Here is a 70,599-nt window from a genome sequence, read left to right as displayed (position 1 = left end):
GGGCACTATCACTGCTTGCTGTCAGGGAGGCTGCCAGACAATTTTCCATGCACACTCTGGGCTGGGGGGCAGTCAACCACCAGTACACACAGCAGAACCTAAACCCATACCATTATTGCTAAGCAGCAAGACAGGGGCCCATTGCACTCCCACGGGGCCTTTTTAAATGCAATCCATAACCCGGATTTGCCAGGAACCCTTCTTACTCCTCCTACTTGCATGTGACACTGGGCTTAGGATCTGCATAGGAAACACACACACAAGCACACACCTACCTTTGTTGCCTGCAGATGCCTCCTTGGCTGTCCCCAAACGGTATCAAACCAACACCCACGGGAAGCTGTAAGCATAGAGGACATGCCTGCACCCCATTGGACTTACCTGTGTGGGTTAAATCCGGGTTATTTGACAACCTATGGCGGTGATGGTTCTGCTCAGGCAGAGCAGTGCTGATGCTCCTCATAAAGCTGTCGCTGCTGTGAAGGTTCTAGGTGACATCACAAATCCCTTTGGTTACATACACAACAAAGCTGGGTTGTTGTTGTTTACACTCTGCAAGGCCTGTGGAAGTGAGTGACATCATAGCACTGTAGTTCTGAGGGTTCAAGATGGATGCAACAATCTCCTGTTGCTTCTATGAAGGCCGTAATAGACGACATCACCAAACAGCTCCATAGTCACATACACAGCAAAGGAGAGATGTTGTTTACACCTAGTGATGTCAGTGGTATTGAGTGACATCACAGCACAGTGCTAAGGCTCCTGGGCCTGGACACAGCAGCGGCTGCAATATCTCAACGGAGAATACGTTTATATCTATGTGTGTGTGTGCGCATATATATATATATATATATATATATATATATATATATATATATATATATATTTCTCCGCCGAAATCACTTTTAAACCCATTTCCACCTTTTTTTCCCTTCTCTTCCTCTTACTTTTTTTTCACGTTTTTTTACGTTTTTCTCCTTTTCGCCTCTTTTCTGGGCGTATTATTCTTCTTTTTCTTCTTTTTTTTCGTCTAATGCATACCCCATCAGTGCAGCAATGCTTATTCAATACCGCCAGCAGATGGAGACACTGGGGGATACTTTTCTAAGGATTTATACTGATTTTTCCTGTCTGAATTTGTCGCACAGAAAGTTGCAGGCCAAATATGTGTGACATTTCTGCGACTTTAGCTTCTAGAGCATTTTTACAACATTATACATAGGTGCTGAATACATAAAAAGCGACTGTTCAGCGACAGACAAGTCGCATCGGCTGAAAGTAGGCCAGAATGTCAGTCCATGTTGGAGCAGGTTTAGATACAGTCTAAAGCATAGATCTCAAAGTCTGTGCACAGAATTTAGCAAGGGCCTCGCACCTTCTGATGCATCAGGTAGGTGCACAATAGCATAGCCTAACCCTCTGTACTTTGGTCTATATTGATGCGGGACATAGACAGCCAGCTGATGACCAATCCATTAGTGCAATGGATGGCTGGAAGCATTTGTCTTTGCCTTTGCAATACCACAGAAGCAATGCATGGTCAATGTACAGCAATGACACACCTGTGTGAACAGCCAGGAGACCCCCCCCCCCCATGTTATGTTACATAGTTACATAGTTAGTACGGTCGAAAAAAGACATATGTCCATCAAGTTCAACCAGGGAATTAAGGGGTAGGGGTGTGGCGCGATATTGGGGAAGGGATGAGATTTTATATTTCTTCATAAGCATTAATCTTATTTTGTCAATTAGGAACATTCAGCACCCACCCGCTATCAAGGCAGCTGCCTATCATGTCATGCCCTACCTGCACAGGTGTGCTGGCTACTCAAATGATCCAATTAAGGAGGCCATTTAGTCAGCAGCAGCAGAAGTCCTGTGCCTGGACGCTCCAACAGCGGCCAGACACAAGCAGAAGCAGCAGAAGCAGCAGCAGCAGCACCACCTTTTGTTTTTTGGCTGCAGCAGCAAGGCCCACAGGGCTGGCTAGCTGGCTAGCCAGCAAGCAGGTAGCAATGAAAGTAGGAATCTTTCTTTTTAACCCTGTAAGGGGGTGGTGCACTGTACCCGAAGATACTGCCATATCGGGTCAATGCATAGGGCGACGGAAGCAAGCTTCGAAATCGGCCCCTGTTCTCAAAAATCCATTTAATATATGGTCCCCAGATAGGGGACGTATCAGATATTAAACTGATAAGAACAGATACTACACTTGATCTTAGCCAAAAGGCCGAGAAGCGATAACCGTGAAAGGGGCGGGCCCAACAAGGTCCCCTTCATGGGCACTATCACTGCTTGCTGTCAGGGAGGCTGCCAGACAATTTTCCATGCACACTCTGGGCTGGGGGGCAGTCAACCACCAGTACACACAGCAGAACCTAAACCCATACCATTATTGCTAAGCAGCAAGACAGGGGCCCATTGCACTCCCACGGGGCCTTTTTAAATGCAATCCATAACCCGGATTTGCCAGGAACCCTTCTTACTCCTCCTACTTGCATGTGACACTGGGCTTAGGATCTGCATAGGAAACACACACACAAGCACACACCTACCTTTGTTGCCTGCAGATGCCTCCTTGGCTGTCCCCAAACGGTATCAAACCAACACCCACGGGAAGCTGTAAGCATAGAGGACATGCCTGCACCCCATTGGACTTACCTGTGTGGGTTAAATCCGGGTTATTTGACAACCTATGGCGGTGATGGTTCTGCTCAGGCAGAGCAGTGCTGATGCTCCTCATAAAGCTGTCGCTGCTGTGAAGGTTCTAGGTGACATCACAAATCCCTTTGGTTACATACACAACAAAGCTGGGTTGTTGTTGTTTACACTCTGCAAGGCCTGTGGAAGTGAGTGACATCATAGCACTGTAGTTCTGAGGGTTCAAGATGGATGCAACAATCTCCTGTTGCTTCTATGAAGGCCGTAATAGACGACATCACCAAACAGCTCCATAGTCACATACACAGCAAAGGAGAGATGTTGTTTACACCTAGTGATGTCAGTGGTATTGAGTGACATCACAGCACAGTGCTAAGGCTCCTGGGCCTGGACACAGCAGCGGCTGCAATATCTCAACGGAGAATACGTTTATATCTATGTGTGTGTGTGCGCATATATATATATATATATTATATATATATATATATATATATATATATTTCTCCGCCGAAATCACTTTTAAACCCATTTCCACCTTTTTTTCCCTTCTCTTCCTCTTACTTTTTTTTCACGTTTTTTTACGTTTTTCTCCTTTTCGCCTCTTTTCTGGGCGTATTATTCTTCTTTTTCTTCTTTTTTTTCGTCTAATGCATACCCCATCAGTGCAGCAATGCTTATTCAATACCGCCAGCAGATGGAGACACTGGGGGATAATTTTCTAAGGATTTATACTGATTTTTCCTGTCTGAATTTGTCGCACAGAAAGTTGCAGGCCAAATATGTGTGACATTTCTGCGACTTTAGCTTCTAGAGCATTTTTACAACATTATACATAGGTGCTGAATACATAAAAAGCGACTGTTCAGCGACAGACAAGTCGCATCGGCTGAAAGTAGGCCAGAATGTCAGTCCATGTTGGAGCAGGTTTAGATACAGTCTAAAGCATAGATCTCAAAGTCTGTGCACAGAATTTAGCAAGGGCCTCGCACCTTCTGATGCATCAGGTAGGTGCACAATAGCATAGCCTAACCCTCTGTACTTTGGTCTATATTGATGCGGGACATAGACAGCCAGCTGATGACCAATCCATTAGTGCAATGGATGGCTGGAAGCATTTGTCTTTGCCTTTGCAATACCACAGAAGCAATGCATGGTCAATGTACAGCAATGACACACCTGTGTGAACAGCCAGGAGACCCCCCCCCCCCCCCCATGTTATGTTACATAGTTACATAGTTAGTACGGTCGAAAAAAGACATATGTCCATCACGTTCAACCAGGGAATTAAGGGGTAGGGGTGTGGCGCGATATTGGGGAAGGGATGAGATTTTATATTTCTTCATAAGCATTAATCTTATTTTGTCAATTAGGAACATTCAGCACCCACCCGCTATCAAGGCAGCTGCCTATCATGTCATGCCCTACCTGCACAGGTGTGCTGGCTACTCAAATGATCCAATTAAGGAGGCCATTTAGTCAGCAGCAGCAGAAGTCCTGTGCCTGGACGCTCCAACAGGGGCCAGACACAAGCAGAAGCAGAAGCAGCAGCAGCACCACCTTTTGTTTTTTGGCTGCAGCAGCAGCAAGGCCCACAGGGCTGGCTAGCTGGCTAGCCAGCAAGCAGGTAGCAATGAAAGTAGGAATCTTTCTTTTTAACCCTGTAAGGGGGTGGTGCACTGTACCCGAAGATACTGCCATATCGGGTCAATGCATAGGGCGACGGAAGCAAGCTTCGAAATCGGCCCCCGTTCTCAAAAATCCATTTAATATATGGTCCCCAGATAGGGGACGTATCAGATATTAAACTGATAAGAACAGATACTACACTTGATCTTAGCCAAAAGGCCGAGAAGCGATAACCGTGAAAGGGGCGGGCCCAACAAGGTCCCCTTCATGGGCACTATCACTGCTTGCTGTCAGGGAGGCTGCCAGACAATTTTCCATGCACACTCTGGGCTGGGGGGCAGTCAACCACCAGTACACACAGCAGAACCTAAACCCATACCATTATTGCTAAGCAGCAAGACAGGGGCCCATTGCACTCCCACGGGGCCTTTTTAAATGCAATCCATAACCCGGATTTGCCAGGAACCCTTCTTACTCCTCCTACTTGCATGTGACACTGGGCTTAGGATCTGCATAGGAAACACACACACAAGCACACACCTACCTTTGTTGCCTGCAGATGCCTCCTTGGCTGTCCCCAAACGGTATCAAACCAACACCCACGGGAAGCTGTAAGCATAGAGGACATGCCTGCACCCCATTGGACTTACCTGTGTGGGTTAAATCCGGGTTATTTGACAACCTATGGCGGTGATGGTTCTGCTCAGGCAGAGCAGTGCTGATGCTCCTCATAAAGCTGTCGCTGCTGTGAAGGTTCTAGGTGACATCACAAATCCCTTTGGTTACATACACAACAAAGCTGGGTTGTTGTTGTTTACACTCTGCAAGGCCTGTGGAAGTGAGTGACATCATAGCACTGTAGTTCTGAGGGTTCAAGATGGATGCAACAATCTCCTGTTGCTTCTATGAAGGCCGTAATAGACGACATCACCAAACAGCTCCATAGTCACATACACAGCAAAGGAGAGATGTTGTTTACACCTAGTGATGTCAGTGGTATTGAGTGACATCACAGCACAGTGCTAAGGCTCCTGGGCCTGGACACAGCAGCGGCTGCAATATCTCAACGGAGAATACGTTTATATCTATGTGTGTGTGTGCGCATATATATATATATATATATATATATATATATATATATATTTCTCCGCCGAAATCACTTTTAAACCCATTTCCACCTTTTTTTCCCTTCTCTTCCTCTTACTTTTTTTTCACGTTTTTTTACGTTTTTCTCCTTTTCGCCTCTTTTCTGGGCGTATTATTCTTCTTTTTCTTCTTTTTTTTCGTCTAATGCATACCCCATCAGTGCAGCAATGCTTATTCAATACCGCCAGCAGATGGAGACACTGGGGGATAATTTTCTAAGGATTTATACTGATTTTTCCTGTCTGAATTTGTCGCACAGAAAGTTGCAGGCCAAATATGTGTGACATTTCTGCGACTTTAGCTTCTAGAGCATTTTTACAACATTATACATAGGTGCTGAATACATAAAAAGCGACTGTTCAGCGACAGACAAGTCGCATCGGCTGAAAGTAGGCCAGAATGTCAGTCCATGTTGGAGCAGGTTTAGATACAGTCTAAAGCATAGATCTCAAAGTCTGTGCACAGAATTTAGCAAGGGCCTCGCACCTTCTGATGCATCAGGTAGGTGCACAATAGCATAGCCTAACCCTCTGTACTTTGGTCTATATTGATGCGGGACATAGACAGCCAGCTGATGACCAATCCATTAGTGCAATGGATGGCTGGAAGCATTTGTCTTTGCCTTTGCAATACCACAGAAGCAATGCATGGTCAATGTACAGCAATGACACACCTGTGTGAACAGCCAGGAGACCCCCCCCCCCCCCCCCCCCATGTTATGTTACATAGTTACATAGTTAGTACGGTCGAAAAAAGACATATGTCCATCACGTTCAACCAGGGAATTAAGGGGTAGGGGTGTGGCGCGATATTGGGGAAGGGATGAGATTTTATATTTCTTCATAAGCATTAATCTTATTTTGTCAATTAGGAACATTCAGCACCCACCCGCTATCAAGGCAGCTGCCTATCATGTCATGCCCTACCTGCACAGGTGTGCTGGCTACTCAAATGATCCAATTAAGGAGGCCATTTAGTCAGCAGCAGCAGAAGTCCTGTGCCTGGACGCTCCAACAGGGGCCAGACACAAGCAGAAGCAGAAGCAGCAGAAGCAGCAGCAGCACCACCTTTTGTTTTTTGGCTGCAGCAGCAGCAAGGCCCACAGGGCTGGCTAGCTGGCTAGCCAGCAAGCAGGTAGCAATGAAAGTAGGAATCTTTCTTTTTAACCCTGTAAGGGGGTGGTGCACTGTACCCGAAGATACTGCCATATCGGGTCAATGCATAGGGCGACGGAAGCAAGCTTCGAAATCGGCCCCCGTTCTCAAAAATCCATTTAATATATGGTCTCCAGATAGGGGACGTATCAGATATTAAACTGATAAGAACAGATACTACACTTGATCTTAGCCAAAAGGCCGAGAAGCGATAACCGTGAAAGGGGCGGGCCCAACAAGGTCCCCTTCATGGGCACTATCACTGCTTGCTGTCAGGGAGGCTGCCAGACAATTTTCCATGCACACTCTGGGCTGGGGGGCAGTCAACCACCAGTACACACAGCAGAACCTAAACCCATACCATTATTGCTAAGCAGCAAGACAGGGGCCCATTGCACTCCCACGGGGCCTTTTTAAATGCAATCCATAACCCGGATTTGCCAGGAACCCTTCTTACTCCTCCTACTTGCATGTGACACTGGGCTTAGGATCTGCATAGGAAACACACACACAAGCACACACCTACCTTTGTTGCCTGCAGATGCCTCCTTGGCTGTCCCCAAACGGTATCAAACCAACACCCACGGGAAGCTGTAAGCATAGAGGACATGCCTGCACCCCATTGGACTTACCTGTGTGGGTTAAATCCGGGTTATTTGACAACCTATGGCGGTGATGGTTCTGCTCAGGCAGAGCAGTGCTGATGCTCCTCATAAAGCTGTCGCTGCTGTGAAGGTTCTAGGTGACATCACAAATCCCTATGGTTACATACACAACAAAGCTGGGTTGTTGTTGTTTACACTCTGCAAGGCCTGTGGAAGTGAGTGACATCATAGCACTGTAGTTCTGAGGGTTCTAGATGGATGCAACAATCTCCTGTTGCTTCTATGAAGGCCATAATAGATGACATCACCAAACAGCTCCATAGTCACATACACAGCAAAGGAGAGATGTTGTTTACACCTAGTGATGTCAGTGGTATTGAGTGACATCACAGCACAGTGCTAAGGCTCCTGGGCCTGGACACAGCAGCGGCTGCAATATCTCAACGGAGAATACGTTTATATATATGTGTGTGTGTGCGCGTATATATATATATATATATATATATATATATATATATATATATATATATATATTTCTCCGCCGAAATCACTTTTAAACCCATTTCCACCTTTTTTTCCCTTCTCTTCCTCTTACTTTTTTTTCACGTTTTTTTACGTTTTTCTCCTTTTCGCCTCTTTTCTGGGCGTATTATTCTTCTTTTTCTTCTTTTTTTTCGTCTAATGCATACCCCATCAGTGCAGCAATGCTTATTCAATACCGCCAGCAGATGGAGACACTGGGGGATAATTTTCTAAGGATTTATACTGATTTTTCCTGTCTGAATTTGTCGCACAGAAAGTTGCAGGCCAAATATGTGTGACATTTCTGCGACTTTAGCTTCTAGAGCATTTTTACAACATTATACATAGGTGCTGAATACATAAAAAGCGACTGTTCAGCGACAGACAAGTCGCATCGGCTGAAAGTAGGCCAGAATGTCAGTCCATGTTGGAGCAGGTTTAGATACAGTCTAAAGCATAGATCTCAAAGTCTGTGCACAGAATTTAGCAAGGGCCTCGCACCTTCTGATGCATCAGGTAGGTGCACAATAGCATAGCCTAACCCTCTGTACTTTGGTCTATATTGATGCGGGACATAGACAGCCAGCTGATGACCAATCCATTAGTGCAATGGATGGCTGGAAGCATTTGTCTTTGCCTTTGCAATACCACAGAAGCAATGCATGGTCAATGTACAGCAATGACACACCTGTGTGAACAGCCAGGAGACCCCCCCCATGTTATGTTACATAGTTACATAGTTAGTACGGTCGAAAAAAGACATATGTCCATCACGTTCAACCAGGGAATTAAGGGGTAGGGGTGTGGCGCGATATTGGGGAAGGGATGAGATTTTATATTTCTTCATAAGCATTAATCTTATTTTGTCAATTAGGAACATTCAGCACCCACCCGCTATCAAGGCAGCTGCCTATCATGTCATGCCCTACCTGCACAGGTGTGCTGGCTACTCAAATGATCCAATTAAGGAGGCCATTTAGTCAGCAGCAGCAGAAGTCCTGTGCCTGGACGCTCCAACAGGGGCCAGACACAAGCAGAAGCAGAAGCAGCAGAAGCAGCAGCAGCACCACCTTTTGTTTTTTGGCTGCAGCAGCAGCAAGGCCCACAGGGCTGGCTAGCTGGCTAGCCAGCAAGCAGGTAGCAATGAAAGTAGGAATCTTTCTTTTTAACCCTGTAAGGGGGTGGTGCACTGTACCCGAAGATACTGCCATATCGGGTCAATGCATAGGGCGACGGAAGCAAGCTTCGAAATCGGCCCCCGTTCTCAAAAATCCATTTAATATATGGTCCCCAGATAGGGGACGTATCAGATATTAAACTGATAAGAACAGATACTACACTTGATCTTAGCCAAAAGGCCGAGAAGCGATAACCGTGAAAGGGGCGGGCCCAACAAGGTCCCCTTCATGGGCACTATCACTGCTTGCTGTCAGGGAGGCTGCCAGACAATTTTCCATGCACACTCTGGGCTGGGGGGCAGTCAACCACCAGTACACACAGCAGAACCTAAACCCATACCATTATTGCTAAGCAGCAAGACAGGGGCCCATTGCACTCCCACGGGGCCTTTTTAAATGCAATCCATAACCCGGATTTGCCAGGAACCCTTCTTACTCCTCCTACTTGCATGTGACACTGGGCTTAGGATCTGCATAGGAAACACACACACAAGCACACACCTACCTTTGTTGCCTGCAGATGCCTCCTTGGCTGTCCCCAAACGGTATCAAACCAACACCCACGGGAAGCTGTAAGCATAGAGGACATGCCTGCACCCCATTGGACTTACCTGTGTGGGTTAAATCCGGGTTATTTGACAACCTATGGCGGTGATGGTTCTGCTCAGGCAGAGCAGTGCTGATGCTCCTCATAAAGCTGTCGCTGCTGTGAAGGTTCTAGGTGACATCACAAATCCCTTTGGTTACATACACAACAAAGCTGGGTTGTTGTTGTTTACACTCTGCAAGGCCTGTGGAAGTGAGTGACATCATAGCACTGTAGTTCTGAGGGTTCAAGATGGATGCAACAATCTCCTGTTGCTTCTATGAAGGCCGTAATAGACGACATCACCAAACAGCTCCATAGTCACATACACAGCAAAGGAGAGATGTTGTTTACACCTAGTGATGTCAGTGGTATTGAGTGACATCACAGCACAGTGCTAAGGCTCCTGGGCCTGGACACAGCAGCGGCTGCAATATCTCAACGGAGAATACGTTTATATCTATGTGTGTGTGTGCGCATATATATATATATATATATATATATATATATATATATATATTTCTCCGCCGAAATCACTTTTAAACCCATTTCCACCTTTTTTTCCCTTCTCTTCCTCTTACTTTTTTTTCACGTTTTTTTACGTTTTTCTCCTTTTCGCCTCTTTTCTGGGCGTATTATTCTTCTTTTTCTTCTTTTTTTTCGTCTAATGCATACCCCATCAGTGCAGCAATGCTTATTCAATACCGCCAGCAGATGGAGACACTGGGGGATAATTTTCTAAGGATTTATACTGATTTTTCCTGTCTGAATTTGTCGCACAGAAAGTTGCAGGCCAAATATGTGTGACATTTCTGCGACTTTAGCTTCTAGAGCATTTTTACAACATTATACATAGGTGCTGAATACATAAAAAGCGACTGTTCAGCGACAGACAAGTCGCATCGGCTGAAAGTAGGCCAGAATGTCAGTCCATGTTGGAGCAGGTTTAGATACAGTCTAAAGCATAGATCTCAAAGTCTGTGCACAGAATTTAGCAAGGGCCTCGCACCTTCTGATGCATCAGGTAGGTGCACAATAGCATAGCCTAACCCTCTGTACTTTGGTCTATATTGATGCGGGACATAGACAGCCAGCTGATGACCAATCCATTAGTGCAATGGATGGCTGGAAGCATTTGTCTTTGCCTTTGCAATACCACAGAAGCAATGCATGGTCAATGTACAGCAATGACACACCTGTGTGAACAGCCAGGAGACCCCCCCCATGTTATGTTACATAGTTACATAGTTAGTACGGTCGAAAAAAGACATATGTCCATCACGTTCAACCAGGGAATTAAGGGGTAGGGGTGTGGCGCGATATTGGGGAAGGGATGAGATTTTATATTTCTTCATAAGCATTAATCTTATTTTGTCAATTAGGAACATTCAGCACCCACCCGCTATCAAGGCAGCTGCCTATCATGTCATGCCCTACCTGCACAGGTGTGCTGGCTACTCAAATGATCCAATTAAGGAGGCCATTTAGTCAGCAGCAGCAGAAGTCCTGTGCCTGGACGCTCCAACAGGGGCCAGACACAAGCAGAAGCAGAAGCAGCAGAAGCAGCAGCAGCACCACCTTTTGTTTTTTGGCTGCAGCAGCAGCAAGGCCCACAGGGCTGGCTAGCTGGCTAGCCAGCAAGCAGGTAGCAATGAAAGTAGGAATCTTTCTTTTTAACCCTGTAAGGGGGTGGTGCACTGTACCCGAAGATACTGCCATATCGGGTCAATGCATAGGGCGACGGAAGCAAGCTTCGAAATCGGCCCCCGTTCTCAAAAATCCATTTAATATATGGTCCCCAGATAGGGGACGTATCAGATATTAAACTGATAAGAACAGATACTACACTTGATCTTAGCCAAAAGGCCGAGAAGCGATAACCGTGAAAGGGGCGGGCCCAACAAGGTCCCCTTCATGGGCACTATCACTGCTTGCTGTCAGGGAGGCTGCCAGACAATTTTCCATGCACACTCTGGGCTGGGGGGCAGTCAACCACCAGTACACACAGCAGAACCTAAACCCATACCATTATTGCTAAGCAGCAAGACAGGGGCCCATTGCACTCCCACGGGGCCTTTTTAAATGCAATCCATAACCCGGATTTGCCAGGAACCCTTCTTACTCCTCCTACTTGCATGTGACACTGGGCTTAGGATCTGCATAGGAAACACACACACAAGCACACACCTACCTTTGTTGCCTGCAGATGCCTCCTTGGCTGTCCCCAAACGGTATCAAACCAACACCCACGGGAAGCTGTAAGCATAGAGGACATGCCTGCACCCCATTGGACTTACCTGTGTGGGTTAAATCTGGGTTATTTGACAACCTATGGCGGTGATGGTTCTGCTCAGGCAGAGCAGTGCTGATGCTCCTCATAAAGCTGTCGCTGCTGTGAAGGTTCTAGGTGACATCACAAATCCCTATGGTTACATACACAACAAAGCTGGGTTGTTGTTGTTTACACTCTGCAAGGCCTGTGGAAGTGAGTGACATCATAGCACTGTAGTTCTGAGGGTTCTAGATGGATGCAACAATCTCCTGTTGCTTCTATGAAGGCCATAATAGACGACATCACCAAACAGCTCCATAGTCACATACACAGCAAAGGAGAGATGTTGTTTACACCTAGTGATGTCAGTGGTATTGAGTGACATCACAGCACAGTGCTAAGGCTCCTGGGCCTGGACACAGCAGCGGCTGCAATATCTCAACGGAGAATACGTTTATATATATGTGTGTGTGTGCGCGTATATATATATATATATATATATATATATATTTCTCCGCCGAAATCACTTTTAAACCCATTTCCACCTTTTTTTCCCTTCTCTTCCTCTTACTTTTTTTTCACGTTTTTTTACGTTTTTCTCCTTTTCGCCTCTTTTCTGGGCGTATTATTCTTCTTTTTCTTCTTTTTTTTCGTCTAATGCATACCCCATCAGTGCAGCAATGCTTATTCAATACCGCCAGCAGATGGAGACACTGGGGGATAATTTTCTAAGGATTTATACTGATTTTTCCTGTCTGAATTTGTCGCACAGAAAGTTGCAGGCCAAATATGTGTGACATTTCTGCGACTTTAGCTTCTAGAGCATTTTTACAACATTATACATAGGTGCTGAATACATAAAAAGCGACTGTTCAGCGACAGACAAGTCGCATCGGCTGAAAGTAGGCCAGAATGTCAGTCCATGTTGGAGCAGGTTTAGATACAGTCTAAAGTATAGATCTCAAAGTCTGTGCACAGAATTTAGCAAGGGCCTCGCACCTTCTGATGCATCAGGTAGGTGCACAATAGCATAGCCTAACCCTCTGTACTTTGGTCTATATTGATGCGGGACATAGACAGCCAGCTGATGACCAATCCATTAGTGCAATGGATGGCTGGAAGCATTTGTCTTTGCCTTTGCAATACCACAGAAGCAATGCATGGTCAATGTACAGCAATGACACACCTGTGTGAACAGCCAGGAGACCCCCCCCCCCCATGTTATGTTACATAGTTACATAGTTAGTACGGTCGAAAAAAGACATATGTCCATCAAGTTCAACCAGGGAATTAAGGGGTAGGGGTGTGGCGCGATATTGGGGAAGGGATGAGATTTTATATTTCTTCATAAGCATTAATCTTATTTTGTCAATTAGGAACATTCAGCACCCACCCGCTATCAAGGCAGCTGCCTATCATGTCATGCCCTACCTGCACAGGTGTGCTGGCTACTCAAATGATCCAATTAAGGAGGCCATTTAGTCAGCAGCAGCAGAAGTCCTGTGCCTGGACGCTCCAACAGCGGCCAGACACAAGCAGAAGCAGCAGAAGCAGCAGCAGCAGCACCACCTTTTGTTTTTTGGCTGCAGCAGCAAGGCCCACAGAGCTGGCTAGCTGGCTAGCCAGCAAGCAGGTAGCAATGAAAGTAGGAATCTTTCTTTTTAACCCTGTAAGGGGGTGGTGCACTGTACCCGAAGATACTGCCATATCGGGTCAATGCATAGGGCGACGGAAGCAAGCTTCGAAATCGGCCCCCGTTCTCAAAAATCCATTTAATATATGGTCCCCAGATAGGGGACGTATCAGATATTAAACTGATAAGAACAGATACTACACTTGATCTTAGCCAAAAGGCCGAGAAGCGATAACCGTGAAAGGGGCGGGCCCAACAAGGTCCCCTTCATGGGCACTATCACTGCTTGCTGTCAGGGAGGCTGCCAGACAATTTTCCATGCACACTCTGGGCTGGGGGGCAGTCAACCACCAGTACACACAGCAGAACCTAAACCCATACCATTATTGCTAAGCAGCAAGACAGGGGCCCATTGCACTCCCACGGGGCCTTTTTAAATGCAATCCATAACCCGGATTTGCCAGGAACCCTTCTTACTCCTCCTACTTGCATGTGACACTGGGCTTAGGATCTGCATAGGAAACACACACACAAGCACACACCTACCTTTGTTGCCTGCAGATGCCTCCTTGGCTGTCCCCAAACGGTATCAAACCAACACCCACGGGAAGCTGTAAGCATAGAGGACATGCCTGCACCCCATTGGACTTACCTGTGTGGGTTAAATCCGGGTTATTTGACAACCTATGGCGGTGATGGTTCTGCTCAGGCAGAGCAGTGCTGATGCTCCTCATAAAGCTGTCGCTGCTGTGAAGGTTCTAGGTGACATCACAAATCCCTATGGTTACATACACAACAAAGCTGGGTTGTTGTTGTTTACACTCTGCAAGGCCTGTGGAAGTGAGTGACATCATAGCACTGTAGTTCTGAGGGTTCTAGATGGATGCAACAATCTCCTGTTGCTTCTATGAAGGCCATAATAGACGACATCACCAAACAGCTCCATAGTCACATACACAGCAAAGGAGAGATGTTGTTTACACCTAGTGATGTCAGTGGTATTGAGTGACATCACAGCACAGTGCTAAGGCTCCTGGGCCTGGACACAGCAGCGGCTGCAATATCTCAACGGAGAATACGTTTATATATATGTGTGTGTGTGCGCGTATATATATATATATATATATATATATATATATATATATATATATATATATATATTTCTCCGCCGAAATCACTTTTAAACCCATTTCCACCTTTTTTTCCCTTCTCTTCCTCTTACTTTTTTTTCACGTTTTTTTACGTTTTTCTCCTTTTCGCCTCTTTTCTGGGCGTATTATTCTTCTTTTTCTTCTTTTTTTTCGTCTAATGCATACCCCATCAGTGCAGCAATGCTTATTCAATACCGCCAGCAGATGGAGACACTGGGGGATAATTTTCTAAGGATTTATACTGATTTTTCCTGTCTGAATTTGTCGCACAGAAAGTTGCAGGCCAAATATGTGTGACATTTCTGCGACTTTAGCTTCTAGAGCATTTTTACAACATTATACATAGGTGCTGAATACATAAAAAGCGACTGTTCAGCGACAGACAAGTCGCATCGGCTGAAAGTAGGCCAGAATGTCAGTCCATGTTGGAGCAGGTTTAGATACAGTCTAAAGTATAGATCTCAAAGTCTGTGCACAGAATTTAGCAAGGGCCTCGCACCTTCTGATGCATCAGGTAGGTGCACAATAGCATAGCCTAACCCTCTGTACTTTGGTCTATATTGATGCGGGACATAGACAGCCAGCTGATGACCAATCCATTAGTGCAATGGATGGCTGGAAGCATTTGTCTTTGCCTTTGCAATACCACAGAAGCAATGCATGGTCAATGTACAGCAATGACACACCTGTGTGAACAGCCAGGAGACCCCCCCCCCCATGTTATGTTACATAGTTACATAGTTAGTACGGTCGAAAAAAGACATATGTCCATCAAGTTCAACCAGGGAATTAAGGGGTAGGGGTGTGGCGCGATATTGGGGAAGGGATGAGATTTTATATTTCTTCATAAGCATTAATCTTATTTTGTCAATTAGGAACATTCAGCACCCACCCGCTATCAAGGCAGCTGCCTATCATGTCATGCCCTACCTGCACAGGTGTGCTGGCTACTCAAATGATCCAATTAAGGAGGCCATTTAGTCAGCAGCAGCAGAAGTCCTGTGCCTGGACGCTCCAACAGCGGCCAGACACAAGCAGAAGCAGCAGAAGCAGCAGCAGCAGCACCACCTTTTGTTTTTTGGCTGCAGCAGCAAGGCCCACAGGGCTGGCTAGCTGGCTAGCCAGCAAGCAGGTAGCAATGAAAGTAGGAATCTTTGTTTTTAACCCTGTAAGGGGGTGGTGCACTGTACCCGAAGATACTGCCATATCGGGTCAATGCATAGGGCGACGGAAGCAAGCTTCGAAATCGGCCCCCGTTCTCAAAAATCCATTTAATATATGGTCCCCAGATAGGGGACGTATCAGATATTAAACTGATAAGAACAGATACTACACTTGATCTTAGCCAAAAGGCCGAGAAGCGATAACCGTGAAAGGGGCGGGCCCAACAAGGTCCCCTTCATGGGCACTATCACTGCTTGCTGTCAGGGAGGCTGCCAGACAATTTTCCATGCACACTCTGGGCTGGGGGGCAGTCAACCACCAGTACACACAGCAGAACCTAAACCCATACCATTATTGCTAAGCAGCAAGACAGGGGCCCATTGCACTCCCACGGGGCCTTTTTAAATGCAATCCATAACCCGGATTTGCCAGGAACCCTTCTTACTCCTCCTACTTGCATGTGACACTGGGCTTAGGATCTGCATAGGAAACACACACACAAGCACACACCTACCTTTGTTGCCTGCAGATGCCTCCTTGGCTGTCCCCAAACGGTATCAAACCAACACCCACGGGAAGCTGTAAGCATAGAGGACATGCCTGCACCCCATTGGACTTACCTGTGTGGGTTAAATCCGGGTTATTTGACAACCTATGGCGGTGATGGTTCTGCTCAGGCAGAGCAGTGCTGATGCTCCTCATAAAGCTGTCGCTGCTGTGAAGGTTCTAGGTGACATCACAAATCCCTATGGTTACATACACAACAAAGCTGGGTTGTTGTTGTTTACACTCTGCAAGGCCTGTGGAAGTGAGTGACATCATAGCACTGTAGTTCTGAGGGTTCTAGATGGATGCAACAATCTCCTGTTGCTTCTATGAAGGCCATAATAGACGACATCACCAAACAGCTCCATAGTCACATACACAGCAAAGGAGAGATGTTGTTTACACCTAGTGATGTCAGTGGTATTGAGTGACATCACAGCACAGTGCTAAGGCTCCTGGGCCTGGACACAGCAGCGGCTGCAATATCTCAACGGAGAATACGTTTATATATATGTGTGTGTGTGCGCGTATATATATATATATATATATATATATATATATATATATATATATATATATATTTCTCCGCCGAAATCACTTTTAAACCCATTTCCACCTTTTTTTCCCTTCTCTTCCTCTTACTTTTTTTTCACGTTTTTTTACGTTTTTCTCCTTTTCGCCTCTTTTCTGGGCGTATTATTCTTCTTTTTCTTCTTTTTTTTCGTCTAATGCATACCCCATCAGTGCAGCAATGCTTATTCAATACCGCCAGCAGATGGAGACACTGGGGGATAATTTTCTAAGGATTTATACTGATTTTTCCTGTCTGAATTTGTCGCACAGAAAGTTGCAGGCCAAATATGTGTGACATTTCTGCGACTTTAGCTTCTAGAGCATTTTTACAACATTATACATAGGTGCTGAATACATAAAAAGCGACTGTTCAGCGACAGACAAGTCGCATCGGCTGAAAGTAGGCCAGAATGTCAGTCCATGTTGGAGCAGGTTTAGATACAGTCTAAAGTATAGATCTCAAAGTCTGTGCACAGAATTTAGCAAGGGCCTCGCACCTTCTGATGCATCAGGTAGGTGCACAATAGCATAGCCTAACCCTCTGTACTTTGGTCTATATTGATGCGGGACATAGACAGCCAGCTGATGACCAATCCATTAGTGCAATGGATGGCTGGAAGCATTTGTCTTTGCCTTTGCAATACCACAGAAGCAATGCATGGTCAATGTACAGCAATGACACACCTGTGTGAACAGCCAGGAGACCCCCCCCCCCCATGTTATGTTACATAGTTACATAGTTAGTACGGTCGAAAAAAGACATATGTCCATCAAGTTCAACCAGGGAATTAAGGGGTAGGGGTGTGGCGCGATATTGGGGAAGGGATGAGATTTTATATTTCTTCATAAGCATTAATCTTATTTTGTCAATTAGGAACATTCAGCACCCACCCGCTATCAAGGCAGCTGCCTATCATGTCATGCCCTACCTGCACAGGTGTGCTGGCTACTCAAATGATCCAATTAAGGAGGCCATTTAGTCAGCAGCAGCAGAAGTCCTGTGCCTGGACGCTCCAACAGCGGCCAGACACAAGCAGAAGCAGCAGAAGCAGCAGCAGCAGCACCACCTTTTGTTTTTTGGCTGCAGCAGCAAGGCCCACAGGGCTGGCTAGCTGGCTAGCCAGCAAGCAGGTAGCAATGAAAGTAGGAATCTTTCTTTTTAACCCTGTAAGGGGGTGGTGCACTGTACCCGAAGATACTGCCATATCGGGTCAATGCATAGGGCGACGGAAGCAAGCTTCGAAATCGGCCCCCGTTCTCAAAAATCCATTTAATATATGGTCCCCAGATAGGGGACGTATCAGATATTAAACTGATAAGAACAGATACTACACTTGATCTTAGCCAAAAGGCCGAGAAGCGATAACCGTGAAAGGGGCGGGCCCAACAAGGTCCCCTTCATGGGCACTATCACTGCTTGCTGTCAGGGAGGCTGCCAGACAATTTTCCATGCACACTCTGGGCTGGGGGGCAGTCAACCACCAGTACACACAGCAGAACCTAAACCCATACCATTATTGCTAAGCAGCAAGACAGGGGCCCATTGCACTCCCACGGGGCCTTTTTAAATGCAATCCATAACCCGGATTTGCCAGGAACCCTTCTTACTCCTCCTACTTGCATGTGACACTGGGCTTAGGATCTGCATAGGAAACACACACACAAGCACACACCTACCTTTGTTGCCTGCAGATGCCTCCTTGGCTGTCCCCAAACGGTATCAAACCAACACCCACGGGAAGCTGTAAGCATAGAGGACATGCCTGCACCCCATTGGACTTACCTGTGTGGGTTAAATCCGGGTTATTTGACAACCTATGGCGGTGATGGTTCTGCTCAGGCAGAGCAGTGCTGATGCTCCTCATAAAGCTGTCGCTGCTGTGAAGGTTCTAGGTGACATCACAAATCCCTATGGTTACATACACAACAAAGCTGGGTTGTTGTTGTTTACACTCTGCAAGGCCTGTGGAAGTGAGTGACATCATAGCACTGTAGTTCTGAGGGTTCTAGATGGATGCAACAATCTCCTGTTGCTTCTATGAAGGCCATAATAGACGACATCACCAAACAGCTCCATAGTCACATACACAGCAAAGGAGAGATGTTGTTTACACCTAGTGATGTCAGTGGTATTGAGTGACATCACAGCACAGTGCTAAGGCTCCTGGGCCTGGACACAGCAGCGGCTGCAATATCTCAACGGAGAATACGTTTATATATATGTGTGTGTGTGCGCGTATATATATATATATATATATATATATATATATATATATATATTTCTCCGCCGAAATCACTTTTAAACCCATTTCCACCTTTTTTTCCCTTCTCTTCCTCTTACTTTTTTTTCACGTTTTTTTACGTTTTTCTCCTTTTCGCCTCTTTTCTGGGCGTATTATTCTTCTTTTTCTTCTTTTTTTTCGTCTAATGCATACCCCATCAGTGCAGCAATGCTTATTCAATACCGCCAGCAGATGGAGACACTGGGGGATAATTTTCTAAGGATTTATACTGATTTTTCCTGTCTGAATTTGTCGCACAGAAAGTTGCAGGCCAAATATGTGTGACATTTCTGCGACTTTAGCTTCTAGAGCATTTTTACAACATTATACATAGGTGCTGAATACATAAAAAGCGACTGTTCAGCGACAGACAAGTCGCATCGGCTGAAAGTAGGCCAGAATGTCAGTCCATGTTGGAGCAGGTTTAGATACAGTCTAAAGTATAGATCTCAAAGTCTGTGCACAGAATTTAGCAAGGGCCTCGCACCTTCTGATGCATCAGGTAGGTGCACAATAGCATAGCCTAACCCTCTGTACTTTGGTCTATATTGATGCGGGACATAGACAGCCAGCTGATGACCAATCCATTAGTGCAATGGATGGCTGGAAGCATTTGTCTTTGCCTTTGCAATACCACAGAAGCAATGCATGGTCAATGTACAGCAATGACACACCTGTGTGAACAGCCAGGAGACCCCCCCCCCCCCCCCATGTTATGTTACATAGTTACATAGTTAGTACGGTCGAAAAAAGACATATGTCCATCAAGTTCAACCAGGGAATTAAGGGGTAGGGGTGTGGCGCGATATTGGGGAAGGGATGAGATTTTATATTTCTTCATAAGCATTAATCTTATTTTGTCAATTAGGAACATTCAGCACCCACCCGCTATCAAGGCAGCTGCCTATCATGTCATGCCCTACCTGCACAGGTGTGCTGGCTACTCAAATGATCCAATTAAGGAGGCCATTTAGTCAGCAGCAGCAGAAGTCCTGTGCCTGGACGCTCCAACAGCGGCCAGACACAAGCAGAAGCAGCAGAAGCAGCAGCAGCAGCACCACCTTTTGTTTTTTGGCTGCAGCAGCAAGGCCCACAGGGCTGGCTAGCTGGCTAGCCAGCAAGCAGGTAGCAATGAAAGTAGGAATCTTTGTTTTTAACCCTGTAAGGGGGTGGTGCACTGTACCCGAAGATACTGCCATATCGGGTCAATGCATAGGGCGACGGAAGCAAGCTTCGAAATCGGCCCCCGTTCTCAAAAATCCATTTAATATATGGTCCCCAGATAGGGGACGTATCAGATATTAAACTGATAAGAACAGATACTACACTTGATCTTAGCCAAAAGGCCGAGAAGCGATAACCGTGAAAGGGGCGGGCCCAACAAGGTCCCCTTCATGGGCACTATCACTGCTTGCTGTCAGGGAGGCTGCCAGACAATTTTCCATGCACACTCTGGGCTGGGGGGCAGTCAACCACCAGTACACACAGCAGAACCTAAACCCATACCATTATTGCTAAGCAGCAAGACAGGGGCCCATTGCACTCCCACGGGGCCTTTTTAAATGCAATCCATAACCCGGATTTGCCAGGAACCCTTCTTACTCCTCCTACTTGCATGTGACACTGGGCTTAGGATCTGCATAGGAAACACACACACAAGCACACACCTACCTTTGTTGCCTGCAGATGCCTCCTTGGCTGTCCCCAAACGGTATCAAACCAACACCCACGGGAAGCTGTAAGCATAGAGGACATGCCTGCACCCCATTGGACTTACCTGTGTGGGTTAAATCCGGGTTATTTGACAACCTATGGCGGTGATGGTTCTGCTCAGGCAGAGCAGTGCTGATGCTCCTCATAAAGCTGTCGCTGCTGTGAAGGTTCTAGGTGACATCACAAATCCCTATGGTTACATACACAACAAAGCTGGGTTGTTGTTGTTTACACTCTGCAAGGCCTGTGGAAGTGAGTGACATCATAGCACTGTAGTTCTGAGGGTTCTAGATGGATGCAACAATCTCCTGTTGCTTCTATGAAGGCCATAATAGACGACATCACCAAACAGCTCCATAGTCACATACACAGCAAAGGAGAGATGTTGTTTACACCTAGTGATGTCAGTGGTATTGAGTGACATCACAGCACAGTGCTAAGGCTCCTGGGCCTGGACACAGCAGCGGCTGCAATATCTCAACGGAGAATACGTTTATATATATGTGTGTGTGTGCGCGTATATATATATATATATATATATATATATATATATATATATATATTTCTCCGCCGAAATCACTTTTAAACCCATTTCCACCTTTTTTTCCCTTCTCTTCCTCTTACTTTTTTTTCACGTTTTTTTACGTTTTTCTCCTTTTCGCCTCTTTTCTGGGCGTATTATTCTTCTTTTTCTTCTTTTTTTTCGTCTAATGCATACCCCATCAGTGCAGCAATGCTTATTCAATACCGCCAGCAGATGGAGACACTGGGGGATAATTTTCTAAGGATTTATACTGATTTTTCCTGTCTGAATTTGTCGCACAGAAAGTTGCAGGCCAAATATGTGTGACATTTCTGCGACTTTAGCTTCTAGAGCATTTTTACAACATTATACATAGGTGCTGAATACATAAAAAGCGACTGTTCAGCGACAGACAAGTCGCATCGGCTGAAAGTAGGCCAGAATGTCAGTCCATGTTGGAGCAGGTTTAGATACAGTCTAAAGTATAGATCTCAAAGTCTGTGCACAGAATTTAGCAAGGGCCTCGCACCTTCTGATGCATCAGGTAGGTGCACAATAGCATAGCCTAACCCTCTGTACTTTGGTCTATATTGATGCGGGACATAGACAGCCAGCTGATGACCAATCCATTAGTGCAATGGATGGCTGGAAGCATTTGTCTTTGCCTTTGCAATACCACAGAAGCAATGCATGGTCAATGTACAGCAATGACACACCTGTGTGAACAGCCAGGAGACCCCCCCCCCCCCCCCCCCATGTTATGTTACATAGTTACATAGTTAGTACGGTCGAAAAAAGACATATGTCCATCAAGTTCAACCAGGGAATTAAGGGGTAGGGGTGTGGCGCGATATTGGGGAAGGGATGAGATTTTATATTTCTTCATAAGCATTAATCTTATTTTGTCAATTAGGAACATTCAGCACCCACCCGCTATCAAGGCAGCTGCCTATCATGTCATGCCCTACCTGCACAGGTGTGCTGGCTACTCAAATGATCCAATTAAGGAGGCCATTTAGTCAGCAGCAGCAGAAGTCCTGTGCCTGGACGCTCCAACAGCGGCCAGACACAAGCAGAAGCAGCAGAAGCAGCAGCAGCAGCACCACCTTTTGTTTTTTGGCTGCAGCAGCAAGGCCCACAGGGCTGGCTAGCTGGCTAGCCAGCAAGCAGGTAGCAATGAAAGTAGGAATCTTTCTTTTTAACCCTGTAAGGGGGTGGTGCACTGTACCCGAAGATACTGCCATATCGGGTCAATGCATAGGGCGACGGAAGCAAGCTTCGAAATCGGCCCCCGTTCTCAAAAATCCATTTAATATATGGTCCCCAGATAGGGGACGTATCAGATATTAAACTGATAAGAACAGATACTACACTTGATCTTAGCCAAAAGGCCGAGAAGCGATAACCGTGAAAGGGGCGGGCCCAACAAGGTCCCCTTCATGGGCACTATCACTGCTTGCTGTCAGGGAGGCTGCCAGACAATTTTCCATGCACACTCTGGGCTGGGGGGCAGTCAACCACCAGTACACACAGCAGAACCTAAACCCATACCATTATTGCTAAGCAGCAAGACAGGGGCCCATTGCACTCCCACGGGGCCTTTTTAAATGCAATCCATAACCCGGATTTGCCAGGAACCCTTCTTACTCCTCCTACTTGCATGTGACACTGGGCTTAGGATCTGCATAGGAAACACACACACAAGCACACACCTACCTTTGTTGCCTGCAGATGCCTCCTTGGCTGTCCCCAAACGGTATCAAACCAACACCCACGGGAAGCTGTAAGCATAGAGGACATGCCTGCACCCCATTGGACTTACCTGTGTGGGTTAAATCCGGGTTATTTGACAACCTATGGCGGTGATGGTTCTGCTCAGGCAGAGCAGTGCTGATGCTCCTCATAAAGCTGTCGCTGCTGTGAAGGTTCTAGGTGACATCACAAATCCCTATGGTTACATACACAACAAAGCTGGGTTGTTGTTGTTTACACTCTGCAAGGCCTGTGGAAGTGAGTGACATCATAGCACTGTAGTTCTGAGGGTTCTAGATGGATGCAACAATCTCCTGTTGCTTCTATGAAGGCCATAATAGACGACATCACCAAACAGCTCCATAGTCACATACACAGCAAAGGAGAGATGTTGTTTACACCTAGTGATGTCAGTGGTATTGAGTGACATCACAGCACAGTGCTAAGGCTCCTGGGCCTGGACACAGCAGCGGCTGCAATATCTCAACGGAGAATACGTTTATATATATGTGTGTGTGTGCGCGTATATATATATATATATATATATATATATATATATATATATTTCTCCGCCGAAATCACTTTTAAACCCATTTCCACCTTTTTTTCCCTTCTCTTCCTCTTACTTTTTTTTCACGTTTTTTTACGTTTTTCTCCTTTTCGCCTCTTTTCTGGGCGTATTATTCTTCTTTTTCTTCTTTTTTTTCGTCTAATGCATACCCCATCAGTGCAGCAATGCTTATTCAATACCGCCAGCAGATGGAGACACTGGGGGATAATTTTCTAAGGATTTATACTGATTTTTCCTGTCTGAATTTGTCGCACAGAAAGTTGCAGGCCAAATATGTGTGACATTTCTGCGACTTTAGCTTCTAGAGCATTTTTACAACATTATACATAGGTGCTGAATACATAAAAAGCGACTGTTCAGCGACAGACAAGTCGCATCGGCTGAAAGTAGGCCAGAATGTCAGTCCATGTTGGAGCAGGTTTAGATACAGTCTAAAGTATAGATCTCAAAGTCTGTGCACAGAATTTAGCAAGGGCCTCGCACCTTCTGATGCATCAGGTAGGTGCACAATAGCATAGCCTAACCCTCTGTACTTTGGTCTATATTGATGCGGGACATAGACAGCCAGCTGATGACCAATCCATTAGTGCAATGGATGGCTGGAAGCATTTGTCTTTGCCTTTGCAATACCACAGAAGCAATGCATGGTCAATGTACAGCAATGACACACCTGTGTGAACAGCCAGGAGACCCCCCCCCCCCCCCCCCATGTTATGTTACATAGTTACATAGTTAGTACGGTCGAAAAAAGACATATGTCCATCAAGTTCAACCAGGGAATTAAGGGGTAGGGGTGTGGCGCGATATTGGGGAAGGGATGAGATTTTATATTTCTTCATAAGCATTAATCTTATTTTGTCAATTAGGAACATTCAGCACCCACCCGCTATCAAGGCAGCTGCCTATCATGTCATGCCCTACCTGCACAGGTGTGCTGGCTACTCAAATGATCCAATTAAGGAGGCCATTTAGTCAGCAGCAGCAGAAGTCCTGTGCCTGGACGCTCCAACAGCGGCCAGACACAAGCAGAAGCAGCAGAAGCAGCAGAAGCAGCACCACCTTTTGTTTTTTGGCTGCAGCAGCAAGGCCCACAGGGCTGGCTAGCTGGCTAGCCAGCAAGCAGGTAGCAATGAAAGTAGGAATCTTTCTTTTTAACCCTGTAAGGGGGTGGTGCACTGTACCCGAAGATACTGCCATATCGGGTCAATGCATAGGGCGACGGAAGCAAGCTTCGAAATCGGCCCCCGTTCTCAAAAATCCATTTAATATATGGTCCCCAGATAGGGGACGTATCAGATATTAAACTGATAAGAACAGATACTACACTTGATCTTAGCCAAAAGGCCGAGAAGCGATAACCGTGAAAGGGGCGGGCCCAACAAGGTCCCCTTCATGGGCACTATCACTGCTTGCTGTCAGGGAGGCTGCCAGACAATTTTCCATGCACACTCTGGGCTGGGGGGCAGTCAACCACCAGTACACACAGCAGAACCTAAACCCATACCATTATTGCTAAGCAGCAAGACAGGGGCCCATTGCACTCCCACGGGGCCTTTTTAAATGCAATCCATAACCCGGATTTGCCAGGAACCCTTCTTACTCCTCCTACTTGCATGTGACACTGGGCTTAGGATCTGCATAGGAAACACACACACAAGCACACACCTACCTTTGTTGCCTGCAGATGCCTCCTTGGCTGTCCCCAAACGGTATCAAACCAACACCCACGGGAAGCTGTAAGCATAGAGGACATGCCTGCACCCCATTGGACTTACCTGTGTGGGTTAAATCCGGGTTATTTGACAACCTATGGCGGTGATGGTTCTGCTCAGGCAGAGCAGTGCTGATGCTCCTCATAAAGCTGTCGCTGCTGTGAAGGTTCTAGGTGACATCACAAATCCCTATGGTTACATACACAACAAAGCTGGGTTGTTGTTGTTTACACTCTGCAAGGCCTGTGGAAGTGAGTGACATCATAGCACTGTAGTTCTGAGGGTTCTAGATGGATGCAACAATCTCCTGTTGCTTCTATGAAGGCCATAATAGACGACATCACCAAACAGCTCCATAGTCACATACACAGCAAAGGAGAGATGTTGTTTACACCTAGTGATGTCAGTGGTATTGAGTGACATCACAGCACAGTGCTAAGGCTCCTGGGCCTGGACACAGCAGCGGCTGCAATATCTCAACGGAGAATACGTTTATATATATGTGTGTGTGTGCGCGTATATATATATATATATATATATATATATATATATTTCTCCGCCGAAATCACTTTTAAACCCATTTCCACCTTTTTTTCCCTTCTCTTCCTCTTACTTTTTTTTCACGTTTTTTTACGTTTTTCTCCTTTTCGCCTCTTTTCTGGGCGTATTATTCTTCTTTTTCTTCTTTTTTTTCGTCTAATGCATACCCCATCAGTGCAGCAATGCTTATTCAATACCGCCAGCAGATGGAGACACTGGGGGATAATTTTCTAAGGATTTATACTGATTTTTCCTGTCTGAATTTGTCGCACAGAAAGTTGCAGGCCAAATATGTGTGACATTTCTGCGACTTTAGCTTCTAGAGCATTTTTACAACATTATACATAGGTGCTGAATACATAAAAAGCGACTGTTCAGCGACAGACAAGTCGCATCGGCTGAAAGTAGGCCAGAATGTCAGTCCATGTTGGAGCAGGTTTAGATACAGTCTAAAGTATAGATCTCAAAGTCTGTGCACAGAATTTAGCAAGGGCCTCGCACCTTCTGATGCATCAGGTAGGTGCACAATAGCATAGCCTAACCCTCTGTACTTTGGTCTATATTGATGCGGGACATAGACAGCCAGCTGATGACCAATCCATTAGTGCAATGGATGGCTGGAAGCATTTGTCTTTGCCTTTGCAATACCACAGAAGCAATGCATGGTCAATGTACAGCAATGACACACCTGTGTGAACAGCCAGGAGACCCCCCCCCCCCCCCATGTTATGTTACATAGTTACATAGTTAGTACGGTCGAAAAAAGACATATGTCCATCAAGTTCAACCAGGGAATTAAGGGGTAGGGGTGTGGCGCGATATTGGGGAAGGGATGAGATTTTATATTTCTTCATAAGCATTAATCTTATTTTGTCAATTAGGAACATTCAGCACCCACCCGCTATCAAGGCAGCTGCCTATCATGTCATGCCCTACCTGCACAGGTGTGCTGGCTACTCAAATGATCCAATTAAGGAGGCCATTTAGTCAGCAGCAGCAGAAGTCCTGTGCCTGGACGCTCCAACAGCGGCCAGACACAAGCAGAAGCAGCAGAAGCAGCAGCAGCAGCACCACCTTTTGTTTTTTGGCTGCAGCAGCAAGGCCTACAGGGCTGGCTAGCTGGCTAGCCAGCAAGCAGGTAGCAATGAAAGTAGGAATCTTTCTTTTTAACCCTGTAAGGGGGTGGTGCACTGTACCCGAAGATACTGCCATATCGGGTCAATGCATAGGGCGACGGAAGCAAGCTTCGAAATCGGCCCCCGTTCTCAAAAATCCATTTAATATATGGTCCCCAGATAGGGGACGTATCAGATATTAAACTGATAAGAACAGATACTACACTTGATCTTAGCCAAAAGGCCGAGAAGCGATAACCGTGAAAGGGGCGGGCCCAACAAGGTCCCCTTCATGGGCACTATCACTGCTTGCTGTCAGGGAGGCTGCCAGACAATTTTCCATGCACACTCTGGGCTGGGGGGCAGTCAACCACCAGTACACACAGCAGAACCTAAACCCATACCATTATTGCTAAGCAGCAAGACAGGGGCCCATTGCACTCCCACGGGGCCTTTTTAAATGCAATCCATAACCCGGATTTGCCAGGAACCCTTCTTACTCCTCCTACTTGCATGTGACACTGGGCTTAGGATCTGCATAGGAAACACACACACAAGCACACACCTACCTTTGTTGCCTGCAGATGCCTCCTTGGCTGTCCCCAAACGGTATCAAACCAACACCCACGGGAAGCTGTAAGCATAGAGGACATGCCTGCACCCCATTGGACTTACCTGTGTGGGTTAAATCCGGGTTATTTGACAACCTATGGCGGTGATGGTTCTGCTCAGGCAGAGCAGTGCTGATGCTCCTCATAAAGCTGTCGCTGCTGTGAAGGTTCTAGGTGACATCACAAATCCCTATGGTTACATACACAACAAAGCTGGGTTGTTGTTGTTTACACTCTGCAAGGCCTGTGGAAGTGAGTGACATCATAGCACTGTAGTTCTGAGGGTTCTAGATGGATGCAACAATCTCCTGTTGCTTCTATGAAGGCCATAATAGACGACATCACCAAACAGCTCCATAGTCACATACACAGCAAAGGAGAGATGTTGTTTACACCTAGTGATGTCAGTGGTATTGAGTGACATCACAGCACAGTGCTAAGGCTCCTGGGCCTGGACACAGCAGCGGCTGCAATATCTCAACGGAGAATACGTTTATATATATGTGTGTGTGTGCGCGTATATATATATATATATATATATATATATATATATATATATATATATATTTCTCCGCCGAAATCACTTTTAAACCCATTTCCACCTTTTTTTCCCTTCTCTTCCTCTTACTTTTTTTTCACGTTTTTTTACGTTTTTCTCCTTTTCGCCTCTTTTCTGGGCGTATTATTCTTCTTTTTCTTCTTTTTTTTCGTCTAATGCATACCCCATCAGTGCAGCAATGCTTATTCAATACCGCCAGCAGATGGAGACACTGGGGGATAATTTTCTAAGGATTTATACTGATTTTTCCTGTCTGAATTTGTCGCACAGAAAGTTGCAGGCCAAATATGTGTGACATTTCTGCGACTTTAGCTTCTAGAGCATTTTTACAACATTATACATAGGTGCTGAATACATAAAAAGCGACTGTTCAGCGACAGACAAGTCGCATCGGCTGAAAGTAGGCCAGAATGTCAGTCCATGTTGGAGCAGGTTTAGATACAGTCTAAAGTATAGATCTCAAAGTCTGTGCACAGAATTTAGCAAGGGCCTCGCACCTTCTGATGCATCAGGTAGGTGCACAATAGCATAGCCTAACCCTCTGTACTTTGGTCTATATTGATGCGGGACATAGACAGCCAGCTGATGACCAATCCATTAGTGCAATGGATGGCTGGAAGCATTTGTCTTTGCCTTTGCAATACCACAGAAGCAATGCATGGTCAATGTACAGCAATGACACACCTGTGTGAACAGCCAGGAGACCCCCCCCCCCCCCCCATGTTATGTTACATAGTTACATAGTTAGTACGGTCGAAAAAAGACATATGTCCATCAAGTTCAACCAGGGAATTAAGGGGTAGGGGTGTGGCGCGATATTGGGGAAGGGATGAGATTTTATATTTCTTCATAAGCATTAATCTTATTTTGTCAATTAGGAACATTCAGCACCCACCCGCTATCAAGGCAGCTGCCTATCATGTCATGCCCTACCTGCACAGGTGTGCTGGCTACTCAAATGATCCAATTAAGGAGGCCATTTAGTCAGCAGCAGCAGAAGTCCTGTGCCTGGACGCTCCAACAGCGGCCAGACACAAGCAGAAGCAGCAGAAGCAGCAGCAGCAGCACCACCTTTTGTTTTTTGGCTGCAGCAGCAAGGCCCACAGGGCTGGCTAGCTGGCTAGCCAGCAAGCAGGTAGCAATGAAAGTAGGAATCTTTCTTTTTAACCCTGTAAGGGGGTGGTGCACTGTACCCGAAGATACTGCCATATCGGGTCAATGCATAGGGCGACGGAAGCAAGCTTCGAAATCGGCCCCCGTTCTCAAAAATCCATTTAATATATGGTCCCCAGATAGGGGACGTATCAGATATTAAACTGATAAGAACAGATACTACACTTGATCTTAGCCAAAAGGCCGAGAAGCGATAACCGTGAAAGGGGCGGGCCCAACAAGGTCCCCTTCATGGGCACTATCACTGCTTGCTGTCAGGGAGGCTGCCAGACAATTTTCCATGCACACTCTGGGCTGGGGGGCAGTCAACCACCAGTACACACAGCAGAACCTAAACCCATACCATTATTGCTAAGCAGCAAGACAGGGGCCCATTGCACTCCCACGGGGCCTTTTTAAATGCAATCCATAACCCGGATTTGCCAGGAACCCTTCTTACTCCTCCTACTTGCATGTGACACTGGGCTTAGGATCTGCATAGGAAACACACACACAAGCACACACCTACCTTTGTTGCCTGCAGATGCCTCCTTGGCTGTCCCCAAACGGTATCAAACCAACACCCACGGGAAGCTGTAAGCATAGAGGACATGCCTGCACCCCATTGGACTTACCTGTGTGGGTTAAATCCGGGTTATTTGACAACCTATGGCGGTGATGGTTCTGCTCAGGCAGAGCAGTGCTGATGCTCCTCATAAAGCTGTCGCTGCTGTGAAGGTTCTAGGTGACATCACAAATCCCTATGGTTACATACACAACAAAGCTGGGTTGTTGTTGTTTACACTCTGCAAGGCCTGTGGAAGTGAGTGACATCATAGCACTGTAGTTCTGAGGGTTCTAGATGGATGCAACAATCTCCTGTTGCTTCTATGAAGGCCATAATAGACGACATCACCAAACAGCTCCATAGTCACATACACAGCAAAGGAGAGATGTTGTTTACACCTAGTGATGTCAGTGGTATTGAGTGACATCACAGCACAGTGCTAAGGCTCCTGGGCCTGGACACAGCAGCGGCTGCAATATCTCAACGGAGAATACGTTTATATATATGTGTGTGTGTGCGCGTATATATATATATATATATATATATATATATATATATATATATATATTTCTCCGCCGAAATCACTTTTAAACCCATTTCCACCTTTTTTTCCCTTCTCTTCCTCTTACTTTTTTTTCACGTTTTTTTACGTTTTTCTCCTTTTCGCCTCTTTTCTGGGCGTATTATTCTTCTTTTTCTTCTTTTTTTTCGTCTAATGCATACCCCATCAGTGCAGCAATGCTTATTCAATACCGCCAGCAGATGGAGACACTGGGGGATAATTTTCTAAGGATTTATACTGATTTTTCCTGTCTGAATTTGTCGCACAGAAAGTTGCAGGCCAAATATGTGTGACATTTCTGCGACTTTAGCTTCTAGAGCATTTTTACAACATTATACATAGGTGCTGAATACATAAAAAGCGACTGTTCAGCGACAGACAAGTCGCATCGAATGAAAGTAGGCCAGAATGTCAGTCCATGTTGGAGCAGGTTTAGATACAGTCTAAAGTATAGATCTCAAAGTCTGTGCACAGAATTTAGCAAGGGCCTCGCACCTTCTGATGCATCAGGTAGGTGCACAATAGCATAGCCTAACCCTCTGTACTTTGGTCTATATTGATGCGGGACATAGACAGCCAGCTGATGACCAATCCATTAGTGCAATGGATGGCTGGAAGCATTTGTCTTTGCCTTTGCAATACCACAGAAGCAATGCATGGTCAATGTACAGCAATGACACACCTGTGTGAACAGCCAGGAGACCCCCCCCCCCCCCATGTTATGTTACATAGTTACATAGTTAGTACGGTCGAAAAAAGACATATGTCCATCAAGTTCAACCAGGGAATTAAGGGGTAGGGGTGTGGCGCGATATTGGGGAAGGGATGAGATTTTATATTTCTTCATAAGCATTAATCTTATTTTGTCAATTAGGAACATTCAGCACCCACCCGCTATCAAGGCAGCTGCCTATCATGTCATGCCCTACCTGCACAGGTGTGCTGGCTACTCAAATGATCCAATTAAGGAGGCCATTTAGTCAGCAGCAGCAGAAGTCCTGTGCCTGGACGCTCCAACAGCGGCCAGACACAAGCAGAAGCAGCAGAAGCAGCAGCAGCAGCACCACCTTTTGTTTTTTGGCTGCAGCAGCAAGGCCCACAGGGCTGGCTAGCTGGCTAGCCAGCAAGCAGGTAGCAATGAAAGTAGGAATCTTTCTTTTTAACCCTGTAAGGGGGTGGTGCACTGTACCCGAAGATACTGCCATATCGGGTCAATGCATAGGGCGACGGAAGCAAGCTTCGAAATCGGCCCCCGTTCTCAAAAATCCATTTAATATATGGTCCCCAGATAGGGGACGTATCAGATATTAAACTGATAAGAACAGATACTACACTTGATCTTAGCCAAAAGGCCGAGAAGCGATAACCGTGAAAGGGGCGGGCCCAACAAGGTCCCCTTCATGGGCACTATCACTGCTTGCTGTCAGGGAGGCTGCCAGACAATTTTCCATGCACACTCTGGGCTGGGGGGCAGTCAACCACCAGTACACACAGCAGAACCTAAACCCATACCATTATTGCTAAGCAGCAAGACAGGGGCCCATTGCACTCCCACGGGGCCTTTTTAAATGCAATCCATAACCCGGATTTGCCAGGAACCCTTCTTACTCCTCCTACTTGCATGTGACACTGGGCTTAGGATCTGCATAGGAAACACACACACAAGCACACACCTACCTTTGTTGCCTGCAGATGCCTCCTTGGCTGTCCCCAAACGGTATCAAACCAACACCCACGGGAAGCTGTAAGCATAGAGGACATGCCTGCACCCCATTGGACTTACCTGTGTGGGTTAAATCCGGGTTATTTGACAACCTATGGCGGTGATGGTTCTGCTCAGGCAGAGCAGTGCTGATGCTCCTCATAAAGCTGTCGCTGCTGTGAAGGTTCTAGGTGACATCACAAATCCCTATGGTTACATACACAACAAAGCTGGGTTGTTGTTGTTTACACTCTGCAAGGCCTGTGGAAGTGAGTGACATCATAGCACTGTAGTTCTGAGGGTTCTAGATGGATGCAACAATCTCCTGTTGCTTCTATGAAGGCCATAATAGACGACATCACCAAACAGCTCCATAGTCACATACACAGCAAAGGAGAGATGTTGTTTACACCTAGTGATGTCAGTGGTATTGAGTGACATCACAGCACAGTGCTAAGGCTCCTGGGCCTGGACACAGCAGCGGCTGCAATATCTCAACGGAGAATACGTTTATATATATGTGTGTGTGTGCGCGTATATATATATATATATATATATATATATATATATATATATATATATATTTCTCCGCCGAAATCACTTTTAAACCCATTTCCACCTTTTTTTCCCTTCTCTTCCTCTTACTTTTTTTTCACGTTTTTTTACGTTTTTCTCCTTTTCGCCTCTTTTCTGGGCGTATTATTCTTCTTTTTCTTCTTTTTTTTCGTCTAATGCATACCCCATCAGTGCAGCAATGCTTATTCAATACCGCCAGCAGATGGAGACACTGGGGGATAATTTTCTAAGGATTTATACTGATTTTTCCTGTCTGAATTTGTCGCACAGAAAGTTGCAGGCCAAATATGTGTGACATTTCTGCGACTTTAGCTTCTAGAGCATTTTTACAACATTATACATAGGTGCTGAATACATAAAAAGCGACTGTTCAGCGACAGACAAGTCGCATCGGCTGAAAGTAGGCCAGAATGTCAGTCCATGTTGGAGCAGGTTTAGATACAGTCTAAAGTATAGATCTCAAAGTCTGTGCACAGAATTTAGCAAGGGCCTCGCACCTTCTGATGCATCAGGTAGGTGCACAATAGCATAGCCTAACCCTCTGTACTTTGGTCTATATTGATGCGGGACATAGACAGCCAGCTGATGACCAATCCATTAGTGCAATGGATGGCTGGAAGCATTTGTCTTTGCCTTTGCAATACCACAGAAGCAATGCATGGTCAATGTACAGCAATGACACACCTGTGTGAACAGCCAGGAGACCCCCCCCCCCATGTTATGTTACATAGTTACATAGTTAGTACGGTCGAAAAAAGACATATGTCCATCAAGTTCAACCAGGGAATTAAGGGGTAGGGGTGTGGCGCGATATTGGGGAAGGGATGAGATTTTATATTTCTTCATAAGCATTAATCTTATTTTGTCAATTAGGAACATTCAGCACCCACCCGCTATCAAGGCAGCTGCCTATCATGTCATGCCCTACCTGCACAGGTGTGCTGGCTACTCAAATGATCCAATTAAGGAGGCCATTTAGTCAGCAGCAGCAGAAGTCCTGTGCCTGGACGCTCCAACAGCGGCCAGACACAAGCAGAAGCAGCAGAAGCAGCAGCAGCAGCACCACCTTTTGTTTTTTGGCTGCAGCAGCAAGGCCCACAGGGCTGGCTAGCTGGCTAGCCAGCAAGCAGGTAGCAATGAAAGTAGGAATCTTTCTTTTTAACCCTGTAAGGGGGTGGTGCACTGTACCCGAAGATACTGCCATATCGGGTCAATGCATAGGGCGACGGAAGCAAGCTTCGAAATCGGCCCCCGTTCTCAAAAATCCATTTAATATATGGTCCCCAGATAGGGGACGTATCAGATATTAAACTGATAAGAACAGATTTTTTTTTTTTTTTTTTTTTTTTTTTTCTTTTTTTTTTTTCCTCAGTTACAGACTATTGTTTGGACGATCATCAGGTCACCTACCAAGACTCGTCACTTAAAACAATATCTGAAAAAACATCATACGGAAAAAACTAACTAAGGGAACCGAGTGCCAAGAAAAAGTGACCAAACAACAAAACAAAAAAACATGTCAAAAACAATCACAGAAATTGGTCAAAAACTTACAGCTTTCTCCTTTACGTACTTCTTATAAATTTTTCCATCGTGTATGCATCCAGATTTTCTCCGCTTCTTCTTCACCAATTCTCTTTTTGTCCAGTAGAAAGATAGTAAAAATCCTTCCTAAAAACAATCTTTTCAATTCCCTCGGAGAAATAACAACATTTTTAAAAACAAGCAAATTGCGTGAGTCCCATAAAACCTCTTTAAAAACAGAAAAAAGAATCCAATTAGTACGTGTATCTTCCTTTTTACTAAGATCTTGACCAATAAAAACTTTCTCAAAAGAAAAACTGTTATATCCAGTGAGTTGGATTAAAAACTTCTTTAAAAACATAAAAAATTCTTTTGCATAAAAACAGTCCCAATAAAGGTGCACTAAGTCTTCTCTACCTCCACAACCCTCTCTTGGGCATCTGTCACTTATTCTCAAACCTCTTCCATTTAAAAAAGATCGGGTTGGGAGGCAGCCATGAAAGGACATCCAACTAACGTCTTTTTGTCTGTTTGATAGTCCAATAACTTTAAAAAACTTCCAAATCTTCACAGACTGAGCATTAGTGCAGAATGGTACTTCATATAATCTCTCATTTTTCCTTATTTCTTGTTCTATTTTCTTTTTATCAGGTTCACCTAAAGAGCTCAAACCAAATTGATCATTGAAAGACCTGAGGAGCACATAGAAGGTAGGTATCACATGTGCTATGGGTCTCCTCAAATCCCTCTCACACCAGCCCCATTTGGAAAACAACCATCCTGCAAGGTATTTACTCATGTCTGCCGCCCTATTATTGCACTGTATCAATTTAAAAATTAAAAGAAAATAGTGCACCTTTAAAAACAGATCAATGTTTGGAAAGTTATATCCGCCCAAATTCATACTCTTCATCACTTCTTCTCTTCTCATTTTCTCCATCTTAGACCCCCAGAAGAACACAAAAAGCTTCCTTGTGACTCTCCTAGTCCATAACTTCCCTGGAGGAAGCACCATAGCCGTATACAAGAGAAGCGGTAGGATTACAGACTTAATGATAAGAACTTTCCCTTTAAGTGACAAGTTCCTTAACCTCCAGAAGGATAGCTTCTTCTCAATTTTACTGTCCAAAGTCTCATAACTTTTCTTTCCTTTGAGGTCTTTATCAAATATCACTCCTAGCACTTCAATGTCTTCTTTTTCCTTAACACCATCCACTACTATATTCTCTTGGTTCCCAAAACTGCATAATTGGCACTTCCCCCAGTTCACATTCATCCCAGCCACACAACAAAAAATCCTCACATGCAAATTTACTCTGTTGAGATCTGCTTGGGATGTACAAGTAAAAACCACATCGTCCATATAACTTAAAACCTTTAACTTACTACCATCACTACCTGGAATAAAAACACCACTCACACATTTATCTTTCTGCACATTCTTCAACAGGCCCTCTATAACGCATATAAACAGAATTGGGGAGAGTGGGCATCCCTGTCTGACTCCAGACAAGACATTAAAAGCAGGCCCCACATGCCCATTTACTAAAATCTGACTTGTCACCCCATGATAAAAACTCATAATAACAGATAATAACTTTTCTGGAATACCTAAGTGTTTTAAAGCAATGAACATAAAATCATGTGCAACCTTATCATAAGCCTTTTCGAAATCTATGGACTCAACAAACAGTGCATTCTTGTTAAAGTTACTGTAATAAATAGAGTCTCTTAAAAGCAATAAATTATCTGTTATTTTTCTTTTCGGTACTGCACAAACTTGGTATTCTCCCACAAGGTGGTCCACTACATCACTCAGTCTATTAGCCACAATCTTAGCAATTATCTTGTAGTCACAATTTAATAAAGTTATAGGTCTCCAATTTTTAAGATCTCTGCCATCACCTTTTTTATGAATTAATGTTATGACCCCTTTCTTCATAGATTCAGCTAAAACACCTGAGTTAAAAACATATTGCACCACCCGTGTAAACTCTTTACTTAAAATATTCCAGAACGCGGAATAAAACTCAGCGGGGAGACCATCACAGCCTGGTGTCTTCCCTTTGGCCATCTTATCCAGGGCCTGCTTGATCTCCCCTTCACTAACATCATCAATCAAAAAATCTACTTTTTCAACAGGAACATTATTCTCCAAAATATTACAATAATCATTCATCTCCGTCTCACTGGCTCTGCTCTTATTACTAAAGAGTGTCTCATAAAATCTGCCAATCTCCTTCACCATCTCCTCTCCAAAAACTTCCCCCGTAGGGGTAAAAACAGATTTAAAAACACCTTTAGCATTAAAACATTTTTTAAAGAAATACCGTGTACACTGCTCATTTTCTTCTAGGTGCTGCACTTTAGACTTATATACAATATTCCTTCCCTTTTCCAACAACCTTTTTTTCATCTCCCCCTTCACCTTAACAATCTCATCCTCCACCTCCACACCAACACGTTTAAACTTATAGAGAGTCTCTAACCGGGATACAAGCCTTTCATCACTCCTCCTCTTCTCTTGTGCTCTCTTTATGCAAAACATCTTAAAGAAATTAGAAAACTCTCCTTTAGCCCATTCCCACCACACTAAGACATTACTAAAATCAGGTTGTTTAGAAACACAGGATAAAAACACATGATTAAAACCAGCCATTACTTCCTCATCTTCCAATAGACTTACATTTAATTTCCAGAGCCCCCTCCCAAAATGAAGGGACTCTATGACACTTATCTCAGCCGACACCATCTTGTGGTCTGAGAAAGTTGACATCATTTGATTGCACCGGACCACCTTAATCCCATCAGAGACCAGGATGTAATCGATCCGGGATTTACAGCGGCCACTATCTGATATGTACGTATATCTTTCATCAGTGCTAAACATCAGTCCAACATCAGTAAAATGCAAGTCTTGAATAATTTGATTTAAAACATTGGAAGTAATATCAGTTCTAACCTCAGCAGAGCTCTCACGATCATTGACGGATCTAATGCAGTTAAAATCGCCAACAATAATAGTATCTTCACGACCAGGGATAAAAAACTTAAGGGACTCTAAAAAAGACAAACGTGCTTGTTTTTCTGCTGGAGCATACACATTAAAAATTCTCATCCTCTGGCCCAAAACCTCAAAAATTAAAACCATACAACGACCAGGTACTAAAGTTTGGCAATTTAAAACTTTAATGTCCCTGTTTCGCAATAAAATCCCAACACCTTCATTTTTGTTTTCTGCACATGTGGACCAGAAGGACTGCCCACACTTCCACTCATTTGCATAAGGTGCTGACTTTATTGCACACTCCTGTAAACATATCACATCACTTCTAACATTCTCAAGAATATCAAAAATTGCAGCTCTCCTAATTTCAGACTCAATACTTCTTACATTAATAGTTGTTACAACCAAAGTCATAATAACTAGGAAAAGAAAACCAAATGCTTTAAAATCCATCTTAACTTAGAAATTAACATTTTGGCCTTCAACTTTCCTATGTAAACTTGCAAAACAATCAGGCGACCCTATGTTAGAGTCCCTGTCTATTTCATTATCACTACCAAGAACAAGGGCTTTGTTACGCCGAGCGCTCCGGGTCCCCGCTCCTCCCCGGAGCGCTCGCTACACTCCTCTCACTGCAGCGCTCCGGTCGGTTCCACGGACCCGGGGCGCTGCGATACCGCCTCTGGCCGGGATGCGATTCGCGATGCGGGTAGCGCCCGCTCGCGATGCGCACCCCGGCTCCCGTACCTGACTCGCTCTCCGTCAGTTCTGTCCCGGCGCGCGCGGCCCCGCTCCCTAGGGCGCGCGCGCGCCGGGTCTTTGCGATTTAAAGGGCCACTGCGCCGCTGATTGGCGCAGTGGTTCCAATTAGTGTTTACACCTGTGCACTTCCCTATATCACCTCACTTCCCCTTCACTCCCTCGCCGGATCTTGTTGCCTTAGTGCCAGTGAAAGCGTTTCCTTGTGTGTTCCTAGCCTGTGTTCCAGACCTCCTGCCGTTGCCCCTGACTACGATCCTTGCTGCCTGCCCCGACCTTCTGCTACGTCCGACCTTGCTTCTGTCTACTCCCTTGTACCGCGCCTATCTTCAGCAGCCAGAGAGGTTGAGCCGTTGCTAGGGGATACGACCTGGTCACTACCGCCGCAGCAAGACCATCCCGCTTTGCGGCGGGCTCTGGTGAAAACCAGTAGTGACTTAGAACCGATCCTCTAGCACGGTCCACGCCAATCCCTCTCTGGCACAGAGGATCCACTATCTGCCAGCCGGCATCGTGACAGTAGATCCGGCCATGGATCCCGCTGAAGTTCCTCTGCCAGTTGTCGCTGACCTCACCACGGTGGTCGCCCAGCAGTCACAACAGATTGCGCAACAAGGCCAACAGCTGTCTCAACTGACTGTTATGCTACAACAGTTACTACCACAGCTCCAGCAACCATCTCCTCCGCCAGCTCCTGTACCTCCTCCGCAGCGAGTGGCCGCTTCTGGACTACGACTATCCTTGCCGGATAAATTTGATGGGGACTCTAAGCTTTGCCGTGGCTTCCTTTCCCAATGTTCATTACACTTGGAGATGATGTCGGACCAGTTCCCCACTGAAAGGTCTAAGGTGGCTTTCGTAGTCAGCCTGCTGTCTGGAAAAGCCCTGGCTTGGGCCACACCGCTCTGGGACCGCAATGACCCCGTCACTGCCTCTGTACACTCCTTCTTCTCGGAAATTCGAAGTGTCTTTGAGGAACCTGCCCGAGCCTCTTCTGCTGAGACTGCCCTGTTGAACCTGGTCCAGGGTAATTCTTCCGTTGGCGAGTATGCCGTACAATTCCGTACTCTTGCTTCTGAATTATCCTGGAACAATGAGGCCCTCTGCGCGACCTTTAAAAAAGGCCTATCCAGCAACATTAAAGATGTTCTGGCCGCACGAGAAATGCCTGCTAATCTTCATGAACTTATTCACCTAGCCACTCGCATTGACATGCGTTTTTCCGAAAGGCGTCAGGAGCTCCGCCAAGATATGGACTCTGTTCGCACGAGGCGTTTCTTCTCCTCGGCTCCTCTCTCCTCTGGTTCCCTGCAATCTGTTCCTGTGCCTCCCGCCGTGGAGGCTATGCAGGTCGACCGGTCTCGCCTGACATCTCAAGAGAGGACACGACGCCGCATGGAGAACCTCTGCCTGTACTGTGCTAGTACCGAACACTTCCTGAGGGATTGTCCTATCCGCCCTCCCCGCCTGGAAAGACGTACCCTGACTCCGCACAAAGGTGAGACAATCCTTGATGTCCACTCTGCTTCTCCACGTCTTACTGTGCCTGTGCGGATGTCTGCCTCTGCCTTCTCCTTCTCTTCTGTGGCCTTCTTGGACTCTGGATCTGCAGGAAATTTTATTTTGGCCTCTCTCGTCAACAGGTTCAACATCCCAGTGACCAGTCTCACCAGACCCCTTTACATCAATTGTATAAACAATGAAAGATTGGACTGTTCCATACGTTTCCGCACGGAGCCCCTTCTAATGAGCATCGGATCTCATCACGAGAGGATTGAACTTTTGGTCCTCCCCAATTGCACCTCGGAAATTCTCCTTGGACTTCCCTGGCTTCAACTTCATTCCCCAACCCTGGATTGGTCCACTGGGGAGATCAAGAGTTGGGGGCCCTCTTGTTCCAAGGACTGTCTAAAACCGGTTCCCAGTAACCCTTGCCGTAACTCTGTGCTTCCTCCAGTAACCGGTCTCCCTAAGGCCTATATGGACTTCGCGGATGTTTTCTGCAAAAAACAAGCGGAGACTCTACCTCCTCACAGGCCTTATGATTGTCCTATCGACCTCCTCCCGGGCACTACTCCACCCCGGGGCAGAATTTATCCTCTCTCTGCCCCAGAGACTCTTGCCATGTCTGAATACGTCCAGGAGAATCTAAAAAAGGGCTTTATCCGTAAATCCTCCTCTCCTGCCGGAGCCGGATTCTTCTTTGTGTCCAAAAAAGATGGCTCTCTACGTCCTTGCATTGACTACCGCGGACTTAATAAAATCACGGTTAAGAACCGCTACCCCTTACCCCTCATCTCTGAACTCTTTGATCGCCTCCAAGGTGCCCACATCTTTACTAAATTGGACTTAAGAGGCGCCTATAACCTCATCCGCATCAGAGAGGGGGATGAGTGGAAAACAGCATTTAACACCAGAGATGGACACTTTGAGTATCTGGTCATGCCCTTTGGCCTGTGCAACGCCCCTGCTGTCTTCCAAGACTTTGTTAATGAAATTTTTCGTGATCTGTTATACTCCTGTGTTGTTGTATATCTTGATGATATCCTAATTTTTTCGGCCAATCTAGAAGAACACCGCCAGCATGTCCGTATGGTTCTTCAGAGACTTCGTGACAATCAACTCTATGCTAAAATTGAGAAATGTCTGTTTGAATGCCAATCTCTTCCTTTTCTAGGATACTTGGTCTCTGGCCAGGGACTACAAATGGATCCAGATAAACTCTCTGCCGTCTTAGATTGGCCACGCCCCTCCGGACTCCGTGCCATCCAACGTTTTTTGGGGTTCGCCAATTATTACAGGCAATTTATTCCACATTTTTCTACCATTGTGGCTCCTATTGTGGCTTTAACCAAAAAAAATGCCGATCCCAAGTCTTGGCCTCCTCAAGCGGAAGACGCCTTTAAACGACTCAAGTCTGCCTTCTCTTCGGCTCCCGTGCTCTCCAGACCTGACCCATCTAAACCCTTCCTATTGGAGGTTGATGCCTCCTCAGTGGGAGCTGGAGCTGTCCTTCTACAAAAAAACTCTTCCGGGCATGCTGTTACTTGTGGGTTTTTTTCTAGGACCTTCTCTCCGGCGGAGAGGAACTACTCCATCGGGGATCGAGAGCTTCTAGCCATTAAATTAGCACTTGAGGAATGGAGGCATCTGCTGGAGGGATCAAGATTTCCAGTTATTATTTACACCGATCACAAGAACCTCTCATACCTCGAGTCTGCCCAACGGCTGAATCCTCGTCAGGCCAGGTGGTCTCTGTTCTTTGCCCGATTTAATTTTGAAATTCACTTTCGGCCTGCTGATAAGAACATTAGGGCCGATGCTCTCTCTCGTTCCTCAGATGCTTCTGAAATTGAACTCTCTCCTCAACACATCATTCCTCCTGACTGCCTGATTTCCACTTCTCCAGCCTCCATCAGGCAAACTCCTCCAGGAAAGACCTTTGTTTCTCCACGCCAACGCCTCGGAATCCTCAAATGGGGTCACTCCTCCCATCTCGCAGGTCATGCGGGCATCAAGAAATCTGTGCAACTCATCTCTCGCTTCTATTGGTGGCCGACTCTAGAGACTGATGTGGTGGACTTTGTGCGAGCCTGCACTATCTGTGCCCGGGATAAGACTCCTCGCCAGAAGCCCGCTGGTTTTCTTCTTCCTCTGCCTGTTCCCGAACAACCTTGGTCTCTGATTGGTATGGATTTTATTACTGACTTACCCCCATCCCATGGCAACACTGTTATTTGGGTGGTCGTTGATCGATTCTCCAAAATGGCACATTTCATCCCTCTTCCTGGTCTTCCTTCAGCGCCTCAGTTGGCTAAACAATTTTTTGTACACATTTTTCGTCTTCACGGGTTGCCTACGCAGATCGTCTCGGATAGAGGCGTCCAATTTGTGTCTAAATTCTGGAGGGCTCTCTGTAAACAACTCAAGATTAAATTAAATTTTTCTTCTGCATACCATCCTCAATCCAATGGACAAGTAGAAAGAATTAACCAGATCTTGGGTGACTATTTACGACATTTTGTTTCCTCCCGCCAGGATGACTGGGCAGATCTTCTACCTTGGGCCGAATTCTCGTATAATTTCAGAATCTCTGAATCTTCCTCCAAATCCCCGTTTTTCGTGGTGTACGGCCGTCACCCTCTTCCCCCCCTCCCTACCCCCTTGCCCTCTGGTCTGCCCGCTGTGGATGAAATTTCTCGTGATCTTTCCATCATATGGAGAGAGACCCAAAATTCTCTCTTACAGGCTTCTTCACGCATGAAGAGATTCGCGGATAAGAAAAGAAGAGCTCCTCCCATTTTTTCCCCTGGAGACAAGGTATGGCTCTCCGCCAAATATGTCCGCTTCCGTGTCCCTAGCTATAAGTTGGGACCACGCTATCTTGGTCCTTTCAAGATTTTGCGCCAGATTAATCCTGTCTCTTACAAACTTCTTCTTCCTCCTTCTCTTCGTATTCCTAATGCCTTTCATGTTTCTCTTCTTAAACCACTTATCATTAACCGTTTCTCTCCCAAATCTGTTCCCCCCACTCCTGTCTCCGGCTCCTCGGACATCTTCTCCGTCAAAGAAATTTTAGCATCTAAAAAGGTCAGAGGGAAAACCTTCTTTTTAGTGGATTGGGAGGGTTGTGGTCCAGAAGAGAGGTCCTGGGAACCTGAGGACAATATCCTGGACAAAAGTCTGGTCCTCAGGTTCTCAGGCTCCAAGAAGAGGGGGAGACCCAAGGGGGGGGGTACTGTTACGCCGAGCGCTCCGGGTCCCCGCTCCTCCCCGGAGCGCTCGCTACACTCCTCTCACTGCAGCGCTCCGGTCGGTTCCACGGACCCGGGGCGCTGCGATACCGCCTCTGGCCGGGATGCGATTCGCGATGCGGGTAGCGCCCGCTCGCGATGCGCACCCCGGCTCCCGTACCTGACTCGCTCTCCGTCAGTTCTGTCCCGGCGCGCGCGGCCCCGCTCCCTAGGGCGCGCGCGCGCCGGGTCTTTGCGATTTAAAGGGCCACTGCGCCGCTGATTGGCGCAGTGGTTCCAATTAGTGTTTACACCTGTGCACTTCCCTATATCACCTCACTTCCCCTTCACTCCCTCGCCGGATCTTGTTGCCTTAGTGCCAGTGAAAGCGTTTCCTTGTGTGTTCCTAGCCTGTGTTCCAGACCTCCTGCCGTTGCCCCTGACTACGATCCTTGCTGCCTGCCCCGACCTTCTGCTACGTCCGACCTTGCTTCTGTCTACTCCCTTGTACCGCGCCTATCTTCAGCAGCCAGAGAGGTTGAGCCGTTGCTAGGGGATACGACCTGGTCACTACCGCCGCAGCAAGACCATCCCGCTTTGCGGCGGGCTCTGGTGAAAACCAGTAGTGACTTAGAACCGATCCTCTAGCACGGTCCACGCCAATCCCTCTCTGGCACAGAGGATCCACTATCTGCCAGCCGGCATCGTGACAGGCTTCCTGATCCTCAGACCAGCTCCCTGTCTTACACCTTTTATTCACAACCTGCACATCCTCATCTTCCTCCTCCTCTTCTTCCTTACTGCGAGAAACTCTCTGACCAGGTGTTAGAGATCTCTGAGATGACCCAACAACTTCCATTCCCTCCTCCTCCCCCACAATTGGGTTTGGACATTCAATATCATCCATAGCCTCTTCACTAGAAAGAACATCACCATACACTGTCTCAATTTTCTCCACCACTTTCACTTTTTTTGCTTTTTTCTTTTTCACCAAGGTAAATTCACCTCCCACACCTGTCTCCTCACCAGTCACAGCAGTGGAAACACCCTCCTCCCCTGACCTCTCCTGAGTGCTAATGTGCTCCACTATCACAGAACTTTCCTCAGCCACCTGTGCCACATTAACACTCACACTCACACTCTCACCAACTCCAGGAACAAACCTCCCTCCCCCTTTTTCTCTTTGTTCTCCTCTATTCCCAGCTGCATCAGCATAACTTCTCTTCTTTTTATACCACATATCACAGCCTCTTGCCAAATGTTCCTCACTTCCACAGATATCACATGTCTTCTTCTCTGTACAAATACTTGCTTCATGACCAGTTTTCCCACAATTTCTGCAACATTCTCCTTTCTCAGGGCAATAATCCTGCACATGGCCATAGGCATGGCACTTTCTACAATATTGCAACTGGCCTTCATAAAAGCAGAAACCTCTCTCTCCTCCGATAGAAAACACCTGTGGTATGCTCTTCCTTCCATCTTGCATTCCTTCATCTTTTTTAAATTTTACAATAAACTTTCTCTTACAATTAAAGTACCCAAACTTGTTCTTAAGTCTTCCTATAAATTTCACTTCCTCGCAATACCGAAACAAAAAGTTTGTAACCATTTCATCAGAAACCTTAGGATTATACATGTGGACAATTACTACCTTTGTTGTATTCATAAATAACGGTTCCACTTTAATCTTCTTCATTATAGCAGGCTCACTTTTCCTCTTCATTTCTTCAAGATCCATATAGACTCTCTGGCAAATCTCAGAACCACAAAAAGTAATATCATAAATTCCTTGCCTAGGAAAATCCTGTATAGCCAATACATTCCATACCTGTAGGTAATCAAGCTTGCGAAGAATCTCCACAACGATTTGGTCAAGTCCGATCGTCCCCCGGTGCTCGCCAGGAACGTAGATCCGCACCGTGTCCTCAAGTCCACGCGCCTTCTCGCTCATTTTTGCAGGTAAAACCCACGATCGCAGCTCAGCAACAATCCAGGGCCCCCCGTAAAGAGGGCCCCGATCACCACTCCTTTCAACCCAAACCACGCACAGAAATCCACACGTGATCTTAGCCAAAAGGCCGAGAAGCGATAACCGTGAAAGGGGCGGGCCCAACAAGGTCCCCTTCATGGGCACTATCACTGCTTGCTGTCAGGGAGGCTGCCAGACAATTTTCCATGCACACTCTGGGCTGGGGGGCAGTCAACCACCAGTACACACAGCAGAACCTAAACCCATACCATTATTGCTAAGCAGCAAGACAGGGGCCCATTGCACTCCCACGGGGCCTTTTTAAATGCAATCCATAACCCGGATTTGCCAGGAACCCTTCTTACTCCTCCTACTTGCATGTGACACTGGGCTTAGGATCTGCATAGGAAACACACACACAAGCACACACCTACCTTTGTTGCCTGCAGATGCCTCCTTGGCTGTCCCCAAACGGTATCAAACCAACACCCACGGGAAGCTGTAAGCATAGAGGACATGCCTGCACCCCATTGGACTTACCTGTGTGGGTTAAATCCGGGTTATTTGACAACCTATGGCGGTGATGGTTCTGCTCAGGCAGAGCAGTGCTGATGCTCCTCATAAAGCTGTCGCTGCTGTGAAGGTTCTAGGTGACATCACAAATCCCTATGGTTACATACACAACAAAGCTGGGTTGTTGTTGTTTACACTCTGCAAGGCCTGTGGAAGTGAGTGACATCATAGCACTGTAGTTCTGAGGGTTCTAGATGGATGCAACAATCTCCTGTTGCTTCTATGAAGGCCATAATAGACGACATCACCAAACAGCTCCATAGTCACATACACAGCAAAGGAGAGATGTTGTTTACACCTAGTGATGTCAGTGGTATTGAGTGACATCACAGCACAGTGCTAAGGCTCCTGGGCCTGGACACAGCAGCGGCTGCAATATCTCAACGGAGAATACGTTTATATATATGTGTGTGTGTGCGCGTATATATATATATATATATATATATATATATATATATATATATATTTCTCCGCCGAAATCACTTTTAAACCCATTTCCACCTTTTTTTCCCTTCTCTTCCTCTTACTTTTTTTTCACGTTTTTTTACGTTTTTCTCCTTTTCGCCTCTTTTCTGGGCGTATTATTCTTCTTTTTCTTCTTTTTTTTCGTCTAATGCATACCCCATCAGTGCAGCAATGCTTATTCAATACCGCCAGCAGATGGAGACACTGGGGGATAATTTTCTAAGGATTTATACTGATTTTTCCTGTCTGAATTTGTCGCACAGAAAGTTGCAGGCCAAATATGTGTGACATTTCTGCGACTTTAGCTTCTAGAGCATTTTTACAACATTATACATAGGTGCTGAATACATAAAAAGCGACTGTTCAGCGACAGACAAGTCGCATCGGCTGAAAGTAGGCCAGAATGTCAGTCCATGTTGGAGCAGGTTTAGATACAGTCTAAAGTATAGATCTCAAAGTCTGTGCACAGAATTTAGCAAGGGCCTCGCACCTTCTGATGCATCAGGTAGGTGCACAATAGCATAGCCTAACCCTCTGTACTTTGGTCTATATTGATGCGGGACATAGACAGCCAGCTGATGACCAATCCATTAGTGCAATGGATGGCTGGAAGCATTTGTCTTTGCCTTTGCAATACCACAGAAGCAATGCATGGTCAATGTACAGCAATGACACACCTGTGTGAACAGCCAGGAGACCCCCCCCCCCATGTTATGTTACATAGTTACATAGTTAGTACGGTCGAAAAAAGACATATGTCCATCAAGTTCAACCAGGGAATTAAGGGGTAGGGGTGTGGCGCGATATTGGGGAAGGGATGAGATTTTATATTTCTTCATAAGCATTAATCTTATTTTGTCAATTAGGAACATTCAGCACCCACCCGCTATCAAGGCAGCTGCCTATCATGTCATGCCCTACCTGCACAGGTGTGCTGGCTACTCAAATGATCCAATTAAGGAGGCCATTTAGTCAGCAGCAGCAGAAGTCCTGTGCCTGGACGCTCCAACAGCGGCCAGACACAAGCAGAAGCAGCAGAAGCAGCAGCAGCAGCACCACCTTTTGTTTTTTGGCTGCAGCAGCAAGGCCCACAGGGCTGGCTAGCTGGCTAGCCAGCAAGCAGGTAGCAATGAAAGTAGGAATCTTTCTTTTTAACCCTGTAAGGGGGTGGTGCACTGTACCCGAAGATACTGCCATATCGGGTCAATGCATAGGGCGACGGAAGCAAGCTTCGAAATCGGCCCCCGTTCTCAAAAATCCATTTAATATATGGTCCCCAGATAGGGGACGTATCAGATATTAAACTGATAAGAACAGATACTACACTTGATCTTAGCCAAAAGGCCGAGAAGCGATAACCGTGAAAGGGGCGGGCCCAACAAGGTCCCCTTCATGGGCACTATCACTGCTTGCTGTCAGGGAGGCTGCCAGACAATTTTCCATGCACACTCTGGGCTGGGGGGCAGTCAACCACCAGTACACACAGCAGAACCTAAACCCATACCATTATTGCTAAGCAGCAAGACAGGGGCCCATTGCACTCCCACGGGGCCTTTTTAAATGCAATCCATAACCCGGATTTGCCAGGAACCCTTCTTACTCCTCCTACTTGCATGTGACACTGGGCTTAGGATCTGCATAGGAAACACACACACAAGCACACACCTACCTTTGTTGCCTGCAGATGCCTCCTTGGCTGTCCCCAAACGGTATCAAACCAACACCCACGGGAAGCTGTAAGCATAGAGGACATGCCTGCACCCCATTGGACTTACCTGTGTGGGTTAAATCCGGGTTATTTGACAACCTATGGCGGTGATGGTTCTGCTCAGGCAGAGCAGTGCTGATGCTCCTCATAAAGCTGTCGCTGCTGTGAAGGTTCTAGGTGACATCACAAATCCCTATGGTTACATACACAACAAAGCTGGGTTGTTGTTGTTTACACTCTGCAAGGCCTGTGGAAGTGAGTGACATCATAGCACTGTAGTTCTGAGGGTTCTAGATGGATGCAACAATCTCCTGTTGCTTCTATGAAGGCCATAATAGACGACATCACCAAACAGCTCCATAGTCACATACACAGCAAAGGAGAGATGTTGTTTACACCTAGTGATGTCAGTGGTATTGAGTGACATCACAGCACAGTGCTAAGGCTCCTGGGCCTGGACACAGCAGCGGCTGCAATATCTCAACGGAGAATACGTTTATATATATGTGTGTGTGTGCGCGTATATATATATATATATATATATATATATATATATATTTCTCCGCCGAAATCACTTTTAAACCCATTTCCACCTTTTTTTCCCTTCTCTTCCTCTTACTTTTTTTTCACGTTTTTTTACGTTTTTCTCCTTTTCGCCTCTTTTCTGGGCGTATTATTCTTCTTTTTCTTCTTTTTTTTCGTCTAATGCATACCCCATCAGTGCAGCAATGCTTATTCAATACCGCCAGCAGATGGAGACACTGGGGGATAATTTTCTAAGGATTTATACTGATTTTTCCTGTCTGAATTTGTCGCACAGAAAGTTGCAGGCCAAATATGTGTGACATTTCTGCGACTTTAGCTTCTAGAGCATTTTTACAACATTATACATAGGTGCTGAATACATAAAAAGCGACTGTTCAGCGACAGACAAGTCGCATCGGCTGAAAGTAGGCCAGAATGTCAGTCCATGTTGGAGCAGGTTTAGATACAGTCTAAAGTATAGATCTCAAAGTCTGTGCACAGAATTTAGCAAGGGCCTCGCACCTTCTGATGCATCAGGTAGGTGCACAATAGCATAGCCTAACCCTCTGTACTTTGGTCTATATTGATGCGGGACATAGACAGCCAGCTGATGACCAATCCATTAGTGCAATGGATGGCTGGAAGCATTTGTCTTTGCCTTTGCAATACCACAGAAGCAATGCATGGTCAATGTACAGCAATGACACACCTGTGTGAACAGCCAGGAGACCCCCCCCCCCCATGTTATGTTACATAGTTACATAGTTAGTACGGTCGTTAGTACGGTCGAAAAAAGACATATGTCCATCAAGTTCAACCAGGGAATTAAGGGGTAGGGGTGTGGCGCGATATTGGGGAAGGGATGAGATTTTATATTTCTTCATAAGCATTAATCTTATTTTGTCAATTAGGAACATTCAGCACCCACCCGCTATCAAGGCAGCTGCCTATCATGTCATGCCCTACCTGCACAGGTGTGCTGGCTACTCAAATGATCCAATTAAGGAGGCCATTTAGTCAGCAGCAGCAGAAGTCCTGTGCCTGGACGCTCCAACAGCGGCCAGACACAAGCAGAAGCAGCAGAAGCAGCAGCAGCAGCACCACCTTTTGTTTTTTGGCTGCAGCAGCAAGGCCCACAGGGCTGGCTAGCTGGCTAGCCAGCAAGCAGGTAGCAATGAAAGTAGGAATCTTTCTTTTTAACCCTGTAAGGGGGTGGTGCACTGTACCCGAAGATACTGCCATATCGGGTCAATGCATAGGGCGACGGAAGCAAGCTTCGAAATCGGCCCCCGTTCTCAAAAATCCATTTAATATATGGTCCCCAGATAGGGGACGTATCAGATATTAAACTGATAAGAACAGATACTACACTTGATCTTAGCCAAAAGGCCGAGAAGCGATAACCGTGAAAGGGGCGGGCCCAACAAGGTCCCCTTCATGGGCACTATCACTGCTTGCTGTCAGGGAGGCTGCCAGACAATTTTCCATGCACACTCTGGGCTGGGGGGCAGTCAACCACCAGTACACACAGCAGAACCTAAACCCATACCATTATTGCTAAGCAGCAAGACAGGGGCCCATTGCACTCCCACGGGGCCTTTTTAAATGCAATCCATAACCCGGATTTGCCAGGAACCCTTCTTACTCCTCCTACTTGCATGTGACACTGGGCTTAGGATCTGCATAGGAAACACACACACAAGCACACACCTACCTTTGTTGCCTGCAGATGCCTCCTTGGCTGTCCCCAAACGGTATCAAACCAACACCCACGGGAAGCTGTAAGCATAGAGGACATGCCTGCACCCCATTGGACTTACCTGTGTGGGTTAAATCCGGGTTATTTGACAACCTATGGCGGTGATGGTTCTGCTCAGGCAGAGCAGTGCTGATGCTCCTCATAAAGCTGTCGCTGCTGTGAAGGTTCTAGGTGACATCACAAATCCCTATGGTTACATACACAACAAAGCTGGGTTGTTGTTGTTTACACTCTGCAAGGCCTGTGGAAGTGAGTGACATCATAGCACTGTAGTTCTGAGGGTTCTAGATGGATGCAACAATCTCCTGTTGCTTCTATGAAGGCCATAATAGACGACATCACCAAACAGCTCCATAGTCACATACACAGCAAAGGAGAGATGTTGTTTACACCTAGTGATGTCAGTGGTATTGAGTGACATCACAGCACAGTGCTAAGGCTCCTGGGCCTGGACACAGCAGCGGCTGCAATATCTCAACGGAGAATACGTTTATATATATGTGTGTGTGTGCGCGTATATATATATATATATATATATATATATATATTTCTCCGCCGAAATCACTTTTAAACCCATTTCCACCTTTTTTTCCCTTCTCTTCCTCTTACTTTTTTTTCACGTTTTTTTACGTTTTTCTCCTTTTCGCCTCTTTTCTGGGCGTATTATTCTTCTTTTTCTTCTTTTTTTTCGTCTAATGCATACCCCATCAGTGCAGCAATGCTTATTCAATACCGCCAGCAGATGGAGACACTGGGGGATAATTTTCTAAGGATTTATACTGATTTTTCCTGTCTGAATTTGTCGCACAGAAAGTTGCAGGCCAAATATGTGTGACATTTCTGCGACTTTAGCTTCTAGAGCATTTTTACAACATTATACATAGGTGCTGAATACATAAAAAGCGACTGTTCAGCGACAGACAAGTCGCATCGGCTGAAAGTAGGCCAGAATGTCAGTCCATGTTGGAGCAGGTTTAGATACAGTCTAAAGTATAGATCTCAAAGTCTGTGCACAGAATTTAGCAAGGGCCTCGCACCTTCTGATGCATCAGGTAGGTGCACAATAGCATAGCCTAACCCTCTGTACTTTGGTCTATATTGATGCGGGACATAGACAGCCAGCTGATGACCAATCCATTAGTGCAATGGATGGCTGGAAGCATTTGTCTTTGCCTTTGCAATACCACAGAAGCAATGCATGGTCAATGTACAGCAATGACACACCTGTGTGAACAGCCAGGAGACCCCCCCCCCCCATGTTATGTTACATAGTTACATAGTTAGTACGGTCGAAAAAAGACATATGTCCATCAAGTTCAACCAGGGAATTAAGGGGTAGGGGTGTGGCGCGATATTGGGGAAGGGATGAGATTTTATATTTCTTCATAAGCATTAATCTTATTTTGTCAATTAGGAACATTCAGCACCCACCCGCTATCAAGGCAGCTGCCTATCATGTCATGCCCTACCTGCACAGGTGTGCTGGCTACTCAAATGATCCAATTAAGGAGGCCATTTAGTCAGCAGCAGCAGAAGTCCTGTGCCTGGACGCTCCAACAGCGGCCAGACACAAGCAGAAGCAGCAGAAGCAGCAGCAGCAGCACCACCTTTTGTTTTTTGGCTGCAGCAGCAAGGCCCACAGGGCTGGCTAGCTGGCTAGCCAGCAAGCAGGTAGCAATGAAAGTAGGAATCTTTCTTTTTAACCCTGTAAGGGGGTGGTGCACTGTACCCGAAGATACTGCCATATCGGGTCAATGCATAGGGCGACGGAAGCAAGCTTCGAAATCGGCCCCCGTTCTCAAAAATCCATTTAATATATGGTCCCCAGATAGGGGACGTATCATATATTAAACTGATAAGAACAGATTTTTTTACATTTTTATTGAAAAAACTCAAAAACTTAAATACATCACAAGAAATTTTTACAATATATCAAATACTGTTTTCCATAAATGTAAATTCCACATAGCTAATGCTTTTTTCTGCCCATATCTCTTTTTATCAATTAAATAGTACAAGTAAACTTCACTGTATATCATCTTCAAACATTCTTTTTCACAAATAAAATCTCTTTTGAAGACAAGGATATTACGAACTTTCCATAATACATTTTTTGTACAGTTGATAAAAATCCACAAAATTCTCTCTTTTTCTTTCGTAACTCCATCACTTTTGCCATATAAAACAACTTCATGATTTAAAACTTTTAGACCTGTTAGGAATTTCAATAAAGAACCAATTAGTCTAAAAACCTTTTGTGCAAAATAACAATTCCAGAAAAGGTGCAAAACAGTTTCATCTATATTGCAATTTTCCCGGGGACAGACACATACAGCATTTAGACCTCTTCTATATTGGAAAAATCTTACCGGAAGACACTCATGGATAATCATCCATGCTAAATCCTTGTGCTCATTAAAAAGATATGGCTCATTTACCTTTTTCCATATTTGTACACACCTATTATAAGAAAAATTAGAGACCATACATATTTCTTCTTGCAAATTTAACTGTACTTCTATCTTGCGAGCATCCCTCAAGGTTAACAAGTCAAAGTCTTTAAGGTTATACATACGTATAATTTTTTCTAAGATGGCATAATGTTTAGGCGGAGTTAAAAGTACAGGAGAAGATAATGATAAAAACACCCATTTTCTTCTTCTAAAAATATGTCCCGCAGAGTACTTTAAAAAACAGGACCATACACTTTTCATAAAAAGTCCCCTAAAACACCAACTAAAAAACCTTAAGTATAAAAATTTTCTAATACAGGGAACCTGTTTTCCTCCATTTTTTTGTGACTTATACATAATATCTCTTTTTAATTTTTCTGCTTTAGAACTCCATAGAAACTCAAAGAGAATCCTCTGAAGTTGCCTAGACATAAGTTCATTAGGAGGATAAATCATATTTAAATAGAGCATAATGGGTATTAGCATAGCCTTAATCACCAAAATTTTACCTTCTAAGGATAATTTCCTAAGGGACCAAAAGTCTACCTTTTTCTTTACCTTTTCTTTTACCATTAGCCAACTTTCCTCACCATTGTTATTTTTATCAAAGATGACTCCAAGGATTTTTATTTTTTCTGACTGTAATTTTAGGTTTGGTATTTGCACGTTTTCCCATTTACCTATATAAAAACAGTCACATTTAGATAAATTAAGTTTAAAAGCAGAAGCTTTACAAAAGAAATCAGTAACATCCACAACTCTTTGTAAAGAGAAGGAACTTTCACAAAAAACATTAATATCATCCATATAGCCACACACTTTAAGGGTGGCACTATTACCTCCAGGAACTGGCACTCCTTTTATTATTTTATCATTCCTTATTAAGTTTAACAGAGGTTCTATTGCACATATGAACAGTATAGGAGACAGAGGGCAGCCTTGCTTTACCCCTGATGATAAATTAATAAAATCCGTAAGGAAACCATTTATTAAAATCCTGCTAAAAGAACCTTTATATAAGAGAGCAATTTGCTTAATAAATATGTTAGGAAAACCCATGCGTTGTAAAACCATCCATAAAAAACAATGTGATACTCTATCGAAAGCTTTATGAAAATCTAGAGATAGAATGGCTAGATTTTGATTCCGCTCTTGCTGATACCATATGACGTCCCTAATAGCATTTAAAGGTTCAGCTACACTCCTTCCTGGGACACCACATACCTGATCCACATGGATGACCTTGTACAAAAAAGGCTTCATTCTGTTAACAAAAATTTTTGACATAATCTTATAATCAACATTAAGAAGCGTAATTGGTCTCCAATTTTCTAAGCTGTTCCTATCCCCCTTTTTGGGGATCAGAGACACTATACCACTCCTCCAAGATAAAGGTAGAACATCAGAATTAAAAGCCTCCTTAAAAATATTAAGCAAATCATCTTTAAAAATTTCCCAAAAGGTTTTATAAAACTCTACAGGAAGTCCATCCGAACCTGGTGTTTTACCTGTGGATAAACTTTTAGCAGCAATTTCTAATTCTTGGCATCTTACTTCTGTGCAAAGTGCATCTTGGTCCTCCTTACTTAAACCACAATCTAAAGTGCTTAGGAGAAAATTAGCAGCAGATATATCAATGGGTTTCTCATTAAACAGATCTTGATAAAAGGATTTAGCTTTGGATAACATTCCTACATTAGTAGTTTCATCCTCAATGTTAATCATTAACTTTTTTGTTTCCATTACCTTTTTAAAAAAGAATCTTGTACACTTTTCATCCTTCTCTTTACATTCAACTTTGGAGTTAAAAATTATTTCTTTCCCTTTGTTAGTTATAGCCTTCTGAATATCACTTTTAACACTTAAAATCAGATCGTCTACATATACACCCAGCTCTTTGAGTTGATAATAGGTTTGTAGTTTTGTGTTAAGATCTCTATACCATTTCAATTTCTCTTTTGTTTTTTTAACACCCATCTTAATAAAATACTCTTTAAATTTTACCTTGCAGAATTCCCACCATGCTAAAAGAGAATTAAAATTAGTCCTTGAGGTCTGCAATTTTTTAAAAAGATAGATAAAATTACATTTAATTTCTTCATCTTCAAGCAAAGAGACATTCAGACGCCAGACTCCTTTGGCTCTGCAAACCCCATCAAACTTACATGTAGCAGATAGAATCTTATGATCTGAAAAAAAGGTAGAAGTCAATTGCATATTCCCATAAAATGCAAATCCAGAAGCAAAAATATAATCAATCCTTGACATATAAAGGCTATTCCCCCAGGTATACCCAGGGTCATTAGGGAAAGAGGTTCTCCACAAATCTTTTAAATTAAAATCAACTATAAAATCCTTTAGTTGTTTTTCAGTCTTATCTTTCCTTTGTTCAGATCCTCCAGCCCGCTCCTCTCCTGCCATTATACAATTAAAATCACCGGCGATGATAAGCGGGGATGAACCCGATAAATAAAACTGAATTTTCTCTAATAAATCAGATCTTTCATCCTTATCTGGAGAGGCATATACATTTAAAAGTCTCATATTCATGTCATTATAAATAATATGAACGAGTAGGGCTCTACCGGGTACAATGTCTGTGAAGGAGGTAACTTTATACTCACTGCTCTTGAACAGTATGCCAACACCAGTCACTTTCCTCTCATTATCCCCTGACCACACAGACGGGCCAAGAGTCCATTCAGATCTCAAAGATGAATAATTGATATCATAATCAATGGCACATTCCTGTAAAAATAAAATGTCTGTAGGCAAAGAAGACAAGAAAGAAAATAAAGCAGCCCTCCTCTCTGGGCTCTTCAAACTCCTCACATTGAAGGAGGAGATATTAACACTTGGTAGCTCCTGGGTCATTCATTATCCTCAGACAAAGAACCCCAATCTGTAGGTGGTGACACAAATTCCTCAATATTAACAGGGTCGGATGCTGTTATAACCTTTTGGCAGACAATCTCCACGTTCCCCTCGTCCGCACTAACTCGACCACTCCTTTTGATGTTAAGGCCCTTTTCCTCTTTCCGGTCTCTGCTTTTCCTCTTTCGCCGTTCTTCTACATCCATCTCCTCTGTATCCCTTCTGGGCGGTCCAGGACCTTCAACTTCCATGAGAGGAGAACCCCTCACTTCTGTCTCAGGTCCCACGACCTTCCCCGGGGACACAATGCTTTTGGAGACATGAGCCACAGCAGGTATCACAGGAATTCCGGTAGCAGAAGACTCAGGCGTCACTTTCAGGGTGTGGGTCTTAGGCACAGGCACAGCATCCATGGAGCTCTTCCTCATCGAGGGACCAGCCGACGTAGCCACAATATTGGCCCAGGAGCGTTGAGGACAATCCTTAAAAGCGTGTCCTTTCTGCTTACACACATTACACAGAATCTCATTTTGACAGTCCAAAGTGGTGTGGCCTTTTTGGCCACATCTTTTGCAAATAACCACTTCCTCTTTGCAAGATTCTTGTGTATGACCATATTCATGGCATTTCCTGCAATAATACGGCATCCCAGGGTAGAATAAATAGCCACGTTTACGCCCAATTAAAAAATTTGCAGGTGGGCGACACAGACCTCCAATTCCTCTCACATCTTCTCTGAACTTAACAGCAAACTTATGCTTTCCAGTCCAAAAGTCCATTGCATTCATTATTTTATGAGAGTATTTGACTTCCGCACAATATTGGTTTAAAAATAAGACAATGTCTCTTATATCCACGTATGGATCGTGCATAGTAACCACCAGTGGAACATCGCCATTAGAATATAGAGCAATGAAAACAAGTCCTTTCATATCCTCCTCATTGGCAAGCTCCCGAACTTTCTCAAACATATGGTCACATGCAGATGCGGAAGTCAAGGTAAGAATGAAAAGTCCTTTACCTGGGTCTTTTAGGCAAAACACATCTTCTCTCTGAATGTGCAATAAATCCAGCATAATTCTCTTGACAAAAAATTCCAAAGTCATCTTCTCCTTTTTCTCCTCATCCACTTCAATACGGAAGGTGTTCTTAATCCGAGTTTCAGTATGCGCAGCAAACCTAAGGGTCGCCATGGGGGATCGCCTTCCCGTTCTTTGTAAGTCCTCCTCCTATAGCAGCATGAGGCTTAAGACGGCTAAAAAACCGCCGATGCCTCAAGGCCGAAGGTTCGACGAACTCCCCTTGACAAGATACAAGATCTTAGCCAAAAGGCCGAGAAGCGATAACCGTGAAAGGGGCGGGCCCAACAAGGTCCCCTTCATGGGCACTATCACTGCTTGCTGTCAGGGAGGCTGCCAGACAATTTTCCATGCACACTCTGGGCTGGGGGGCAGTCAACCACCAGTACACACAGCAGAACCTAAACCCATACCATTATTGCTAAGCAGCAAGACAGGGGCCCATTGCACTCCCACGGGGCCTTTTTAAATGCAATCCATAACCCGGATTTGCCAGGAACCCTTCTTACTCCTCCTACTTGCATGTGACACTGGGCTTAGGATCTGCATAGGAAACACACACACAAGCACACACCTACCTTTGTTGCCTGCAGATGCCTCCTTGGCTGTCCCCAAACGGTATCAAACCAACACCCACGGGAAGCTGTAAGCATAGAGGACATGCCTGCACCCCATTGGACTTACCTGTGTGGGTTAAATCCGGGTTATTTGACAACCTATGGCGGTGATGGTTCTGCTCAGGCAGAGCAGTGCTGATGCTCCTCATAAAGCTGTCGCTGCTGTGAAGGTTCTAGGTGACATCACAAATCCCTATGGTTACATACACAACAAAGCTGGGTTGTTGTTGTTTACACTCTGCAAGGCCTGTGGAAGTGAGTGACATCATAGCACTGTAGTTCTGAGGGTTCTAGATGGATGCAACAATCTCCTGTTGCTTCTATGAAGGCCATAATAGACGACATCACCAAACAGCTCCATAGTCACATACACAGCAAAGGAGAGATGTTGTTTACACCTAGTGATGTCAGTGGTATTGAGTGACATCACAGCACAGTGCTAAGGCTCCTGGGCCTGGACACAGCAGCGGCTGCAATATCTCAACGGAGAATACGTTTATATATATGTGTGTGTGTGCGCGTATATATATATATATATATATATATATATATATATATTTCTCCGCCGAAATCACTTTTAAACCCATTTCCACCTTTTTTTCCCTTCTCTTCCTCTTACTTTTTTTTCACGTTTTTTTACGTTTTTCTCCTTTTCGCCTCTTTTCTGGGCGTATTATTCTTCTTTTTCTTCTTTTTTTTCGTCTAATGCATACCCCATCAGTGCAGCAATGCTTATTCAATACCGCCAGCAGATGGAGACACTGGGGGATAATTTTCTAAGGATTTATACTGATTTTTCCTGTCTGAATTTGTCGCACAGAAAGTTGCAGGCCAAATATGTGTGACATTTCTGCGACTTTAGCTTCTAGAGCATTTTTACAACATTATACATAGGTGCTGAATACATAAAAAGCGACTGTTCAGCGACAGACAAGTCGCATCGGCTGAAAGTAGGCCAGAATGTCAGTCCATGTTGGAGCAGGTTTAGATACAGTCTAAAGTATAGATCTCAAAGTCTGTGCACAGAATTTAGCAAGGGCCTCGCACCTTCTGATGCATCAGGTAGGTGCACAATAGCATAGCCTAACCCTCTGTACTTTGGTCTATATTGATGCGGGACATAGACAGCCAGCTGATGACCAATCCATTAGTGCAATGGATGGCTGGAAGCATTTGTCTTTGCCTTTGCAATACCACAGAAGCAATGCATGGTCAATGTACAGCAATGACACACCTGTGTGAACAGCCAGGAGACCCCCCCCCCCCCCCATGTTATGTTACATAGTTACATAGTTAGTACGGTCGAAAAAAGACATATGTCCATCAAGTTCAACCAGGGAATTAAGGGGTAGGGGTGTGGCGCGATATTGGGGAAGGGATGAGATTTTATATTTCTTCATAAGCATTAATCTTATTTTGTCAATTAGGAACATTCAGCACCCACCCGCTATCAAGGCAGCTGCCTATCATGTCATGCCCTACCTGCACAGGTGTGCTGGCTACTCAAATGATCCAATTAAGGAGGCCATTTAGTCAGCAGCAGCAGAAGTCCTGTGCCTGGACGCTCCAACAGCGGCCAGACACAAGCAGAAGCAGCAGAAGCAGCAGCAGCAGCACCACCTTTTGTTTTTTGGCTGCAGCAGCAAGGCCCACAGGGCTGGCTAGCTGGCTAGCCAGCAAGCAGGTAGCAATGAAAGTAGGAATCTTTCTTTTTAACCCTGTAAGGGGGTGGTGCACTGTACCCGAAGATACTGCCATATCGGGTCAATGCATAGGGCGACGGAAGCAAGCTTCGAAATCGGCCCCCGTTCTCAAAAATCCATTTAATATATGGTCCCCAGATAGGGGACGTATCAGATATTAAACTGATAAGAACAGATACTACACTTGATCTTAGCCAAAAGGCCGAGAAGCGATAACCGTGAAAGGGGCGGGCCCAACAAGGTCCCCTTCATGGGCACTATCACTGCTTGCTGTCAGGGAGGCTGCCAGACAATTTTCCATGCACACTCTGGGCTGGGGGGCAGTCAACCACCAGTACACACAGCAGAACCTAAACCCATACCATTATTGCTAAGCAGCAAGACAGGGGCCCATTGCACTCCCACGGGGCCTTTTTAAATGCAATCCATAACCCGGATTTGCCAGGAACCCTTCTTACTCCTCCTACTTGCATGTGACACTGGGCTTAGGATCTGCATAGGAAACACACACACAAGCACACACCTACCTTTGTTGCCTGCAGATGCCTCCTTGGCTGTCCCCAAACGGTATCAAACCAACACCCACGGGAAGCTGTAAGCATAGAGGACATGCCTGCACCCCATTGGACTTACCTGTGTGGGTTAAATCCGGGTTATTTGACAACCTATGGCGGTGATGGTTCTGCTCAGGCAGAGCAGTGCTGATGCTCCTCATAAAGCTGTCGCTGCTGTGAAGGTTCTAGGTGACATCACAAATCCCTATGGTTACATACACAACAAAGCTGGGTTGTTGTTGTTTACACTCTGCAAGGCCTGTGGAAGTGAGTGACATCATAGCACTGTAGTTCTGAGGGTTCTAGATGGATGCAACAATCTCCTGTTGCTTCTATGAAGGCCATAATAGACGACATCACCAAACAGCTCCATAGTCACATACACAGCAAAGGAGAGATGTTGTTTACACCTAGTGATGTCAGTGGTATTGAGTGACATCACAGCACAGTGCTAAGGCTCCTGGGCCTGGACACAGCAGCGGCTGCAATATCTCAACGGAGAATACGTTTATATATATGTGTGTGTGTGCGCGTATATATATATATATATATATATATATATATATATATATATATATTCTCCGCCGAAATCACTTTTAAACCCATTTCCACCTTTTTTTCCCTTCTCTTCCTCTTACTTTTTTTTCACGTTTTTTTACGTTTTTCTCCTTTTCGCCTCTTTTCTGGGCGTATTATTCTTCTTTTTCTTCTTTTTTTTCGTCTAATGCATACCCCATCAGTGCAGCAATGCTTATTCAATACCGCCAGCAGATGGAGACACTGGGGGATAATTTTCTAAGGATTTATACTGATTTTTCCTGTCTGAATTTGTCGCACAGAAAGTTGCAGGCCAAATATGTGTGACATTTCTGCGACTTTAGCTTCTAGAGCATTTTTACAACATTATACATAGGTGCTGAATACATAAAAAGCGACTGTTCAGCGACAGACAAGTCGCATCGGCTGAAAGTAGGCCAGAATGTCAGTCCATGTTGGAGCAGGTTTAGATACAGTCTAAAGTATAGATCTCAAAGTCTGTGCACAGAATTTAGCAAGGGCCTCGCACCTTCTGATGCATCAGGTAGGTGCACAATAGCATAGCCTAACCCTCTGTACTTTGGTCTATATTGATGCGGGACATAGACAGCCAGCTGATGACCAATCCATTAGTGCAATGGATGGCTGGAAGCATTTGTCTTTGCCTTTGCAATACCACAGAAGCAATGCATGGTCAATGTACAGCAATGACACACCTGTGTGAACAGCCAGGAGACCCCCCCCCCCCCCATGTTATGTTACATAGTTACATAGTTAGTACGGTCGAAAAAAGACATATGTCCATCAAGTTCAACCAGGGAATTAAGGGGTAGGGGTGTGGCGCGATATTGGGGAAGGGATGAGATTTTATATTTCTTCATAAGCATTAATCTTATTTTGTCAATTAGGAACATTCAGCACCCACCCGCTATCAAGGCAGCTGCCTATCATGTCATGCCCTACCTGCACAGGTGTGCTGGCTACTCAAATGATCCAATTAAGGAGGCCATTTAGTCAGCAGCAGCAGAAGTCCTGTGCCTGGACGCTCCAACAGCGGCCAGACACAAGCAGAAGCAGCAGAAGCAGCAGCAGCAGCACCACCTTTTGTTTTTTGGCTGCAGCAGCAAGGCCCACAGGGCTGGCTAGCTGGCTAGCCAGCAAGCAGGTAGCAATGAAAGTAGGAATCTTTCTTTTTAACCCTGTAAGGGGGTGGTGCACTGTACCCGAAGATACTGCCATATCGGGTCAATGCATAGGGCGACGGAAGCAAGCTTCGAAATCGGCCCCCGTTCTCAAAAATCCATTTAATATATGGTCCCCAGATAGGGGACGTATCAGATATTAAACTGATAAGAACAGATACTACACTTGATCTTAGCCAAAAGGCCGAGAAGCGATAACCGTGAAAGGGGCGGGCCCAACAAGGTCCCCTTCATGGGCACTATCACTGCTTGCTGTCAGGGAGGCTGCCAGACAATTTTCCATGCACACTCTGGGCTGGGGGGCAGTCAACCACCAGTACACACAGCAGAACCTAAACCCATACCATTATTGCTAAGCAGCAAGACAGGGGCCCATTGCACTCCCACGGGGCCTTTTTAAATGCAATCCATAACCCGGATTTGCCAGGAACCCTTCTTACTCCTCCTACTTGCATGTGACACTGGGCTTAGGATCTGCATAGGAAACACACACACAAGCACACACCTACCTTTGTTGCCTGCAGATGCCTCCTTGGCTGTCCCCAAACGGTATCAAACCAACACCCACGGGAAGCTGTAAGCATAGAGGACATGCCTGCACCCCATTGGACTTACCTGTGTGGGTTAAATCCGGGTTATTTGACAACCTATGGCGGTGATGGTTCTGCTCAGGCAGAGCAGTGCTGATGCTCCTCATAAAGCTGTCGCTGCTGTGAAGGTTCTAGGTGACATCACAAATCCCTATGGTTACATACACAACAAAGCTGGGTTGTTGTTGTTTACACTCTGCAAGGCCTGTGGAAGTGAGTGACATCATAGCACTGTAGTTCTGAGGGTTCTAGATGGATGCAACAATCTCCTGTTGCTTCTATGAAGGCCATAATAGACGACATCACCAAACAGCTCCATAGTCACATACACAGCAAAGGAGAGATGTTGTTTACACCTAGTGATGTCAGTGGTATTGAGTGACATCACAGCACAGTGCTAAGGCTCCTGGGCCTGGACACAGCAGCGGCTGCAATATCTCAACGGAGAATACGTTTATATATATGTGTGTGTGTGCGCGTATATATATATATATATATATATATATATATATATATATATATATATATTTCTCCGCCGAAATCACTTTTAAACCCATTTCCACCTTTTTTTCCCTTCTCTTCCTCTTACTTTTTTTTCACGTTTTTTTACGTTTTTCTCCTTTTCGCCTCTTTTCTGGGCGTATTATTCTTCTTTTTCTTCTTTTTTTTCGTCTAATGCATACCCCATCAGTGCAGCAATGCTTATTCAATACCGCCAGCAGATGGAGACACTGGGGGATAATTTTCTAAGGATTTATACTGATTTTTCCTGTCTGAATTTGTCGCACAGAAAGTTGCAGGCCAAATATGTGTGACATTTCTGCGACTTTAGCTTCTAGAGCATTTTTACAACATTATACATAGGTGCTGAATACATAAAAAGCGACTGTTCAGCGACAGACAAGTCGCATCGGCTGAAAGTAGGCCAGAATGTCAGTCCATGTTGGAGCAGGTTTAGATACAGTCTAAAGTATAGATCTCAAAGTCTGTGCACAGAATTTAGCAAGGGCCTCGCACCTTCTGATGCATCAGGTAGGTGCACAATAGCATAGCCTAACCCTCTGTACTTTGGTCTATATTGATGCGGGACATAGACAGCCAGCTGATGACCAATCCATTAGTGCAATGGATGGCTGGAAGCATTTGTCTTTGCGTTTGCAATACCACAGAAGCAATGCATGGTCAATGTACAGCAATGACACACCTGTGTGAACAGCCAGGAGACCCCCCCCCCCCCCCCCATGTTATGTTACATAGTTACATAGTTAGTACGGTCGAAAAAAGACATATGTCCATCAAGTTCAACCAGGGAATTAAGGGGTAGGGGTGTGGCGCGATATTGGGGAAGGGATGAGATTTTATATTTCTTCATAAGCATTAATCTTATTTTGTCAATTAGGAACATTCAGCACCCACCCGCTATCAAGGCAGCTGCCTATCATGTCATGCCCTACCTGCACAGGTGTGCTGGCTACTCAAATGATCCAATTAAGGAGGCCATTTAGTCAGCAGCAGCAGAAGTCCTGTGCCTGGACGCTCCAACAGCGGCCAGACACAAGCAGAAGCAGCAGAAGCAGCAGCAGCAGCACCACCTTTTGTTTTTTGGCTGCAGCAGCAAGGCCCACAGGGCTGGCTAGCTGGCTAGCCAGCAAGCAGGTAGCAATGAAAGTAGGAATCTTTCTTTTTAACCCTGTAAGGGGGTGGTGCACTGTACCCGAAGATACTGCCATATCGGGTCAATGCATAGGGCGACGGAAGCAAGCTTCGAAATCGGCCCCCGTTCTCAAAAATCCATTTAATATATGGTCCCCAGATAGGGGACGTATCAGATATTAAACTGATAAGAACAGATACTACACTTGATCTTAGCCAAAAGGCCGAGAAGCGATAACCGTGAAAGGGGCGGGCCCAACAAGGTCCCCTTCATGGGCACTATCACTGCTTGCTGTCAGGGAGGCTGCCAGACAATTTTCCATGCACACTCTGGGCTGGGGGGCAGTCAACCACCAGTACACACAGCAGAACCTAAACCCATACCATTATTGCTAAGCAGCAAGACAGGGGCCCATTGCACTCCCACGGGGCCTTTTTAAATGCAATCCATAACCCGGATTTGCCAGGAACCCTTCTTACTCCTCCTACTTGCATGTGACACTGGGCTTAGGATCTGCATAGGAAACACACACACAAGCACACACCTACCTTTGTTGCCTGCAGATGCCTCCTTGGCTGTCCCCAAACGGTATCAAACCAACACCCACGGGAAGCTGTAAGCATAGAGGACATGCCTGCACCCCATTGGACTTACCTGTGTGGGTTAAATCCGGGTTATTTGACAACCTATGGCGGTGATGGTTCTGCTCAGGCAGAGCAGTGCTGATGCTCCTCATAAAGCTGTCGCTGCTGTGAAGGTTCTAGGTGACATCACAAATCCCTATGGTTACATACACAACAAAGCTGGGTTGTTGTTGTTTACACTCTGCAAGGCCTGTGGAAGTGAGTGACATCATAGCACTGTAGTTCTGAGGGTTCTAGATGGATGCAACAATCTCCTGTTGCTTCTATGAAGGCCATAATAGACGACATCACCAAACAGCTCCATAGTCACATACACAGCAAAGGAGAGATGTTGTTTACACCTAGTGATGTCAGTGGTATTGAGTGACATCACAGCACAGTGCTAAGGCTCCTGGGCCTGGACACAGCAGCGGCTGCAATATCTCAACGGAGAATACGTTTATATATATGTGTGTGTGTGCGCGTATATATATATATATATATATATATATATATATATATATATATATTTCTCCGCCGAAATCACTTTTAAACCCATTTCCACCTTTTTTTCCCTTCTCTTCCTCTTACTTTTTTTTCACGTTTTTTTACGTTTTTCTCCTTTTCGCCTCTTTTCTGGGCGTATTATTCTTCTTTTTCTTCTTTTTTTTCGTCTAATGCATACCCCATCAGTGCAGCAATGCTTATTCAATACCGCCAGCAGATGGAGACACTGGGGGATAATTTTCTAAGGATTTATACTGATTTTTCCTGTCTGAATTTGTCGCACAGAAAGTTGCAGGCCAAATATGTGTGACATTTCTGCGACTTTAGCTTCTAGAGCATTTTTACAACATTATACATAGGTGCTGAATACATAAAAAGCGACTGTTCAGCGACAGACAAGTCGCATCGGCTGAAAGTAGGCCAGAATGTCAGTCCATGTTGGAGCAGGTTTAGATACAGTCTAAAGTATAGATCTCAAAGTCTGTGCACAGAATTTAGCAAGGGCCTCGCACCTTCTGATGCATCAGGTAGGTGCACAATAGCATAGCCTAACCCTCTGTACTTTGGTCTATATTGATGCGGGACATAGACAGCCAGCTGATGACCAATCCATTAGTGCAATGGATGGCTGGAAGCATTTGTCTTTGCCTTTGCAATACCACAGAAGCAATGCATGGTCAATGTACAGCAATGACACACCTGTGTGAACAGCCAGGAGACCCCCCCCCCCCCCCATGTTATGTTACATAGTTACATAGTTAGTACGGTCGAAAAAAGACATATGTCCATCAAGTTCAACCAGGGAATTAAGGGGTAGGGGTGTGGCGCGATATTGGGGAAGGGATGAGATTTTATATTTCTTCATAAGCATTAATCTTATTTTGTCAATTAGGAACATTCAGCACCCACCCGCTATCAAGGCAGCTGCCTATCATGTCATGCCCTACCTGCACAGGTGTGCTGGCTACTCAAATGATCCAATTAAGGAGGCCATTTAGTCAGCAGCAGCAGAAGTCCTGTGCCTGGACGCTCCAACAGCGGCCAGACACAAGCAGAAGCAGCAGCACCACCTTTTGTTTTTTGGCTGCAGCAGCAAGGCCCACAGGGCTGGCTAGCTGGCTAGCCAGCAAGCAGGTAGCAATGAAAGTAGGAATCTTTCTTTTTAACCCTGTAAGGGGGTGGTGCACTGTACCCGAAGATACTGCCATATCGGGTCAATGCATAGGGCGACGGAAGCAAGCTTCGAAATCGGCCCCCGTTCTCAAAAATCCATTTAATATATGGTCCCCAGATAGGGGACGTATCAGATATTAAACTGATAAGAACAGATACTACACTTGATCTTAGCCAAAAGGCCGAGAAGCGATAACCGTGAAAGGGGCGGGCCCAACAAGGTCCCCTTCATGGGCACTATCACTGCTTGCTGTCAGGGAGGCTGCCAGACAATTTTCCATGCACACTCTGGGCTGGGGGGCAGTCAACCACCAGTACACACAGCAGAACCTAAACCCATACCATTATTGCTAAGCAGCAAGACAGGGGCCCATTGCACTCCCACGGGGCCTTTTTAAATGCAATCCATAACCCGGATTTGCCAGGAACCCTTCTTACTCCTCCTACTTGCATGTGACACTGGGCTTAGGATCTGCATAGGAAACACACACACAAGCACACACCTACCTTTGTTGCCTGCAGATGCCTCCTTGGCTGTCCCCAAACGGTATCAAACCAACACCCACGGGAAGCTGTAAGCATAGAGGACATGCCTGCACCCCATTGGACTTACCTGTGTGGGTTAAATCCGGGTTATTTGACAACCTATGGCGGTGATGGTTCTGCTCAGGCAGAGCAGTGCTGATGCTCCTCATAAAGCTGTCGCTGCTGTGAAGGTTCTAGGTGACATCACAAATCCCTATGGTTACATACACAACAAAGCTGGGTTGTTGTTGTTTACACTCTGCAAGGCCTGTGGAAGTGAGTGACATCATAGCACTGTAGTTCTGAGGGTTCTAGATGGATGCAACAATCTCCTGTTGCTTCTATGAAGGCCATAATAGACGACATCACCAAACAGCTCCATAGTCACATACACAGCAAAGGAGAGATGTTGTTTACACCTAGTGATGTCAGTGGTATTGAGTGACATCACAGCACAGTGCTAAGGCTCCTGGGCCTGGACACAGCAGCGGCTGCAATATCTCAACGGAGAATACGTTTATATATATGTGTGTGTGTGCGCGTATATATATATATATATATATATATATATATATATTTCTCCGCCGAAATCACTTTTAAACCCATTTCCACCTTTTTTTCCCTTCTCTTCCTCTTACTTTTTTTTCACGTTTTTTTACGTTTTTCTCCTTTTCGCCTCTTTTCTGGGCGTATTATTCTTCTTTTTCTTCTTTTTTTTCGTCTAATGCATACCCCATCAGTGCAGCAATGCTTATTCAATACCGCCAGCAGATGGAGACACTGGGGGATAATTTTCTAAGGATTTATACTGATTTTTCCTGTCTGAATTTGTCGCACAGAAAGTTGCAGGCCAAATATGTGTGACATTTCTGCGACTTTAGCTTCTAGAGCATTTTTACAACATTATACATAGGTGCTGAATACATAAAAAGCGACTGTTCAGCGACAGACAAGTCGCATCGGCTGAAAGTAGGCCAGAATGTCAGTCCATGTTGGAGCAGGTTTAGATACAGTCTAAAGTATAGATCTCAAAGTCTGTGCACAGAATTTAGCAAGGGCCTCGCACCTTCTGATGCATCAGGTAGGTGCACAATAGCATAGCCTAACCCTCTGTACTTTGGTCTATATTGATGCGGGACATAGACAGCCAGCTGATGACCAATCCATTAGTGCAATGGATGGCTGGAAGCATTTGTCTTTGCCTTTGCAATACCACAGAAGCAATGCATGGTCAATGTACAGCAATGACACACCTGTGTGAACAGCCAGGAGACCCCCCCCATGTTATGTTACATAGTTACATAGTTAGTACGGTCGAAAAAAGACATATGTCCATCAAGTTCAACCAGGGAATTAAGGGGTAGGGGTGTGGCGCGATATTGGGGAAGGGATGAGATTTTATATTTCTTCATAAGCATTAATCTTATTTTGTCAATTAGGAACATTCAGCACCCACCCGCTATCAAGGCAGCTGCCTATCATGTCATGCCCTACCTGCACAGGTGTGCTGGCTACTCAAATGATCCAATTAAGGAGGCCATTTAGTCAGCAGCAGCAGAAGTCCTGTGCCTGGACGCTCCAACAGCGGCCAGACACAAGCAGAAGCAGCAGCAGCAGCACCACCTTTTGTTTTTTGGCTGCAGCAGCAAGGCCCACAGGGCTGGCTAGCTGGCTAGCCAGCAAGCAGGTAGCAATGAAAGTAGGAATCTTTCTTTTTAACCCTGTAAGGGGGTGGTGCACTGTACCCGAAGATACTGCCATATCGGGTCAATGCATAGGGCGACGGAAGCAAGCTTCGAAATCGGCCCCCGTTCTCAAAAATCCATTTAATATATGGTCCCCAGATAGGGGACGTATCAGATATTAAACTGATAAGAACAGATACTACACTTGATCTTAGCCAAAAGGCCGAGAAGCGATAACCGTGAAAGGGGCGAGCCCAACAAGGTCCCCTTCATGGGCACTATCACTGCTTGCTGTCAGGGAGGCTGCCAGACAATTTTCCATGCACACTCTGGGCTGGGGGGCAGTCAACCACCAGTACACACAGCAGAACCTAAACCCATACCATTATTGCTAAGCAGCAAGACAGGGGCCCATTGCACTCCCACGGGGCCTTTTTAAATGCAATCCATAACCCGGATTTGCCAGGAACCCTTCTTACTCCTCCTACTTGCATGTGACACTGGGCTTAGGATCTGCATAGGAAACACACACACAAGCACACACCTACCTTTGTTGCCTGCAGATGCCTCCTTGGCTGTCCCCAAACGGTATCAAACCAACACCCACGGGAAGCTGTAAGCATAGAGGACATGCCTGCACCCCATTGGACTTACCTGTGTGGGTTAAATCCGGGTTATTTGACAACCTATGGCGGTGATGGTTCTGCTCAGGCAGAGCAGTGCTGATGCTCCTCATAAAGCTGTCGCTGCTGTGAAGGTTCTAGGTGACATCACAAATCCCTATGGTTACATACACAACAAAGCTGGGTTGTTGTTGTTTACACTCTGCAAGGCCTGTGGAAGTGAGTGACATCATAGCACTGTAGTTCTGAGGGTTCTAGATGGATGCAACAATCTCCTGTTGCTTCTATGAAGGCCATAATAGACGACATCACCAAACAGCTCCATAGTCACATACACAGCAAAGGAGAGATGTTGTTTACACCTAGTGATGTCAGTGGTATTGAGTGACATCACAGCACAGTGCTAAGGCTCCTGGGCCTGGACACAGCAGCGGCTGCAATATCTCAACGGAGAATACGTTTATATATATGTGTGTGTGTGCGCGTGTATATATATATATATATATATATATATATATATATATATATATATATATATATTTCTCCGCCGAAATCACTTTTAAACCCATTTCCACCTTTTTTTCCCTTCTCTTCCTCTTACTTTTTTTTCACGTTTTTTTACGTTTTTCTCCTTTTCGCCTCTTTTCTGGGCGTATTATTCTTCTTTTTCTTCTTTTTTTTCGTCTAATGCATACCCCATCAGTGCAGCAATGCTTATTCAATACCGCCAGCAGATGGAGACACTGGGGGATAATTTTCTAAGGATTTATACTGATTTTTCCTGTCTGAATTTGTCGCACAGAAAGTTGCAGGCCAAATATGTGTGACATTTCTGCGACTTTAGCTTCTAGAGCATTTTTACAACATTATACATAGGTGCTGAATACATAAAAAGCGACTGTTCAGCGACAGACAAGTCGCATCGGCTGAAAGTAGGCCAGAATGTCAGTCCATGTTGGAGCAGGTTTAGATACAGTCTAAAGTATAGATCTCAAAGTCTGTGCACAGAATTTAGCAAGGGCCTCGCACCTTCTGATGCATCAGGTAGGTGCACAATAGCATAGCCTAACCCTCTGTACTTTGGTCTATATTGATGCGGGACATAGACAGCCAGCTGATGACCAATCCATTAGTGCAATGGATGGCTGGAAGCATTTGTCTTTGCCTTTGCAATACCACAGAAGCAATGCATGGTCAATGTACAGCAATGACACACCTGTGTGAACAGCCAGGAGACCCCCCCCCATGTTATGTTACATAGTTACATAGTTAGTACGGTCGAAAAAAGACATATGTCCATCAAGTTCAACCAGGGAATTAAGGGGTAGGGGTGTGGCGCGATATTGGGGAAGGGATGAGATTTTATATTTCTTCATAAGCATTAATCTTATTTTGTCAATTAGGAACATTCAGCACCCACCCGCTATCAAGGCAGCTGCCTATCATGTCATGCCCTACCTGCACAGGTGTGCTGGCTACTCAAATGATCCAATTAAGGAGGCCATTTAGTCAGCAGCAGCAGAAGTCCTGTGCCTGGACGCTCCAACAGCGGCCAGACACAAGCAGAAGCAGCAGCAGCAGCACCACCTTTTGTTTTTTGGCTGCAGCAGCAAGGCCCACAGGGCTGGCTAGCTGGCTAGCCAGCAAGCAGGTAGCAATGAAAGTAGGAATCTTTCTTTTTAACCCTGTAAGGGGGTGGTGCACTGTACCCGAAGATACTGCCATATCGGGTCAATGCATAGGGCGACGGAAGCAAGCTTCGAAATCGGCCCCCGTTCTCAAAAATCCATTTAATATATGGTCCCCAGATAGGGGACGTATCAGATATTAAACTGATAAGAACAGATACTACACTTGATCTTAGCCAAAAGGCCGAGAAGCGATAACCGTGAAAGGGGCGGGCCCAACAAGGTCCCCTTCATGGGCACTATCACTGCTTGCTGTCAGGGAGGCTGCCAGACAATTTTCCATGCACACTCTGGGCTGGGGGGCAGTCAACCACCAGTACACACAGCAGAACCTAAACCCATACCATTATTGCTAAGCAGCAAGACAGGGGCCCATTGCACTCCCACGGGGCCTTTTTAAATGCAATCCATAACCCGGATTTGCCAGGAACCCTTCTTACTCCTCCTACTTGCATGTGACACTGGGCTTAGGATCTGCATAGGAAACACACACACAAGCACACACCTACCTTTGTTGCCTGCAGATGCCTCCTTGGCTGTCCCCAAACGGTATCAAACCAACACCCACGGGAAGCTGTAAGCATAGAGGACATGCCTGCACCCCATTGGACTTACCTGTGTGGGTTAAATCCGGGTTATTTGACAACCTATGGCGGTGATGGTTCTGCTCAGGCAGAGCAGTGCTGATGCTCCTCATAAAGCTGTCGCTGCTGTGAAGGTTCTAGGTGACAT

General features: G+C 45.4%; 23 non-coding genes and 1 pseudogene across 23 annotated transcripts; all 24 read right to left on the bottom strand.

The window, feature by feature from the left end:
• Nucleotides 1-2,051: 2,051 nt before the first annotated feature.
• Nucleotides 2,052-2,242, bottom strand: LOC130309963 (U2 spliceosomal RNA). Its single transcript, XR_008858531.1, has one exon. It is a non-coding gene; the product is annotated as a U2 spliceosomal RNA (small nuclear RNA).
• Nucleotides 2,243-4,327: 2,085 nt separating this feature from the next.
• LOC130309981 (U2 spliceosomal RNA) lies at nucleotides 4,328-4,518 on the bottom strand. Its single transcript, XR_008858550.1, has one exon. It is a non-coding gene; the product is annotated as a U2 spliceosomal RNA (small nuclear RNA).
• Nucleotides 4,519-6,609: 2,091 nt separating this feature from the next.
• Nucleotides 6,610-6,800, bottom strand: LOC130309986 (U2 spliceosomal RNA). Its single transcript, XR_008858554.1, has one exon. It is a non-coding gene; the product is annotated as a U2 spliceosomal RNA (small nuclear RNA).
• A 2,093-nt stretch (nucleotides 6,801-8,893) lies between these two features.
• LOC130309980 (U2 spliceosomal RNA) lies at nucleotides 8,894-9,084 on the bottom strand. The gene has a single exon (XR_008858549.1). It is a non-coding gene; the product is annotated as a U2 spliceosomal RNA (small nuclear RNA).
• Nucleotides 9,085-11,165: 2,081 nt separating this feature from the next.
• On the bottom strand, nucleotides 11,166-11,356 carry LOC130309979 (U2 spliceosomal RNA). Its single transcript, XR_008858548.1, has one exon. It is a non-coding gene; the product is annotated as a U2 spliceosomal RNA (small nuclear RNA).
• A 2,069-nt stretch (nucleotides 11,357-13,425) lies between these two features.
• LOC130309978 (U2 spliceosomal RNA) lies at nucleotides 13,426-13,616 on the bottom strand. The gene has a single exon (XR_008858547.1). It is a non-coding gene; the product is annotated as a U2 spliceosomal RNA (small nuclear RNA).
• Nucleotides 13,617-15,708: 2,092 nt separating this feature from the next.
• Nucleotides 15,709-15,899, bottom strand: LOC130309977 (U2 spliceosomal RNA). Its single transcript, XR_008858546.1, has one exon. It is a non-coding gene; the product is annotated as a U2 spliceosomal RNA (small nuclear RNA).
• A 2,091-nt stretch (nucleotides 15,900-17,990) lies between these two features.
• On the bottom strand, nucleotides 17,991-18,181 carry LOC130309976 (U2 spliceosomal RNA). Its single transcript, XR_008858544.1, has one exon. It is a non-coding gene; the product is annotated as a U2 spliceosomal RNA (small nuclear RNA).
• Nucleotides 18,182-20,266: 2,085 nt separating this feature from the next.
• Nucleotides 20,267-20,457, bottom strand: LOC130309974 (U2 spliceosomal RNA). The gene has a single exon (XR_008858542.1). It is a non-coding gene; the product is annotated as a U2 spliceosomal RNA (small nuclear RNA).
• Nucleotides 20,458-22,547: 2,090 nt separating this feature from the next.
• Nucleotides 22,548-22,738, bottom strand: LOC130309973 (U2 spliceosomal RNA). The gene has a single exon (XR_008858541.1). It is a non-coding gene; the product is annotated as a U2 spliceosomal RNA (small nuclear RNA).
• A 2,085-nt stretch (nucleotides 22,739-24,823) lies between these two features.
• LOC130309972 (U2 spliceosomal RNA) lies at nucleotides 24,824-25,014 on the bottom strand. Its single transcript, XR_008858540.1, has one exon. It is a non-coding gene; the product is annotated as a U2 spliceosomal RNA (small nuclear RNA).
• Nucleotides 25,015-27,090: 2,076 nt separating this feature from the next.
• LOC130309970 (U2 spliceosomal RNA) lies at nucleotides 27,091-27,281 on the bottom strand. The gene has a single exon (XR_008858539.1). It is a non-coding gene; the product is annotated as a U2 spliceosomal RNA (small nuclear RNA).
• Nucleotides 27,282-29,372: 2,091 nt separating this feature from the next.
• Nucleotides 29,373-29,563, bottom strand: LOC130309969 (U2 spliceosomal RNA). Its single transcript, XR_008858538.1, has one exon. It is a non-coding gene; the product is annotated as a U2 spliceosomal RNA (small nuclear RNA).
• Nucleotides 29,564-31,650: 2,087 nt separating this feature from the next.
• Nucleotides 31,651-31,841, bottom strand: LOC130309968 (U2 spliceosomal RNA). Its single transcript, XR_008858537.1, has one exon. It is a non-coding gene; the product is annotated as a U2 spliceosomal RNA (small nuclear RNA).
• Nucleotides 31,842-33,927: 2,086 nt separating this feature from the next.
• Nucleotides 33,928-34,098, bottom strand: LOC130309990 (U2 spliceosomal RNA; annotated as a pseudogene).
• Nucleotides 34,099-46,953: 12,855 nt separating this feature from the next.
• LOC130309967 (U2 spliceosomal RNA) lies at nucleotides 46,954-47,144 on the bottom strand. Its single transcript, XR_008858536.1, has one exon. It is a non-coding gene; the product is annotated as a U2 spliceosomal RNA (small nuclear RNA).
• A 2,087-nt stretch (nucleotides 47,145-49,231) lies between these two features.
• On the bottom strand, nucleotides 49,232-49,422 carry LOC130309966 (U2 spliceosomal RNA). The gene has a single exon (XR_008858535.1). It is a non-coding gene; the product is annotated as a U2 spliceosomal RNA (small nuclear RNA).
• A 2,071-nt stretch (nucleotides 49,423-51,493) lies between these two features.
• LOC130309989 (U2 spliceosomal RNA) lies at nucleotides 51,494-51,686 on the bottom strand. Its single transcript, XR_008858558.1, has one exon. It is a non-coding gene; the product is annotated as a U2 spliceosomal RNA (small nuclear RNA).
• A 6,843-nt stretch (nucleotides 51,687-58,529) lies between these two features.
• Nucleotides 58,530-58,720, bottom strand: LOC130309965 (U2 spliceosomal RNA). The gene has a single exon (XR_008858533.1). It is a non-coding gene; the product is annotated as a U2 spliceosomal RNA (small nuclear RNA).
• Nucleotides 58,721-60,804: 2,084 nt separating this feature from the next.
• LOC130309964 (U2 spliceosomal RNA) lies at nucleotides 60,805-60,995 on the bottom strand. The gene has a single exon (XR_008858532.1). It is a non-coding gene; the product is annotated as a U2 spliceosomal RNA (small nuclear RNA).
• Nucleotides 60,996-63,087: 2,092 nt separating this feature from the next.
• LOC130309994 (U2 spliceosomal RNA) lies at nucleotides 63,088-63,278 on the bottom strand. The gene has a single exon (XR_008858560.1). It is a non-coding gene; the product is annotated as a U2 spliceosomal RNA (small nuclear RNA).
• Nucleotides 63,279-65,349: 2,071 nt separating this feature from the next.
• LOC130309992 (U2 spliceosomal RNA) lies at nucleotides 65,350-65,540 on the bottom strand. The gene has a single exon (XR_008858559.1). It is a non-coding gene; the product is annotated as a U2 spliceosomal RNA (small nuclear RNA).
• A 2,060-nt stretch (nucleotides 65,541-67,600) lies between these two features.
• Nucleotides 67,601-67,791, bottom strand: LOC130309987 (U2 spliceosomal RNA). The gene has a single exon (XR_008858555.1). It is a non-coding gene; the product is annotated as a U2 spliceosomal RNA (small nuclear RNA).
• A 2,081-nt stretch (nucleotides 67,792-69,872) lies between these two features.
• On the bottom strand, nucleotides 69,873-70,063 carry LOC130309975 (U2 spliceosomal RNA). The gene has a single exon (XR_008858543.1). It is a non-coding gene; the product is annotated as a U2 spliceosomal RNA (small nuclear RNA).
• Nucleotides 70,064-70,599: the final 536 nt, after the last annotated feature.

Source organism: Hyla sarda, unplaced genomic scaffold (genome assembly GCF_029499605.1).
Source record: "Hyla sarda isolate aHylSar1 unplaced genomic scaffold, aHylSar1.hap1 scaffold_1544, whole genome shotgun sequence".
Taxonomy (NCBI): Eukaryota; Metazoa; Chordata; class Amphibia; order Anura; family Hylidae; genus Hyla; species Hyla sarda.
The sequence above is the reverse complement of the archived record's forward strand: the minus strand, read 5'-3'. Positions and strand labels throughout refer to the sequence as shown.